This window comes from Haematobia irritans, chromosome 4 (genome assembly GCF_050003625.1).
Source record: "Haematobia irritans isolate KBUSLIRL chromosome 4, ASM5000362v1, whole genome shotgun sequence".
In the NCBI taxonomy this organism is placed as follows: Eukaryota; Metazoa; Arthropoda; class Insecta; order Diptera; family Muscidae; genus Haematobia; species Haematobia irritans.
Window position 1 is genome coordinate 98441473 of NC_134400.1, and position 72089 is coordinate 98513561.

At 34.9% G+C, this 72089-nt stretch overlaps 1 protein-coding gene across 3 annotated transcripts; it reads right to left on the bottom strand.

Annotated features, from left to right (window-relative positions):
* Positions 1-5278: 5278 nt before the first annotated feature.
* Positions 5279-45674, bottom strand: Gr66a (Gustatory receptor 66a). 3 transcript variants are annotated; one of them, XM_075305764.1, is made up of 5 exons: positions 45522-45671; positions 17606-18516; positions 5741-5926; positions 5584-5673; positions 5279-5521 (listed from the first exon to the last, which is right to left on the bottom strand). In XM_075305764.1, the coding sequence occupies exons 2-5, from the start codon at positions 18464-18466 to the stop codon at positions 5336-5338; spliced, it is 1323 nt and encodes a 440-aa protein (XP_075161879.1). In that variant the 5' UTR covers positions 18467-18516; positions 45522-45671; the 3' UTR covers positions 5279-5335. The 3 variants fall into 3 exon arrangements, 1 of the variants encoding a protein (XP_075161879.1); XR_012721664.1 differs by lacking the exons at positions 5279-5521; positions 5584-5673; positions 5741-5926; positions 17606-18516 and adding exons at positions 40845-41253; positions 41321-41498; positions 41964-42054 and having other exon boundaries at positions 45522-45674; XR_012721663.1 differs by lacking the exons at positions 5279-5521; positions 5584-5673; positions 5741-5926; positions 17606-18516 and adding exons at positions 40845-41253; positions 41321-41474; positions 41964-42054.
* Between the last annotated feature and the right edge of the window lie 26415 nt (positions 45675-72089).

The following is a 72089-nucleotide window of genomic DNA, read 5'->3' on the forward strand; positions in this document are numbered from 1 at the left end:
TCAAGATAATCGATAAAAATTATTCCATGCGCATCCCAAAAAACAGAGGCCATTACTTTGCCAACGGACTTTTGAGTCATTCCACGCTTCGGAGACGGTTCACCGGTCGTTGTCCACTCAGCCGACTGTCGATTGGACTCAGGTGTGTAGTGATAGAGCCATGTTTCATCCATTGTCACATATCGACGGAAAAACTCGGGTGTATTACGAGTTAACAGATGCAAACACCGCTCAGAATCATCAACACGTTGTTGTTTTTGGTCAATTGTGAGCTCGCGCGGCACCCATTTTGCACAGAGCTTCCGCATATCCAAATATTGATGAATGATATGACCAACACGTTCCTTTGATATCTTTAAGGACTCTGCTATCTCGATCAACTTCATTGTACGGTCATTCAAAATCATTTTGTGGATTTTTTTGATGTTTTCGTCGTTAACCACCTCTTTCGGGCGTCCACTGCGTTCGCCGTTCTCCGTGCTCATTTCACCACGGTTGAATTTTGCATACCAATCAATTATTGTTGATTTCCCTGGGGCAGAGTCCGGAAACTCATTATCAAGCCAAGTTTTTGCTTCCAACGTGTTTTTTCCCTTCAGAAAACAGTATTTTTATCAAAACAGGAAATTCCTTTTTTCCATTTTTTTCACAATAACAAAAGTTGCTTCGCTCTATCTCACAAACTAATTGACTTACAGACGTCAAATTTTGACACGAATCATGTGAAGGTTGGTATTATATAAAAATAATATGCATTTAATACTAGCGACCTATGTGTCAGACCGGGGACTTATCAGCCAACCTTTTATATGTTTTTGTGATTTCGGCAAAATTGGAAAAAATACACACAAAGAAAATTTCATTGAAATTGAGCCAACGAAAATTTTTCATTGATACAACGAAACGTTTTCATTAAGACAATGAAAATGTTCGTTAATAGAACGAAACGTTTCGTTGACTAACAAAAAATTCGTTATAATAACGAAAAATTTCGTTATATCAATGAATTTGTTTCATTGGCTCAATTTTAATGACACATTTCATTAATATAACGAAACTTTTTCTACCAGTGTACACACATTTACCTTGTAAAAACGCCACTGCTAAGACAAAACTTGTAAAAATGACTCCAATTTTCCTACATTCCTAATACGTATCTATCGACCGATAAATCATAGATACACTTTTGAAAAGTTACCTAAAAATTGCTTCAGATTTAAATGTTTCCCATATTTTTTACTAACATTCTGCTCCATCACAGGGTATTAGCCTATTTAAATTTTAAGTCTACAGAAGTCTAACAAATTTAGTCCAGATCGAGTCAGATTTAGATATATGTATATGGAAATATAATCTTTATATAGAACACCCAATACATTTGACGGATTTGATATGGTATCGAAAATGTGGATCTACAAAGTGGTGCTGCGTATAATATAGTCGGCCCCGCCCGACTTTAGAATTTCCTTACTTGTTAATTCAAGAAATTAATTGAGTTTTGCAATCAACATCATTTAAATTTTTAATTGAATCAATTAAAAAATTAATTGAAATTTTCAAATAAAATCAATTATTTTTTTTCTCAAATATTTTTTATGCCCAATTAAACCTGCGATTGATAATATAATTTTCGTGGATGAAGACATTTCAATAAAAAAAAATTATTAGAACAATTAATTTAGTGATTGAATCAGAAAAAAATTTTCGTCTTTGATGCACTTTCAAACATAACTGAATGATTTAATCACAATACTCAATACCACTCACGAAAGACTTTAACAACAGCCACATTGATTTTAGTTAAAATACGAGTAAGAATTAAATCTTGATTTTTTTGAGCGTAATTTTGCAGAATTTTTATTCACGCACATTCATGAACTGACATATTTGTTTTAGTCCCATTAAAGAGTATTCACGGATGTTGCTTTGGATTTTCTTCACGACTCGTGAATCACGAGTGTCACGACAATTTCCTGTCACGCGCATACATCTAATAGAAACGGAAAGACTCATTGATACGGGAGTAGTACACCACCTGCGGTATCATAATAGGTTGAATAGTCTATGTGAGCCTGTATTACCTTGTGCCAAATTTGAACAAATACGATAAATAAATAATAGTAACTGATATGGGTGATACTTTGCCGATTTAGCATATATGGAGGCTATATCTAAGTCTAATTCTAGTTGGATAATATTTTGCAGGCTTAAAGCGTATCAAAGAGTATTAACACGTACCTTGTACCAAGTTGATTAATAAGTGAATGTAATATAGTCATATTTGTGAAAATCGGACTAAAAAAGTAGATCGAAATGTAAATTGAAGTTAACGTAGTCAATTAAAACAAGTATATACGGCCGTAAGTTCGGTCAGGCCGAAGCTTATGTACCCTCCACCATGGATTGCGTAGAAACTTCTACTGAAGACTGTCATCCACAATCGAATTACATGGGTTGCTGTAACTTTTTTTCAAATCAGGGGTCGGTTTATATAGGGGCTATATATAATTATGGACTGATATGGACCAATTTTTGAATGGTTCTTAGAGACTATATACTAATACCATGTACCAAATTTCAGCCGGATCGGATGAAATTTGCTTCTCTTAGAGGATCCGCAAACCAAATCTGGTAATCGGTTTATATGGGGGCTATATATAATTATGGACCGATATGGACCAATTTTTGCATGGTTGTTAGAGACCATATACTAACACCACGTACCAAATTTCAACCGGATCGGATGAATTTTTCTCCTCTAAGAGGCTCCGGAGTTCAAATCTGGTAATCGGTTTATATGGAGGCTATATATAATTATGGACCGATGTGGACCAATTTTTGCATGGTTGTTAGAGACCATATACTAACACCATGTAACAAATTTCAGCCGGATCGGATGAAATTTGCTTCTCTTAGAGGCCTCGCAAGCCAAATCGGGGGATCAGTTTATATGGGGGCTATATATAATTATGGACCGATGTGGACCAATTTTTGCATGGTTGTTGAAGACAATATACTAACATCATGTACCAAATTTCAGCCGGATCGGATGAAATTTGCTTCTCTTAGAGGCCTCGCAAGCCAAATTTGGGGGTCCGTTTATATGGGGGCTATCCGTTTATATGGGGGCTATGAACCGATATGGCCCATTTGCAATACCAACCGACCTACATCAATAACAACTACTTGTGCCAAGTTTCAAGTCGATAGCTTGTTTCGTTTGGAAGTTAGTGTGATTTCAACAGACGGACGGACGGACGGACATGCTCAGATCGACTCAGAATTTCACCACGACCCAGAATATATATACTTTATGGGGTCTTAGAGCAATATTTCGATGTGTTACAAACGGAATGACAAAGTTAATATACCCCCCATCCTATGGTGGAGGGTATAAAAATAAAGGACATTGAACATTTTTGTATTTTTAATTCAAATATTAATAATCGTGAGGTTTATATACCCTTTACCAATACTGGTACTGGTGGTACAGAGAGACGAATGAACAGCAAGAGACCCATAGTTTAGTATACCGATCGTCTTGGAATTAAATTGCTATGTCCGTCTGTCTGTTAATGAATTTTTATGTGCATAGTACAGCTCGCTGCTTAAGTTATCGTGAAATTTGGCACACGATTTTACTTCAGCTCAAAGACAATCCTTATGTATTTAATTATGATCACCAATCTGGTCATAATTAACGTATTTATCAAGCGACCTTCTCAAAATTTCGGACATCCGAATGTCTTGTGAGTAAACCTTGCAAAATATCAGCCAAATTGGTTAAGATTTAGATATAGCTCCCATCTTTCACAGGATAAGGCCCCAGGGACAGAGTTTCATATGGATTTGTTTAAAATTTATTTAAGATTCCGATGTCGATTTATGTGAAATTTTGCAGAGACTATAAAATTTATATTCTATCTTTATGTGAAAAATTTGGTCGAATTGGACGATGCATATTTATTTTTAACACGATCTAAATATGTACCGAGATGGATGATAATGATATTGCATATTTTGAACAAACCATAAAACAAGAGACTTTACCATGTTCTATGCAAATGATTTTTATTGTCTTATATGAATAATTGTCTTATATGAATACCAATCAATCATTTGATTGGGCGTGTCCTTATTTCACTGCCTCTACACTCTTCAGAGCGATAATACACCAAAAAATTTTTTTTTGATTGAATCACGAAATTAATTGATCCGATTAAGTTTTTAATTGAAATGTCTTCAATCACGAAATTGATAGTATTACTAACAATTACATAAAAAAATGATGACAACATAATTTATTTGATTTTAATTGTTTCAATTAATTATTTAATTAAATTTTAATCAAATTTCTAATAACTTTTTAATTCAATCAGTTAAACAATTAATAATAGTTTTGCAAACGACATCGAATAAATTTTGTAATTAAATTGTTAATTGGAACAATTAATTGTTGAACAAAATCAGCGAAATTTTCACTAATTTTCTTAACTAACTTTGTGTTCTTAGATTGATTAAATAGATATATTGTATCAATTATTTTTAGTTAAGGACGTAAATATTTTCAATCACTTTCATAATTTAGTTTGTGTTTTTATTTTGATTAAAAAATCTATTGTATCAAATATTTTTTTTTTTTAAATCAACCCTTTTTTGAACTGACTTAGTCTTCCGAGTTTGATTAAAAAGTTAATTGAATCGATTAGTTTTTTAATTAAAAATTTAAAAATGTTCTATCATTAACCAATTGACTTAATGTTTTGAGTTTGATTTGGTTAGGTTAGGTTAGGTTATATGGCAGCCCGATGTATCAGGCTCACTTAGACTATTCAGTCCATTGTGATACCACAGTGGTGAACTTCTCTCTTATCACTGAGTGCTGCCCGATTCCATGTTAAGCTCAATGACAAGGGACCTCCTTTTTATAGCCGAGTCCGAACGGCGTTCCACATTCCAGTGAAACCACTTAGAGAAGCTTTGAAAATCCTCAGAAATGTCACCAGCATTACTGAGGTGGGATAATCCACCGCTGAAAAACTTTTTGGTGTTCGGTCTTAGCAGGAATCGAACCCACGACCTTGTGTATGCAAGGCGGGCATGCTAACCATTGCACCACGGTGGCTCCCTGAGTTTGATTAAAAAGTTAATTGTATCAATTAATTTTTTAATTGAAAAAGTTTTCAGCTTCAACTTTTCAATTGAAGATAATATACAATAGGGCCGATGATTAACGAAAAGCCATACGAAATTCATTTAATTAATTCAGTCAACATAATTGATTTAAATGTTTTTTTTTATTAATAATGATTTTGCAATACAATGCTAATTCAATTTAATTATCCACACTTGTCATCATCGTTGATGCCGCGATAGTAGATGTTGTATTTTCAGTATGATCAGATGGGGATATTTCCGAGGTTCCACTAGCACTATAACTACTCACCGCATCCTTAGCTTGTTGAGCGGCCAAGTTGAATTGTATCAAAATTATTAAATAACTTGTTATGCCACCAGCTACCTATAAAACGTAAATATAGTTTTACACTGAAATAATAAGTCTAAACTATAATTTCGACTTACTCCATACAGGGTTTCCATGTCTAAGGAGAAGAAACCACAGGCACTAAAATCCACCGAATGATTTAATAATTTTAATGACAGATGATTGATCTAAATGCAAAATAAAACCATTATTAGTTTTTATTATACTGTTGGTTGTACATTCAGAATGTTTTACAATTTCATAAAGGGCATTATCATCAGCAACTACTCCACATTTGTGTAAGCAAATCCCAGTTCGTTTTGATTCTAGCGAAGTCCTCCAACTTAAATAAATCAAATATACACATTTTCCGGCTGTATAGAGAAGAAATGTTGCCGTAATCAAAGCGTTTTTAGCCGATAAAAATAGCGATGGTATAGCCTTGTAAAAGAAGAAGAAATATTATGAAATAATATGTAAAAATATGTGGAAATATATTCAGTACACAGTATGGATTTTAAAAACTTTTAATTTTATGTGATTCAACTATTTAAGCAGTATTTCAAGTGGCACTTGATTGATTTTTTAAGTACTGTATTAAACCTACTGCACTCAAAAAAAGTTAACTTGGATACAAAGATTTTAAGGATTTTGGTATTGATTCCGAGCCAAAGATGTGGTTTCTTTAAAATAAAGACATATTTTAGCGACCTATGTGGCTTTGAATCTTGGACCAATAAAATTAAAATTAGGATACAGACCTTATTTATCGAATTTCCATTCTATTTTCGCGGTTTATTAATAAAGCTATTCACGTACAACAAATGCTAGTTTAAAAATCTAAATTATAACGGAAATTTCAAAGTAAAACATGTTTTCTTAATTCCAACAAAACGTTAAACCAAAGATAGCTAAATCCTCATAATGAGTCTTAGACTATAGTTCAAGCGTTTTTATCTTAAATCTAAGGATTCAATATTTCAGTTAATTTCAGAAGTTTTTTTTTTTTAAATCAAAAATGTGTTTCCTTACACAAGGAAAATTCGCCTTAGTTCAAAGACATACGACTTTAACGGAGGGATGCAAATTTCCAAAATTTGTGTCCTAAATTAATAAAAAAAAAATTGAAGCAAACTTTATTTTAATTAAAATTTTATTATTTTTAAGAAATTTGTCCTTAATATTTTGTAAATTCGCGGACCTGTTGACTTTTTCACTTCCATGGAAGTGCTTTTGAGAGAGGTATGTAAATTACAAGAATTTTAAAATTTTTATTGAAATTAAATGGAAAAAATATATTTCTATAAACATATACGCCGAAAAAAGATTTTTTTTTTATTTCTTCATTCAATGAACTTCCAAAGCAATGCAAATAATCCGAAAACGAAGTCTTATGACAAGCACATGTAAAATTCATTGGAAATAATCCAAGTTTGCACTAGATTCGGATCACAAGTTAGGGATCCAAACTACTTCTTCAGAAGCTCTTTTTTTGCAGGGGTCTTTAAATCATAGCAATATTTGGCGAGTATTCAATATGCACATTTAAAACGCAACAAGAAGAACATAGGGGAAGGACGACAAACAATAAGAGATGAGACCAAAGTACACGCAGAAAAGAAACATGATTGTCACGATCATATTCGAAGAGCAAAATAATATGATGGGAGCTATTTTTGCGGCGACCATGTAGCATTTTCACAGGCAACCATGTTGGCCCAGTGAACATAGTTCTAAGAAAAATAAAATTGTCCTCATCTAAAATGTTTTTATATTGATAAAAAAATTTTTGTTTGAATCAAAAGGCAATGGTCACGATTTAAAATGTTATGGTGCTCATCAAAAATGTTTTTCTTCCATGTTAAACAACATGGTCACAACCTAAAATGTTTTGATCTCTATGCAAAAACTTTTTTCGTCGTCGAAAAAAGAACGCCACTTGAGAAAAGAAAACACAAAATTAACTTTATTTATTTATAAACTGATTCATTTGTATTTATAATGTTATGTAAGCAAACATCACATTACTTTTACACATTCTATTTTGGTACGATTTCAACAATAAGTAATCATTCCATATTTACGTCGTGCCCATCAAATGTACAAGCGCAACATCATGTAACTGCAAATATATGATACCATATAGCAAAATGAAGAACAAAAAACAGGTTCAATTTAAATTTTTTTCAACCACACTTCCCTTTTTGTGTTCGTTTTTATAAAATTCTTTTCGCTAAAAAAAGGTAACAAATCAAATGGTCACGAAAAAAGTGTACATGGTCTTTATCGCCATGTAATGGGTCTAGACATGTCTATATATAACATATAAAAATACTTTTTTCCTTGCAAAAAAGTAAAAAAATTAATTGTCAGGTACATGATTTTCCGACCATTTAATGGCCTCAAATTCTATCATTTAAATAATAGAACATGTTTGCGGCATTTGATAACCATTTAAATGCTTATTGCCAGCATACATTTTTCTCTGCTCGAAAACTATTTTTACAAAGACAAAATACATGGTTTTCGCGACAATTACATGCTCTAGATAACCATTAAATGGATGCGGCAACCATGTCCAAACATGTTTTAGGTCAGAGTTGCCCCACAAGGTGAAAATATGGTTATAATATGTTTTCTTTTCAAAAATTTTATAAAAATGATTGCCCCTTTTATTAAGTATTTTACATCTAGATGACAATATTTTGTGACCATCTGCAAAAAAACACTTCAAATTTCCAATAAAAATTCACGTTTAAAGGGTCTGACAATATCGTTCCTAAAACCGAGCTTCGTCTGTACTAAGTTTCTGCCAAAAACTTGGATTCTATCACGTTAGGTCATCTTGTTCGATTTTGCCTCTTTTCACTCATGTACTAATTCCTTGGAGAAAGGTAAAGAGGTAGACGTACTATTAATGGATTTTAACAAGTAATTTGCCGCCGTTCATGTTTATTTCTATGGATGTATGGTAAATACACCCTCAAAAATATTGCTTCTCTAACATATGTTCCAAACATATTTAGCAGGAATCACATATATTATTGGATATTGCCGAAACATTATAATGTTTGTTTAATTTGAACATATTATATGTTTGAAAGCATTTTTAGCTCAAAATTTTAATATGCTTGGAATAATTTTCTCCCAAAGAAGATTTTGCTTAAAAAAAAATATTTCTATCTAATTGCATATTCCCTCACATCTTTCTCACTTCCACGATATTTTTTAGTTCTTAGGACCTTATTCTGTAATATAAACAATGCTCAAGAAATTATTCAATTTTATATATCAATTTTCATGTTTTCATGGTACTTCAGCTTGTGGCCAGATCGAGGAACTCTGCGACTAAGGTGAGGTGCGTCCAGAGTGATCTGGTGGTAAGTCGGGTTGGTTTAGCAGGGCAAGAAAAAATATGACGCGTATCAATCACTGATAAATAGGAATAGAGGCGGCTACACTTGCCTGATCTTAATTGGGCTAAAACTACCCTAGTCTGCTGTGGGAGATCTCTTTCCTCCGGTGCTATGGGCGGTGGACGGACTTCGCCTGGTACGCTGCTTGATCTAGAGGATCTCTTTTGTAACGCTGGATCTCGCGCTCTAGATGATGTATATCAACACTTACGTTCCTGGGTGGTGGTTGTGTATCCACGAGATGGTGGTTCGGATGATTACTTCGATAACAACCCAGGAGATACTGCTTTGACAACATGTAATTGTGTCTTCGCACAGGAATGATCTTTGTCTCCACATAAAGGTGATCGAGGGGTGTGCTGCGGAGACACCCAGTCGCAGTTCTAAGGGCAGCGTTCTGGCAGGTCTGTATGTTATTCCACTGCGTGTCACTGGTCTGCGGTGTCCACACTGGAGCTGCATAGTTTACCACTGACCGGTCAATTGCCTTATAAGTAGTTAACAAGGTTTCTTTGTCCGCACCCCAAGTATTGCCGGCAAGTGACTTGAGGACCTTGTTTCTACAGCGGATCTTATTACATATTGCAGTGGCATGTGCAGATGACTTGAAAAGGCTGTCGAATGTTACCCCGAGTATTTTGGGGTAGTTCACTGTCGGAATTATTTCGCCATCGACTCTAAAATTTAACTGCCTACGCACTTCCGCCGTCCATGTTGTAAACAGTGTGGCTGAGGATTTGGTGGCAGATATCTTCAGATTTCTAGCAGTGAAATAACTGGCAAGATCAGCAATGTAGACGTTTAAACGATCACATATGTCATCAACAATGGGCCCGGATGTCATGATTGTACAGTCGTCCGCATATGATACAATCTCGACGCCGTCAGGAGGGGGTGGAACCGAGGTCAGGTAGAAGTTAAATAGTGCCGGAGATATCACCCTACCTTGGGGAACTCCCTGTTTATCTCTAGGGGGTTTTGACTTTTTGTCCCTGAATTCCACGTACGACTGGCGTCCACAAATATAATTAAGAACCCAACGCTTCGTTCCTGCCGGTAGGGACGTATTCTCGATGTCCTCGAATAATGTGGCATGGTTGACCGTATCGAATGCTTTCGATAGATCAAGCGCCACGAGGACCGTCCTATGACACGGCTTGGACTGATTAAGTCCCCTATTTATATGTGTCGAAATGGCATGTAAGGCTGTCGTCGTACTGTGTACCTTACGGAATCCATGTTGATGCTGGGCAGCTGGAAAATTCTCCACAAGGCTGGGGAGGAGTAGTGCCTCAAGTTTCTTGTCTACAGGCGAGAGAAGGGATATCCTTCTGTACGATTCACCTTGGAATCACCCTTCCCATCTTCCAGACATCGGGTATAATGAGTGATTCCAAGGACAAATTGAGGAGTCTGGTCAGGTACTCAACTCCCAGTATTCCCAGGTGCTTCAGCATTAGCATTGAAATTCCGTCGGGGCCCAGCGTCTTGGATGGCTTCGCGCTGTTGATGATGGTAACTTCGGCTGCGGTAAATTGTGGTGTGTCATCGGCTCGGAGACCATGTATGCGACGAGTGGCTCTCCTTTTCGCTCTATCACTCTCGGGATGCTCCACAAACTGTCGGCTGAAGTATTTGGCGCATCTATTCGGATCAGTCACAGTTACGTCGCCAAAGGTGACTGAAATCCCATCATCCCTTGTAGCGGGGTTCGAGAGGGCTCTCACTGTTGACCACAATTTACCTGTTCCTGTGCCTAGGTTACATTGCTTCAGGTGCTCTAACCATGTGTTCCGCTTGTGCTCGTCGACTATCTTACTAATCTCTAGATTCAGTTCCGTGATTCTAGGGTTAGCACGATGGCGTTCATCACGCTCGTCTGCGAGTCCCGCCGCTTGAGCTGGGAAGTTAGGCCTCACTTGGGCAATTCGACCAGCTGGAAGGAAGCGAGCGGCTGCTGCGTTGATGATGTCACGGAACGCCTCTGGGCAACATGAACATGAGAGGGGGACGGGAGCTCACTGAAGCGGCGATCTGTATATTCTCTGAAGCCTTCCCAGTTGGCTTTCTTTTGGTTTATGAACGTCCGGCGTTCAGAGGTTATGAAATCGGAGGGTCGGTTAATGGTGAGAATTATGGGAGGTGGTTTGAACCCAATGAAATGATGGGTTGCCAGGAAACGTCATTTATCAGACCAGGCGATGCTAAGGATAAATCTGGCGAACTGCTGCAATCACCCATAATTCTCGTGGGGGCCTCTTCGTTCACCGTGCAAAATGTGGAGTCATCTATCTGCTCTGCCAAAGCTATGCCTCTCTGGTCATTACCCAGGAGAGATTGTCAAAGTTCGTGGTGGGCATTAAAGTCTCCTAGAACCAATCGGTTATGCCCGCAAAACAGCCACTCAATGTTTGGGCTATAACCTGGAGCACAGCTACCAACCGGCGGTATATACACATTTTATAGCTCTATATCGGCAGCCCCAGACTTGACTGCTACCCCCATACATTCCATGTTGGGGTCGCTGGTGTCTGGCACAAGTGGGATAGGCATATACTGCACGGAACGGTGTAATATGAAAGCCAGGCCACCACCTCCATTCCTAGTGCGATCCTTACGCAGCACATTGTACCCATCACAATGGCGCAAGCTACAGGTCTCATTTAGCTTTGTCTCTTGGATCGCCGCCACCCTGATCCTCTTCCGATTCATAAAATCTACTATTTCGCTAATCTTATCTCGGAGCCCGTTGCAATTAAATTGCAAAAATGATGCACATTCCGGAACTGGTACAACAATATTCGGTGTTAGATGCTGCGGCGGAGAATATTGTTGTGCGGGAGATGTCGGGGGGTCGCATAGTCTGATGGCCCACTGCTGCTATCACTGGCACAGCATCCTGCTACGTAGTCAGTATGACTATACTCCCGTAGCGATGTTAGGCCGGAACAATTCCGGAAGAGCAGCCATTCCAAGCACCGGTTACACCTCACCGAAACCGAACGATGGTGAATTTGGTTTCGGCAGACCGAACAGTACCATGGTCCGGGGTTCTGCTCTATCCCGGCTCCGACCAAAAGCAAACGGAGAATGTTTCCCGGGATGCACCTCCTCCAACACAAAAAGACGGACGAAACAACACGTACACTGATGTGACAGCCACTGGCCGATGAGTTGGACCATCGGGTCACCCCGGCACAGAGAACCCGCCGCAGTGGGATTGATCCACTGGTCTACGTAGCTGTTATAATCACCAATAGACAGTTATCATTATTTATATAGCATAGTTTGCAGCAAACAAAACATTATTCAACAGAATAATACATTTGTTGACCATGTGGAGCAGTGGTTAGCATGTCCGCCTTGCATGCAAAGGGTTCTGCGTTCAATCCCTGCTCCGACCGAACACCAATTTTTTTTATTTAACATATATATTACTATATTAAATTTTTACAATGAAACTTCGAAATCTGTGTTATTAAAGATTTACAGTCAGAAAAGAACAGTGTTTGATATAAACGAAATTGACTGAGATTTTGGATAAAATATTATTTTTTTTATTGGGAAAATAACAATTTTGTATCAAAAAAATGATTTTGGTATAAAAGTTTGAAATTTTCGAAGAAATTCAAAAACTGTAATAAAAGAAGAACGAAAGAAAGTTGAGTTTAAACATAAATAATTTTACAATATAAATGTAAATTTATTTAGGCCTGAACTAGTTTTTACTAGCATTTAATTTTATGAAGCTCCGTTAATGCAACGTTAGCTAACGAACTTTTAAACCGTACTATGAACATACCTATCATCTTGCCTATATATTCTATAGCCAGTTAGGAACTTAACCGCTAAAAAATTTTCAGTTAAAGTTAACTGGGGAAAGATATTTCCATTTTTCTTTCTGTTAACTGGCAGTTAAAGCCTTACGGAGGTACATGAAAATGACCGTTATAAATACAAATAAATATGAGTAATTATTAACGAATAATTTTGTACTCAATTTCATATTTGCACGAACAGAAAAAACATGTTTGGGCATGGTTGCTGCATCCATTTAATGCTTATATACACACAAAAAATTTTTTCTCTGATTCAATCACCAAATTAATTGATCCAATTAATTTTTAATTGAAATGTCTTCAATCACGAAAATGATAGTATCAATCACAGTTTTAATTGGGTATAGAAAAAATTCTTGATTAAAAAATTAATTGATTTTTTCAGCAAAATTCAATTAATTTTTTAATTGATTCAATTAAAAATTTAATTGCTGTTGATTGCAAAACGCAATTAAGTTATTAATTAAAAAAGGTAACTATTTTTAATTACTTAGTTAGATTGGCTTAGAGTTTTTATTTGATTGTTTGAAATACATTTTTAATTAAAAAAGTAAAAAAAAAATCAGCACTTTTTTTAACTGAATTAGTCTTCCGAATTTGATTAAAAAGTTAATTGTATCAATTAATTTTTTAATTAAACAATCATTGACTTAATTAACTTAACGTTTCTATCATGATTAAAAAGTTAATTTTATCAATTAATTTATTAATTGAAAAAATTTTCAACTTCAATTAACTTTTTAATTGGAAATATTTTGGTGATATTTTTTTCTGTGTAGAGCATGTAATTGTCGCGAAAACCATATATTTTGTCTTTGTAAAAATAATTTTCAAGTGGAGAAAAATATAAAGGGTGATTTGTTAAGAGCTTGATAACTTTTTTAAAAAAAAAAACGCATAAAATTTGCAAAATCTCATCGGTTCTTTATTTGAAACGTTAGATTGGTCCATGACATTTACTTTTTGAAGATAATTTCATTTAAATGTTGACCGCGGCTGCGTCTTAGGTGGTCCATTCGGAAAGTCCAATTTTGGGCAACTTTTTCGAGCATTTCGGCCGGAATAGCCCGAATTTCTTCGGAAATGTTGTCTTCCAAAGCTGGAATAGTTGCTGGCTTATTTCTGTAGACTTTAGACTTGACGTAGCCCCACAAAAAATAGTCTAAAGGCGTCAAATCGCATGATCTTGGTGGCCAACTTACCGGTCCATTTCTTGAGATGAATTGTTCTCCGATGTTTTCCCTCAAAATGGCCATAGAATCGCGAGCTGTGTGGCATGTAGCGCCATCTTGTTGAAACCACATGTCAACCAAGTTCAGTTCTTCCATTTTTGGCAACAAAAAGTTTGTTAGCATCGAACGATAGCGATCGCCATTCACCGTAACGTTGCGTCCAACAGCATCTTTGAAAAAATACGGTCCAATGATTCCACCAGCGTACAAACCACACCAAACAGTGCATTTTTCGGGATGCATGGGCAGTTCTTGAACGGCTTCTGGTTGCTCTTCACTCCAAATGCGGCAATTTTGCTTATTTACGTAGCCATACAACCAGAAATGAGCCTCATCGCTGAACAAAATTTGTCGATAAAAAAGCGGATTTTCTGCCACTGATTTTGGTAATAAAATTCAATGATTTGCAAGCGTTGCTCGTTAGTAAGTCTATTCATGATGAAATGTCAAAGCATACTGAGCATCTTTCTCTTTGACACCATGTCTGAAATCCCACGTGATCTGTCAAATACTAATGCATGAAAATCCTAACCTCAAAAGAATCACCCTTTATGTTGGCAATAAGCATTTAAATGGTTCTCAAATGCCGCAAACAGGTTCTATTATTTAAATGATAGAATTTGAGACCATTACATATTCGGGAAAATCATGTACCTGACCATTCAATTTTTTTACTTTTTTGCAGAGAAAAAAGTATTTTTATAGGTTACATATAGACATGTCTAGAACCATTACATGACCATAAAGACCATGTACGTTGTTTTCGTGACCATTTGATTTTTTAACTTTTTTGCAGCGAAAAGAATTTTACAAAAACATTGAGCAGGTACACACGATTTTCAATTTGCGCGTCAATCGTGTGTTGATTGATACGGAATTACTGTGTCTTGTGTTAATTTATTTACTCAGTGGTAAATAAATATTATGTGAACATAAAACAAGTATATACGGCCGTAAGTTCGGCCAGGCCGAAGCTTATGTACCCTCCACCATGGATTGCGTAGAAACTTCTACTGAAGACTGTCATCCACAATCGAATTACATGGGTTGCTGTAACTTTTTTTCAAATCAGGGGTCGGTTTATATAGGGGCTATATATAATTATGGACTGATATGGACCAATTTTTGAATGGTTCTTAGAGACTATATACTAATATCATGTACCAAATTTCAGCCGGATCGGATGAAATTTGCTTCTCTTAGAGGATCCGCAAACCAAATCTGGTAATCGGTTTATATGGGGGCTATATATAATTATGGACCGATATGGACCAATTTTTGCATGGTTGTTAGAGACCATATACTAACACCACGTACCAAATTTCAACCGGATCGGATGAATTTTTCTCCTCTAAGAGGCTCCGGAGTTCAAATCTGGTAATCGGTTTATATGGAGGCTATATATAATTATGAACCGATGTGGACCAATTTTTGCATGGTTGTTAGAGACCATATACTAACACCATGTACCAAATTTCAGCCGGATCGGATGAAATTTGCTTCTCTTAGAGGCCTCGCAAGCCAAATCGGGGGATCAGTTTATATGGGGGCTATATATAATTATGGACCGATGTGGACCAATTTTTGCATGGTTGTTGAAGACAATATACTAACATCATGTACCAAATTTCAGCCGGATCGGATGAAATTTGCTTCTCTTAGAGGCCTCGCAAGCCAAATTTGGGGGTCCGTTTATATGGGGGCTATGGACCGATATGGCCCATTTGCAATACCATCCGACCTACATCAATAACAACTACTTGTGCCAAGTTTCAAGTCGATAGCTTGTTTCGTTTGGAAGTTAGCGTGATTTCAACAGACGGACGGACGGACGGACATGCTCAGATCGACTCAGAATTTCACAACGACCCAGAATATGTATACTTTATGGGGTCTTAGAGCAATATTTCGATGTGTTACAAACGGAATGACAAAGTTAATATACCCCCCATCCTATGGTGGAGGGTATAAAAAGAAAGTGTAATTGAAAAAAATTTACCTGTTTTTTTGTTCTGCATTTTTATATATGGTATAATTTATTTTTATTTGCAGTTACATGATGTCTGTGTTGGTACATTTGATGCGCACGAAGTAAATTTGAAATGATTACTTATTGTTGAAATTGAACCAAAATAGAATGTGTAAAAATATGTGATGTTTGCTTGCGCGACATAGTAAATATAAATAAACAATGAATTAGTTTATAAATAGATAAAAACAAATAAATAAAGTTAATTTTGTGTTTTCTTTTCTCAAGTGGCCGTCGACGACGAAAAAGGTTTTTTCATAAAGATCAAAACATTTTAGGTTGTGACCATATTCTTTTAACTGGAAGAAAAACATTTTTAATGAATACCATAACATTTTAGATCGTGACCATTGTCTTTTAATGGAAACAAAATTCTTTTTATTAATATAATAACATTTTAGATGAGGACAATTTTATTTTTCTTAGAACCATGTTCACTGAGCCAACATGGTTGCAGGTGAAAATGTTACATGGTTGCCGCAAAAATAGCTCCTATCATATTATTTTGCTCTTCGAATATGATTGTGACAATCATGTTTCTTCTCTGCGTGTGCCTTTAGGGACGGTATTAATTTGGCATTATGGCTCTAAAATGGCCATGTTTTCACGTTTTCTTTTCGTTAATAATTCATTTTAATGAAAATAAACTTTTTCAATTGTTGCTTTGGATAATTCCCCAACATGTTATAATACAATTTGCCAAAAAAGTTATGTTATTCTGCTTTTAGAGATTCGAGTTTTGCCGCTAAAATAAAAAACAAAATTAGCGGCAAAACTCGAACTTAATGGCCGCTTTTATTTTTGAAAGTGTCCGTCAACTCATCTTGGACTATTTATTAATAAATAGGAACTAAACTTTGTTTTTATACATTTTACTGTTTAATTTTTTACTATTTTCCCCTGTTTTCATTTTTCTGTCTCAACTCTAAAAAGAGTATAGTGCCCTTTCGTCATTTTTTATGAAGATCTCTTTGTAATTTTTATATATTTTCATTTTTTTTTAATTTCCTTTGTCTGAAATCGTACTTTCCGATTTCTTTTGACGAACTAAGAAAAAACTGTGCCACACATACTTAAAAGCAAAAACATATGCTGTTTTTTTTAAAGTCTATTCTCTTGGTTCCGAATGTCTATTCTCTTTACTCCCTATATTCAAATTAAATAATGTTTAGACTTAAGCATATCAATTTTTTGCGAAGCGTTATTAACATGCCAAGCGCATAGCCAAAACAAATGAACCCTCCCGGTTTCCATCTCTATTTCTTTCTCAATACTCTCTCTGTCTCTCCCTGAATAAAATATCACAACATATATATGTTTACTCGAAATTTGTAAATTTATATATGTTTACATTCACACATATTATTTTTATGAAACATTCTAGTCCCAAACATAATATATTCTAACATATTAACATATGTGTACCAAACATTTAATACTAGTTTAGGAACATTAAATTTTTGCATTTAAATATATTGTGCCTGAAACACATTTTGTTTATATCGGAACATATAAACATATTTTTCTAACAGTGTACATGTAGGAATGCTCACTAAGTGCTCACAAAGACAACTGCGGAATTTCATGGTCTTACGCGTACTTACCTGGTCCTGTGTTGCACAATACAGAAAGTAAAGTTGAGCAGTAAATATTAAAAACCCATACGCCATCAACACAAGAATGGCATAGCTCCATAGCTCATTCAAAGTTTTGCCAATTTCACATAGTTCATCATGAATTTGACAGAAATTATTCAACTTTTCCTCCACTTGGGGGACATTCTTCAACTGACTATTGTATCGAGGATCTGTAGTTGATTTTGCAGTTGGCTTCTTGGCTGAGAAATGATTGAAATTATTTAGGGAGTTTGAAACCACCATAACTGGCTTAATTCGATTCTTGCCAATTTTCAAAAGGACAGGGTTATCAAGGAAATTATTGGGATTGACTTTCCCAATTCCATTAATACGATACGACGTGATATTTCGATTTAGTCCATCATTTTGCTCATAATTAAGCACAAGATCATTCACGAAGTTCTTCTTAGTTAGCCTAATATCGGTATCCCTATTTATTGCATGTTCCATTGTTTTATAGTGCTCGTGTTCGTGCACCATGTCATTGAGGGACTCATTAATAACCACAAATCTCTGTTGTAGGGCATATAAGGTTATGGCAAACCAAATTTTATCCAAGGAATTGTATAAAGTGGGTATACACGAGAAAAACCATAATAATGAAGTTAGTTTCGTGTGATCCAATAATATCACATAGGCCGATATCATGATGGTCAACTCAAAAGCAATGGTCAATATTATCATGATTCTTATTCGAGTCTCCAGCACTGCATTATCAACAACACATCCTTCTTGATAGAGACGCTCATCCACTTTATGAATGCGTTCATAAAGTTTTCCCAAATGTTTTTGATTTCGTATTGCGCTTAATTGATCGGTCGCCATCATTACCAAGCCAATGTAGGTAAGGAATATTCCAATTACAAATGTGAGAGTACCTGAAAAAATTAAAAAAAGAACAAAAAGTAAATAATTTTTATATCCTTGATACCCACAATAATTTAATTTAATTTGAATTTGATTATTGTACTGATCTGATCCCAAGAATCAATTCGGGAGATCGGTCTATATGGGGGCTATACCAAACCATGGACCAATACACGCCATATTCGGTAAATCCGGATCTGAAATATCTGTAGATACACGGAGGCTCCGAAAGTAATATCTGGGGGTCGGCTTATATAGCTGTATCTCAAAGTGGTCCGATATGGCCCATTTGCAATCCCATCTGCCTTACAATGAAAACAAGTAAGTAAAGTAGAAAGTCGGGCGGGGCCGACTATATCATACCCTAAACCACCATTACAGAATTAGTAATCATAAGCATTTGTGGGGTAACATATAGGTCTGGGAGATAAACCGCAGTTGCATATTTAAGAAAATTAAGGGGTACAGTTCTATGGGTGCTTTGTGTCAATCTGACTATAGCTCATAGTCAATGTTGCCACGGAAAATGTTCGGTTTACCCTACAAGGACAAAAAAAGTTCCTTACTTTCCCATACATTCCCAAACAATTTTCCCTACTATATTTTTCGTTAAATTTAAAAAATTTTACAAAACAAAAATGATTCTAAGTACTTTATTATCGTAAAACATGAATATGCATCGTATATAACATAGAATATAAATTTGTATTACCACCACGGTTGCCACAGTTGGTAGAATTCTACCCAAATTAGTAATCTTTTGTGTTAAATCTCTATAAAAATAAAATTTTGGAAAAAGTTTCTATAAACAAATTTTTGTGAGAAATTTTTCTATAGAAATAAAATTTTGACAATAAATTCTATAGAAATAAAATTTTTAGAAAAAATTCCACAGAGATAAAATATTGAGAAAAATTTTTATAGAAATAATATTTAAAAAAAATTTCAATACAATTTTGACAAAATGTTCTATAGAAATAAAATGTTGACAAAATTCTCTACTGGAATAAAGTTTACCACACATTGTTAAAGATCAAGCCTTGCCGGCTTCTAATTTCCTCCTCTAGACCCACCAAAATGTAAAAATTATTACAAATTGTGTTGAGTGAAAATGTTCTACATTGTGGCCCTACGTCCCTACGACGCTAAATATTAGAAAACCCCTACATATAGGGAATTTCCCCTACATCTAGTAACACTGGCTGTGTTGATATTGCGCCTACGGAGTTAGTATGCCACTAATATTGAGCCCATTATTAAAAAAGAGAAAATCGTTAAATTAGTGTGGGTAATAAATACAAATTTGTAAAAAATCGAGCAATATTCTTATGTAAGAGCTACAAGTACGTATAAGTACGATCGGCTAGTACATCAAAGTTTTTAATTTGAGTAACATTGGTTAATAAATAAGAGTACTATGACCAAATTTTGGGAAAATGGAGCGATGCATATATATGGAAGCTATATCTAAATCTGAACCAATTTGCATAATATTTTGCGGGTTTGATTAATACCACAAAAGGTTACCTTGTGCAAGATTTGAGTAAGATCGTTTAAGAAATGAGGCCTGTATGGTCAAACATAAGGTTATTAGGGCCGAATTTTTCAAAATCTGGTGATACATATATGGGAGCTATATCTACATCTGAACCGATTTCGATGAAATTTTGCACATATAGTTAGTACTGTAGAGGACTGGATCTAGCCAACTTTTAGTAAGATCGGTTAATAAATAAGGGTTCTATGGCCAAATCTGGGAAAATCGGGCTATACATATATATGGGAGCTATATCTAAATCTGAACCGATTTCGATGATTTTTTGCACATATAGTTAGTGCTACAGAAGACTACATTTAGCCAAATTTGGGTAAGATCGGTTGATAAATAAGGGTTTTATGGCCAAATTTAGAAAAATCGGGCGGTACATATATATGGGAGCTATAGCTAAATCTGAACCGATTTCGATGATTTTTGCACATATAGTTAGTGCTATAGAAGATTATATTTAGCCAACTTTGAGTAAGATCGGTTGATAAATAAAGGTTTTGTGGCCAAATTTGGGAAAATCGGGCGATACATATATATGAGAGCTATATCTAAATCTGAACCGATTTGGATGAAGTTTTGCAGACTTGAAGGGCGATGGAAAAGATTACCTTTTGCCAAATTTGGTGACGATTCGTTTGAAACAACGCGCAACGTGACCCCATTTGTCGAAATCGGGCGATACATATATATGGGAGCTATATCTAAATTTGATCCGATTTCTTTCAAATTCGTCCTTGTGCCCAAAAAACTCCCTGTACCAAATTTCATCAAAATCGGTTAATAATTGCGACTGGAATCCTGTGAACAACAAATACATGGACAGACGGACGGACGGACGGACGGACACCAAGCGCTAGATCGACTCAGGAGGTGATTCTGAGTCGATCGGTATATATTTTATGGGGTCTAAAATCAATATTTCTGGTAAGCACATTTTTTGGCCAATCAAACTTATTATACCCTGACCACTATGTGGTTTAGGGTATAAATAAAAGCATATCCGGTTCCAAAGACTTTGTCTTAACACTAATGAGTTTTGTATTGATTCCGAGACAAAGAAGCGGAGCATTGAAGTAAGGACAAATTTAAGATACAATTCTCTTTTAAATTTTAGATTTGCGTACTTGATTCTAGGAAACAAAGTTTAATTTATTCGTTTTTTCAGCTTTTTTATGCACTAGCAGAGTCCTTTACAATAAATTTCTATATTCAGACTCGACTACAAGTAGAAATTATGCTATGTTTCAAGTAAAAAAGTATTTAAAAAAGTGTTGAAAAACATCTGCTATTTTTAAACGCTTTTTTACTTTGTACTCAAGATCAAAAAGTCAACAAATTTAAAGATAATTTTATTAATAGAAGAATTTTTCAGAATTATTAAAGCCAAGTTGACCTAAGTCAAACAAAATTTTTTTCATATTAGGATACCCAATTTTAAGTCGAATCACTTAACTCTAAAGAAAAAAGGACTTCATTAAAAAGTTTATCGACTTCTGGACAAGAAAAAAACCTTATATCCGAGAAATGCGTCTTTTATGCTAAGCAAAATTCGGATTTGTATTTTAAGGACATGAAATCTTTGGTCTCACCACAATTTTTTTCAGTGTACATTAAAAGCAATTACTTGTACAAAGTTTGAAGTCAATAGCCTATTTCTTTCGGAAGTTAGCGTAATTTCAACAGACGGACTTTACAGACTTTATGGGATCTGAGACCAATATTTCGATGTGTTACAAAAGGGTAACATACAAGAATTACAAATACGTAACAGCAGACATCGACTGCTGTTTTTTGCATACGTTTTTCTATGAGCGTTAATTGTTAGTTCAAAAACTTCTCTCACACCTTAATTACACGATGATTCTACTTACTTTGCGTAGCCTTTAATGTGCTATCTTCTTCCGAAAAGGAAATTATCATAAAGTTGTAAAGCACAATTAGAATTATCATAACGGCAAAAACGTATATTGTTCCAATAGATGATTTCCGTAATTCATAGGAACGTTGATAAACTCGTAAGTCTTGGGGATAAATTCCTAATATTTTGCAGAGCAAAAACAAATGAGAAAACTGTAATAGAATGGTTTGCACGGATTGGTGTGACATGTTTCTTAATGATAGACTAGTTCACGAATGTCACACACCACTCTCAAAATCTTCATCGGAGGAGTTGAACGTACAAAATTCGTATTGAGTTGCACATACAGTGAACCATAAAAGTGTTAATCTCACGAAAATTGACATTTCGTATTAATGTACAAAGAGGCGTAAAGATTTTTCATAACATAGAAATGTTAAACAAGTATATACAGCAGTACGTTCGGCCGGGCCGAATCTTAAATACCCACCACCATGAACCAAATATTAGGGTTTGCTTTGAAATTTCAGGAGGGCTTGAGGACTTGAGGACACTTCCCGAAGATAAATTTAAAGATTTCACCTATGAGGACTATATCAGATTCTGGATTTATAAGAACCATTTTTGTTTGAGTTTTAGAGGAATCATTAACATCTCTTGTAAGTGTGCAAGACAATTATAAAATAACGTCTTGATTCGAAATCTTAAAACTGTAGAAGTAAAATCTGGAAATTTTACATTGAGTTTCAAGCAATTTTCAGATCAGTGCGCCTTCTACACCCTCAAGAAGTGAAGTCGGTCTATATGGAGGCATTACCAAATGGACCGATAAAAACTTAATCCGATACACCTTTTTGTGAGCAAAATACCAGAATATTTACAATTTCAGGCAAATCAGATAAAAACTACGGTTTCTAGAAACCCAAGGAGTTAAATCGGGATATCGTTCTTATGGGGGCTATACTAAAATATGGACCGATACTCGCCGTTTTCGGCACACCTCTTTATGACCCGAAAATACCTCTAGATTTCCAATTTCAGGTAAATTGAATAAAAACTGCGGTTTCTATAAGCCCAAGAAGTAAAATCGGGAGATCGGTCTATATGGGGGCTATACCAAAATATGGACCGATACTCACAATTTTTGGCACACGTATTTGTGATCCTACAATACCTCTAGATTTCCAATTTCAGATAAATTGAATAAAAACTGCGGTTTCTATAAGCCCAAGAAATAAAATCGGGAGATCGGTCTATATGGGGGCTATACCAAAACATGGACCGATACTCACCATTTTTGGCACACATCTTTATGGTCATAAGATACCTCCAGATTTCAAATTTCAGGCAAATTGAATAAAAGCTACGATTTCTATAAGCCCAAGACCCCAAATCGGGAGGTCGGTTTATATGGGGACTATATCAAAACCTGGACCGATATAGCCCATCTTCGAACTTGACCTACCTGCAGACGAAAGACGAGTTTGTGCAAAATTTCAGCACGATTGCTTCATTATTGAAGACTGTAGCGTGATTACAGACGGACAGATGGACATCGTTATATCGTCTTAGAAGTTCTCCCTGATCAAGAATATATATACTTTATATATTCGGAAATGTACAACTTTAAAAGTACTTCCAAAAATGTCTTCACAAAGAAGTTAATAATTTTAACTACGCAGGAAGTTGTTTTAATTGTTTTATAAATCGTTTTTTTAATAGGTTAAAAAAGAGTAAGAGTTTATAAAATGGTACAAATTTTTCTGCAAAAATGCAAAATACATTCTAGAAAATTTTAATATTTTAATAATTTTTGAAAATATTCGAGGTCAAATGTTTCAGACAAGCATTATAATGAATTAAAAATCATAAAAACTTATAAAAAACGGAAGCCTTCCTGCGCTTATGGCTCCCATATATAAAGGGTGACGGTCGAAAGGGACGGTCAAAATTTGGTCAAGGGAAAACGCGTGTAAATCGGTGAAATCGTTTATTTAAAAAATCAAATTAAATTTCTTTGTCGAGTTCAATTAGTATAAAATTCAGGAAAAATATTCAGTTAGGCTTTCGCTTTTCCAAATCCGAATTGCCGGGCCTCACGCTTGACACCTGCCTTCAGATTTTGTACAGCCACCTTGTCCACCTTCTTCGCCGCAGAAAGCCAGTTTGCCTTGAACTGCTGCTCGTCCTTAGCAGTTTTTTTGGTCTCAATTGGGCGGAGCTCTGGCGTGTTGGGAGGGTTCTTGTCCTTGGGAACCACCTGCACGTTGTTGGCGGCGTACCACTCCATGGCCTTTTTACCGTAATGGCAAGATGCCAAATCCGGCCAAAACAGTACGGAACAACCGTGTTTCTTCAGGAAAGGCAGCATACGTTTATTCAAACACTCTTTCACGTAAATTTCTTGGTTGACAGTCCCGGAAGCTATGAAAATGCTGCTTTTCAAGCCACAGGTACAGATGGCTTGCAAAACCAGATATTTCTTTGCGAACTTTGACAGTTTTATGTGCTTGAAAATATCTGCTACCTTTCCCCTTCCTTTTGCCGTATAAAACTCCTGTCCCGGAAGCTGCTTGTAGTCGGCTTTGACGTAGGTTTCGTCGTCCATTACCACACAGTCAAACTTCGTCAGCATCGTCGTGTACAGCCTCCGGGATCGCGCTTTGGCCGTCGTATTTTGTTTATCATCGCGATTTGGAGTCACTACCTTCTTGTAAGTCGATAGTCCGGCTCGTTTTTTGGTTCGATGCACGGTTGTAGACGATACACCCAGCTTATTTGTGGCATCTCGGAGAGAGAGGTTAGGGTTTCGCTTGAAACTACCGGCAACTCTCTTTGTCGTCTCAGCGGCTTCCGGTTTTCGATTTCCCCCCGATCCAGACTTCCTGGCTGTCGACAAACGTTCCCCAAACACTTTAATTACATTTGTAACGGTTGATTTGGCAACTTTTAGCGATTTTGCCAGCTTTGCGTGCGAGTAGCTCGGATTTTCGCGATGTGCGAGCAAAATTTTGATACGCTGCTCTTCTTGCTTGGACGGCATTTTGACAACTGAAGAGTGAATTCCAAAATCAAAATAGGAGCAACATTCTACACACACACACACCTTCAAAATGAGGGGTGTTCAGGTTTTTTAAATGCAAAATTGAAAGAAATACGTCAAGTTTATATTGACCAAATTTTGACCGTATCACCCTTTATATGGATCGATTGATTTTCCAAAAATTGACCATAATGTTCTTATTTATTAACCAATGGTGCTCAAATTTCAAATGTACATGTATTAGCCGATCGTATTTAGAATTACATGTAGCTCTTACATAAATATATTGCCCTATTTTCAGAAATTTGGGTTTATTACCCACACTAATTTAGCGATTTCCTCTTGTTGAATAATGGACTCAATATTAGTGGCATACTAACTCTATAGTTTCAGAATCAACTATAGCTCCTAATATCAGACATTTCTGTTCAGATTGTGATAAAACTCCCATAACCATGTAACCATATGTGTTCTTATTTACATATGGAAATGCGGGGTTTTCCCAAACTTGAACCATTGATACCCCACAAACAATGGTTACAAATTCAGTAGGGGTGATTTAGGGTGTGATATAGTCGGCCCCGCCCGACTTTCTACTTTACTCACTTGTTTTAAACAGCATTTGTATACAGAACTATTTATAAGTTCAAACTTCTTATACTGATATGGATCAATAAAGAAAGAAACTTTTAAATATCTCTAAGCGTGCAAGAAAATACGATGAATTAATGAATATAGATTTAAACTCTGAATTATAGATTTCTAAATTTTAGGCAAATCGGAAAAAATCGCTGTTTCTAGAAATCCAAGAAATTAAGAGATAGGACTAGGTGAGGACATTCAACTCACGCCATTTTGGGCCTAAAATATGTTACCTCTGGATTTCCATTTTCGCCCAAAAAGGTTTCGATTTCTAGAAGTCAAACGGAGATATCGGTCTATATACCCCCAGTATAGCAAAACATGGACCTATATACAACATATTTGGCACACCTATTTATGGACCCAATTTAGCCCAATCGGATACAAATTGTGATTTCTTCAACCCTTGACCTGCGTACAGATAAAACACGAATCTGTGCCAAATTGGACGATCTGGACGATACCATCAAGTCTGTAGCGTGATTACAACAGGCAATATTGGAGACATTTTAACTAAAACATAATGATTTCCATAAACAAAATACATTGAAATTGGCTTTAATGTTCACTTTTTATACCCTTCACCACTACTGTGGTACAGGGTATAATAAGTTTGTGCATTTGTATGTAACGCCAAGAAGGAGTAATCATAGACCAACCTTTTAGTATACGGATCGGCTTAGAATTAAATTCTGAGTCGATTTAGCGATGTCAGTCTGTCTTTCCGTCTGTCTGTCTGTTGATGTATTTTTGTGTGCAAAGTACAGCTCGCAGTTTTAGTCCGATTGTCCTAAAATTTGGTATAGGGTCCTGTTTCGGCTCAAAGACGATCCCTATTATTTTGGAAAAAATCGGTTCAGATTTAGATATAGCTGCCATATATATTTTTCACCGATGTGGTCATAATTGGCGTGTATATCAACCGATCTTCCTCAAATTCCGTACATCCGAATATTTTATGAGTCTCGAAAAACTTGCAAAATATCAGCCAAATCGGTTCAGATTTAGATATAGCTCCCATATATAGCTTTCGCCCGATTTACACTCAATTGCCCACAGAGGCCAATTTTTTGCTCCGATTTAGTTAGATTTAGATATACCTCCCATATATATGTTTTTCTGATTTCGACAAAAATGGTCAAAATACCAACATTTTCCTTGTTAAATCGCCACTGCTGGGTCGAAAAGTTGTAAAAATGACTCTAATTTTCCTAAACTTCTAATACATATATATCGAGCGATAAATCATAAATAAACTTTTGCGAAGTTTCCTTAAAATTGCTTCAGATTTAAATGTTTCCCATATTTATACCCTTCACCACTACTGTGGTACAGGGTATAATTTTTTACTAACATTGTGTTCCACCCTAGTGCATTAGCCGACATAAATCGGCTAATCAAGTCTATCAAATTCTGTCCAGATCGAGTGATATTTAAATGTATGTATTTGGGACAAACCGTTATATATAGCCCCCAACACGTTTGACGAATGTGATATGGTATCGAAAATTTAGATCTACTAAGTGGTGCAGGGTATAATATAGTCGGCCCCGCCCGACTTTAGTCTTTCCTTACTTGTTTAGTATAACACAATACAAGTATTTCGATTGTGGATAGCAGCCTTTAGTAGAACTTTGTAGGCAATCTATGGTGGATGGTACATAAGCCATCTGTACTCGTTCAATTTCAAAAATTCTCCATATTATATTAATTTTCCACATATATTCATACTTTGATGAGTTTGTGTATATTTCCTCCTGAAATGTGTATTATGTCATTGGATTTATTTCCGCAGCACTTAAATTAATTGAATGACTAGACCACACTCATTCATTACAATACTCCGTTATAGTAAGGTTAAGCGTGAAAGATTTTATCTAATAATTAATATCAGCATATGTATTACATTAACTTTGATGAAGACAATTTATAATTCATATATTTGATTATAACCCTTCAACTTTCTGGCCTTTAGAAACTAATATATAGAACGTACACTAACAAAACAAGTAATGAAAGTCTATAGTAGCACTGAAATGATGATTCACAGACAAAGGAGCGAAAAAATTGCACTAAAGATAAATTTTAGACACAATTCTCTTTTAAATTTCAGTTTTGAATATTTGATATTTATTCATGTGCTATAAGACTCCTTCCAGTAGAAATTATGCTATGTTTCAATTAAAAACGTCTTTAGAATAAAGTGTTGAAAAATATCTCCTACAGTAATCCCTCGATTTACGTCGTGATTGGTTCCGGAATTTGACAACGTTAATCGAAACGACGTAAACCGAATTAAAAATTGCTCATACTTACTCCCATTTATGTTGTATGTGTATGTACACCCTCAAAAAAATCGCTTCTGTAACATATACTTCCAATATATAATATGTTTGAAAGCATATTGGTCTAAACAATATAATATGTTTGGGTAGTCTAAGTTCCAAACATTTTGTATTTTTCCATCCAAAGTCAATAATGTTGTCTTCAAGAAAAACTATATGTTATTATGTGAACATATAATATGTTTGGAAGCATTTTGAGCTTAGAAGAATTTTCTCCCAAAAAAGATTGTGCCCAAATTTTTTTTCTGCCTAATTGTATATTCCCTCACATCTTTTTCACTTCCACGAGTTTTTTTTTTAGTTCTTAGCACCTTTTTTTCTGTAATACAAACATTGTAGAATATATTATATATATTTTTTTTAATTTTCCTTTTGCCGGACGGGGATTCGAACAGCGGACAACACAGTTTGTAAGCCAGCACACTATCCACTGGGCTACGTAGCTGTTATGGTCATCAAGAGATAATTATCGTTATAAGTTATATTTATAGCGCATAGCTTGCGGCGCCCACGAGCCGATGCAAACATAACATTGTTTAACAGACACGTACATTTGTTGGCGACGTGGACGTTGGTACGTCCGGTTGCATGCCAAGGGTCCTGTGTTCGATCCCTGTTTCGACCAAACACCATTTTTTTTGTACATATATTTTTTTACATATATTCCACATACGTTCGGAAGATCCCTAAAAGGTGTTCAACATTACATACTACTTATTATTTTCTTTGATTTTCTTCGACCTTTTTATACCCTCCACCATAGGATGGGGGTATATTAACTTTGCCATTCCGTTTGTAACACATCGAAATATTGCTCTAAGACCCCATAATTTATATATATTCTGGGTCGTGGTAAAATTCTGAGTCAATCTAAGCATGGCCTCCGTTCGTCTGTTGAAATCACGCTAACTTCCGAACGAAACTATCTATCGACTTGAAACTTGGCACAAGTAGTTGTTATTGATGTAGGTTGGACGTATAGCCCCCATATAAACGGACCCCCAAATTTGGCTTGCGAATGCTCTAAGAGAAGCAAATTTCATCCGATCGGGCTGAAATTTGGTACATGGCGTAAGTATATGGTCTCTAACAACCATGCAAAAATTGGTCCACATCGGTCCATAATTACATATAACCCCCATATAAACCGATCCCCCGATTTGGCTTGCGGAGCCTCTAAGAGAAGCAAATTTCATCCGATCCGGTTGAAATTTGGTACATTGTGTTAGTATATGGTCTCTAACAACCATGCAAAAATTGGTCTACATCGGTCCATAATTATATATAGCCCCCATATAAACCGATCAGCAGATTTGGCTTGCGGAGCCTCTAAGAGAAGCAAATTTCATCCGATCCGGTTGAAATTTGGTACATGGTGTTAGAATATGGTCTCTAACAACCACGCAAAAATTGGTGCACATCGGTCCATAATTATATAAAGCCCCCATATAAACCGGTCCCCCAATTTGGCTTGCGGATACTCTAAGAGAAGCAAATTTCATCCGATCCGGCTGAAATTTGGTACATTGTGTTAGTATATGGTCTCTAACAACAATGCAAAAATTGGTCGAAATCGGTCAATAATTATATACAGCCCCCATATAAACCGATCAGCAGATTTGACTTCCGGATCCTCTTGGAAGACCAAAATTCATGTGATTCGGTTGAAATTTGGTACGTGGTGTTAATATATGGCCTCAAACACCCATACAAAAATTGGTCGAAATCGGTCAATAATTATATATAGGCCCCATATAAACCGATCCCCCCAATTCTGGACTATTCTACGTACCGTGCAATAGTCCATGTCGATTCGTAATTATTTGTAGACTTACCACACATAACATAACTAATATAACATATACCACGTATGGACTAACTCACAATTTAGAAAACGATGTTAAGAAGTTTTAAGATACCACAACCCAAGTAATTCGATTGTGGATGACAGTCCTTCGTAGAAGTTTCTACGCAATCCATGGTGGAGGGTACATAAGATTCGGCCTGGCCGAACTTATGGCCGTATATACTTGTTTATGTTATAATAATAAATTAATGATTTTTCAAGCTCGAGGACTTTTTTTGAATATTTTATTTATTTTCCCAATATTTCGCGATTGCCATATTGAATCGCTTCTTCAGGGGATCTACAATAGATTTTAAGAAATTAAAATATATGTTGGCAATAAGCATTTAAATGGTTGGTTCTGCTGCAAACATGTTCTGTTATTTAAATAATAGAATTTAAGACCATTACATGGTCGGGAAAATCATGTACCTGACCTTTCAATTTTTTTACTTTTTTGCAGAGAAAAAAGTATTTTTATAGGTTAAGTATAGTCATGTCTAGAAACATTACATGGCCATAAAGCCATTTACATTTTTTTCGTGACCATTTAATTTTTTTACTTTTTTGCAGCGAAAAGAATTTTATAAAAACATTGAGCAGGTACACACGATTTTCATTTTGCGCGTCAGTCGTGTGTTGATTGTTTCTTGGAATGGACGGAGAATACGGATTTACTGTGTTTTGTGTTAATTTATTTATTCAGAAGTGGCACGTGGTTTTATGCAGGGATCCGGAGCGGAGCGGAGCAAGCCCTTTTTTTGCCGGAGCGGGAGCGGAGCGGGAGCGGCATTTCTAAAATCCGGAGCGGAGCGGGAGCGGAGCGGTTTCCAAATGAAAAACCGCTCCGCTCCGAATAAAATATTACTTGAATGAAATGTGTAACTTTGAAATTACACTGTGTAGGTAATTTCAAATTTAGCTAGCAAACGTTTAAAATGTACGATATGTATTTTTGTACGTACGTACATTGGGGAAAACACAACGTGTTTTTTAGTAATTGTTTTCAAAAACGGCAAATGTCAAAATATATATCTAGTATGTGTTGTAAAAGTAACAACAGTACTTTCGATCAATTTCATCCCGTATTACTACAAAGATGTTTGCAATGAACGTCAAATAAATGCAATTAAACGATCTTATTTATATTTAATTTTTTAGTTTTCTACACTGAAAAAAATATTTTCGTGAAGTCAAAGATTCCATGTCCTTAGAATAAGAATGCAAATTTTACTTAACATGGAAGACGCATTTCTCTAAAATAAAGTTTTTTTTTCTTGTCCAAAAGGCAATAAACTTTTGAATGAAGTTGTAATGTCCTTATAATTAAGTGATTTTACTTAAAAATGTGTATCATAACATGAAAGATAAAATTTTTGAGGTAAGGTCAACGTGACTTTAATAATTAAGAAAAATTCTTTAAAATTAATAAAATTGTCTTTAAATTTGTTTCCTTTTTGCATCTTGCCTACAAAGCAGAAAATCGTTAAAAAATAAGACATGTTTTTCAACACTTTATTTTAAAGACGCTTTTTACTTGAAACATAGCATAATTTCTACTGGAAGTTGAGTCTTAATAAAAAAAAAAAATAACTCGTTTTTAAAGGATTTTGATAACAACTGACGAAAAAATCTAAAAAAATTAAAAATTAACATTTGCTTCCTACAAGCAAGTACATAACCCCCAAATTTAAAAGATAATTACGTCTTTAAAGTATCCTTAATTGTATTCTCCGCTTCTTTGGCTCGGAATTAATACCCAAACTGTTAAAGTAAAGACAAAATCTTTGGAACCGGGCATGCTTTTTTCATTCACATTTGCTTTACTATTGTACTATATCTTATCATTCTCTTATTTCTGATATTAGTTCTCGAAAATTTAATTAAAATTATGGATAGTTTCAATTTTGGTTGAAAAATGTGCGCGTATACATTTATTATACAATAAAGGGGAAAAAGCGAAATTAGGTAACACTAGATCTGAGTAAGAATATTCGTAGGTATACCACGGACTGATGTCGATGGAGGTTGTTGCAAACATAAACATACACACACATTACAAATATAACAAAACCTCTTCTCTACGTCTGTTGCAAAACAAAAAAAAAAAACTTTCGGAGAGTAGTTACTTCTTTCTCTGTGTATAGACTTTCAATTCCAATCAGCGTTGCCGTTTTGGTCCGATCGGACCAAAATTGGTCCAAAAGATTTCTAATTTTTAAATTTGGTCCGATGGTCAGACCAAACAGAATTTGGTCCATTTTCATAAATTTGGTTTCTATCACATATTAAATAGTAGATGGTGCACTGCAAAGAATATTGTCGGGAGGCCAAATATTTCACATGCTTAAAATACGAATACGAATTTTGCTTAGAATAGAAGACGTATTTCTCTGAAAAAAGTTTTTCCTTGTCTAAAAGTCTCTAAACTTTTCAATGAAGTCTGTTTGCATTCCTAACATGAATGCAAATTTCGTTTTAATGAAGTCAAAATGGATTTAATATTTCTGAAAAAATCTTCAAAATTAATAAAATATTTCAACACATTGTTTTAAAGTCATTATACCCTAAACCACATAGTGGTTAGTGTATAATAAGTTTGATCTGCCAAAAAATGTGCCTACAAGAAATATTGATTTTAGACCCCATAAAATATATACAGATCGACTCAGAATCACCTCCTGAGTCGATCTAGCGCTTGGCGTCCGTCCGTCCATCCGTCCGTCTGTCCATGTATTTGTTGTTCACAGGATTTCGGTCGCAATTATTAACCGATTTTGATGAAATTTGGTACAGGGAGTTTTTTTTGGGCACAAGGACGAACGTTATTGAATTTGGAAGAAATCGGATCAAATTTAGATATAGCTCCCATATATATGTATTGCCCGATTTCGACAAATGGGGTCACGTTGCACTTTTTTTACTAACCGATCGTCGTCAAATTTAGCACAAAATAATCTTCTGTATCACCCGGTTAAGTCTGAAAATTTCATCGAAATCGGTTCAGATTTAGATATAGGTCCCATATATATGTATCGCCCGATTTTGTCAAATTAGGTCATAAAACCCTTATTTATCAACCGATCTTACTCAAAGTTGGCGAAATGTAATCTTCTATAGCACTAACTATATGTGCAAAAAATCATCGAAATCGGTTCAGATTTAGCTATAGCTCCCATATATGTGCCGCCCGATTTTTCTAAATAAAATAAAACTCAATTGAACAAATAATACAATGTTTGTACTATAATTTTCTCGAAGAGGAGCGGAGCGGAGCGATTTTTTTTTCTCGGAGCGGAGCGAGGAGCGGAGCGGTTTTTTTTTCTCCGGAGCGGGAGCGGAGCGAAAAAAATGGACCGCTCCGGATCCCTGGTTTTATGTGAACACAAAAAAAGGAAAGTGTAATTGGAAAAATGTACCTGTTTTTGTTCTGCATTTTGCTATATGGATCATTTATTTTTATTTGCAGTTACATGATGTCTGCGTTTGTACATTTGATGGGCACGATGTAAATATGGAATAATTACTTATTGTTGAAATTGAAAAAATGAGTGTGTAAAAATATATGATGTTTGCTTGGACGGCATTATAAATACAAATAAACAATGAATTAGTTTATAAATAAATAAAAACAAACAAATAAATTTAATTTTGTGTTTTCTTTTCTCAAGTGGCCTCCTTTTTTCGACGATGAAAAAAGTTTTTTTCATAAAGATCAAAACATTTTAGGTTGTGACCATGTTCTTTTAACTAGGAGAAAAACATCTTTAAAGAATACCATAACATTTTAAATCGCGAACATTGTCTTTTCATTCAAACAAAATTCTTTTTATCAATATAATAACTTTTTAGATCAGGACAATTATATTTTTCTTAGAACCATGTTCACTGAGCCAACATGGTTGCAGGTTAAAATGTTACATGGTTGCCGCAAAAATAGCTCCTATCATATTATTTTGCTCTTCGAATATGATTGTGATAATCATGTTTCTTCTCTGCGTGTATGGAATGCTCCTGTCTTTTTCTATTTCTACGGTGAATTTTATAGTTTCATTGAAACTATTTAATGCCGTCAAAATATCTTCTATTGCATCTTCCTGAACCACAGCGAAGAGATCGTCCACATATTTCGTTACTATTTTAGGTTTTGTTGTCAAATTTTCCATACAGTTGTCAAGTAAATATTCCATAGCTATATCAGCTACAATCGGTGATGCCGGTGATCCCATGGGTAACCCTCTCTTTTGTTATACCCACCACCATAGGATGGGGGGTATATTAACTTTGTCATTCCGTTTGTAACACATCGAAATATTGCTCTAAGACCCCATAAAGTATATATGTTCTGGGTCGTGGTGAAATTCTGAGTCGATCTGAGCATGTCCGTCCGTCCGTCTGTTGAAATCACGCTAACTTCCGAACAAAACAAGCTATCGACTTGAAACTTGGCACAAGTAGTTGTTATTGATGTAGGTCGGATGGTATTGCAAATGGGCCATATCGGTCCACTTTTACGTATAGCCCCCATATAAACGGACCCCAAAATTTGGCTTGCGAGGCCTCTAAGAGAAGCAAATTTCATCCGATCCGGCTGAAATTTGGTACATGGTGTTAGTATATGGTCTCTAAAAACCATGCAAAAATTGGTCCACCTCGGTTCATAATTATATATAGCCCCCATATAAACCGATCCCCCGATTTGGCTTGCGAGGCCCCTAAGAGAAGCAAATTTCATCCGATCAGGCTGAAATTTGGTACATGGTGTCAGTATATGGTGTCTAACAACCATGCAAAAACTGGTCCACATCGGTCCATAATTATATATAGCCCCCATATAAACCGATCCCCCGATTTGGCTTGCGAGGCCTCTAAGAGAAGCAAACTTCATCCGATCTGGCTGAAATTTGGTACATGGTGTTAGCATATGGTCTCTAACAACCATGCAAAAATTGGTCGACATCGGTTCATAATTATATATAGCCCCCATATAAACCGATCCCCCGATTTGGCTTGCGAGGCCTCTAAGAGAAGCAAATTTCATCCGATCCGGCTGAAATTTGGTACATGGTGTTAGTATATGGTCTCTAACAACAATGCAAAAATTGGTCCACATCGGTCCATAGTTATATATAGCCCCCATATAAACCGATCCCCCGATTTGGCTTGCGAGGCCTCTAAGAGAAGCAAATTTCATCCGATCCGGCTGAAATTTTGTACGTGATGTTAGTACATGGTCTCTAACAACCATGCAAAAATTGGTCCACATCGGTTCATAATTATATATAGCCCCCATATAAACCGATCACCAGATTTGGCCTCCGGAACCTCTTGGAAGACCAAAATTCATCTGATTCAGTTGAAATTTGGTACGTGGTGTTAATATATGGCCTCAAACTCCCATGCAAAAATTGGTCGATATCGGTCCATAATAATATATAGGCCCCATATAAACCGATCCCCAGATTTTACCTCCAGAGAAGAGCAAAATTCTTCCCATTCGGTTGGAATTTGGTACGTGATGTTAGTATATGGTATCCAACAACCATGCAGGAATTGGTTCCTATCAGTCCATAATTATATATAGTTCCCATATAAACCGATCCCCAGATTTCACCTCCGGTGCCTTTTGGAGAAGCAAAATTCATCCGATCTGCTTGAAATTTGGTACGTGGTGGTAGTATATGATATTTAACAACCATGCCAAAAGTGGTCCATATCAGTCCATAATCGTACATAGCCCCATATAAACCGATCCCGAGATTTGGTTTTGGAACCTCTTGGAGGAGCAAATTTCATCCGAGTGAGTTGAAATTTGGTACATTGTGCTAGTATATGGTCGTTAACAACCATGCCTAACTAGGTCCATATCGGTCTATAGTTATATATGGCCCTCAGATAAATCGATCCCCAATCACACAAAAATTGGTCCATATCAAGTTCATAATTGTATATAGCCCCTATATAAGCGATCCCCATATTTCAATTCTGGCTCTCTACGTACAAAAAGTCCATATCGATTCGTAATTATTTGTAGACTTAACTATACATAACTTTTTATACCCTCCATCATAGGATGGGGGTATATTAACTTTGTCATTCCGTTTGTAACACATCGAAATATTGCTCTAAGACCCCATAAAGTATATATATTCTGGGTCGTGGTGAAATTCTGAGTCGATCTAAGCATGTCCGTCCGTCCGTCCGTCTGTTGAAATCACGCTAACTTCCGTACGAAACAAGCTATCGACTTGAAACTTGGCACAAGTAGTTGTTATCGATGTAGGTCGGACGGTATTGAAAATGGGCCATATCGGTCCACTTTTACGTATAGCCCCCATATAAAGGGACCCTCAGATTTGGCTTGTGGAGCCTCTAACAGAAGCATATTTCATCCGATCCGGCTGAAATTTGGTACATGGTGTTGGTATATGGTCTCTAACAACCGTGCAAAAATTGGTTCACATCGGTCCATAATTATATATAGCCCCCATATAAACCGATCCCCGGATTTGGCTTGCCGAGCCTCAAAGAGAAGAAAATTTCATCCGATCCGGCTGAAATTTGGTACATGATGTTTGTATATGGTCTCTAACAACCATGCAAAAATTGGTCCATATCGGTCCTTAATTCTATATAGCCCCCATATAAACCGATCCCCAGATTTGGCTTGTGGAGCCTCTAAGAGAAGCATATTTCATCCGATCCGGCTGAAATTTGGTACATGGTGTTGGTATATGGTCTCTAACAACCATGTAAAAATTGGTCCACATCGGTCCATAATTATATATAGACCCCATATAAACCGATCTCCAGATTTGGCTTGCGAAGCCTCAAAGAGAAGCAAATTGCATCCGATCCGGCTGAAATTTGGTACATGGTATTGGTATATGGTCTCTAATAACCGTGCAAAAATTGGTCCACATAATTATATATAGCGCCCATATAAACCGATCCCCAGATTTGGGTTGCGAAGCCTCAAAGAGAGGCAAATTGCATCCGATCCGGCTGAAATTTGGTACATGGTATTGGTATATGGTCTCTAATAACCGTGCAAAAATTGGTCCACATAATTATATATAGCCCCCATATAAACCGATCCCCAGATTTGGCTTGTGAAGTCTCCAAGAGAAGCAAATTTCATCCAATCCGGTTGTAATTTGGAACATGGTGTTAGTATATGATCTTTAACAACCGTGGCAGAATTGGTCCATATCGGTCCATAATTATATATAGCCCCATATAAAACGTTCTCCAAATTTGACCTCCGGAGCCTCTTGGAGGAGCAAAATTCATCCGATCCGGTTCAAATTAGGAACGTGGTGTTAGTATATGGTCGCTAACAACCATACCAAAATTGGTCCAATCACACAAAAATTGGTCCATATCGGTTCATAATAATGGTTGCCACTAGAGCCAAATATAATCTACCAAAATTTTATTTCTTGAGAAAATTTTGTTAAAATTTTATTCGGTTCATAATAAAATTTTCATCATTGTCAAAATTTTATTTCTGTAGAAAATTTTGTCAAAATTTTATTTCTATAGAAAATTTTGTCAAAATTTTATTTCTATAGAAAATTTTGTTCAAATTTTATTCGGTTCATAATCATGGTTGCCACTCGAGCCAAAAATAATCTACCAAAATTTTATTTCTATAGAAAATTTTTTCAAAAGTTTATTTCTATAGAAAATTTTGTTAAAATTTTATTTCTGTAGAAATTTTTGTCAAAATTTTCTTTCTATAGAAAATTTTGTCAAAATTTTTATTTCTATAGAAAATTTTTTTTTAAATTTTATTTCTGTAGAAAAATTTTTTTTAAAATTTTATTTCTGTAGAAAATTTTGTAAAAATTGTATGTCTACTTTGTCAAAATTTTATTTCTATAGAAAATTTTGTTCAAATTTTATTCGGTTCATAATCATGGTTGCCACTCGAGCCAAAAATAATCTACCAAAATTTTATTTCTATAGAAAATTTTTTCAAAAGTTTATTTCTATAGAAAATTTTGTTAAAATTTTATTTCTGTAGAAATTTTTGTCAAAATTTTCTTTCTATAGAAAATTTTGTCAAAATTTTTATTTCTATAGAAAATTTTTTTTAAATTTTATTTCTGTAGAAAAATTTTTTTTAAATTTTATTTCTGTAGAAAATTTTGTAAAAATTGTATGTCTACTTTGTCAAACTGAATTATATACGTATTGGATCGATATTTTTTGATTTAATATATACCACGTATGGACTTACATACAATTCAGAAGATGGTGTTAGGAGGTTTTAAGATACCTTGCCATCGGCAAGCGTTACCGCAACTTAAGTAATTCGATTGTGGATGGCAGTGTTTAGAAGAAGTTTCTACGCAATCCATGATGGAGGGTACATAAGCTTCGGCCTGGCCGAACTTACGGCCGTATATACTTGTTTTGTCTAATATATACCATGTATGGACTAAATCACAATTTAGAAAACGATGTTAAGAAGTTTTAAGATACCACAACCCAAGTAATTCGATTGTGGATGATAGTCTTTCGTAGAACTTTCTACGCAATCCATGGTGGTGGGTACATAAGATTCGGCCTGGCCGAACTTGCGGCCGTATATACTTGTTTGTATATTTTTATCTGTTTTCCACAATGCAAAATTTTACAATTTTCATAAATATATTTTTTGTGATACTTGTATGTTCTTCTAATTCTTGTCATCTACTTTCTATAATTTTCAAAGCCAAGTCGACTGGTATGCTAGGGAATAAGGATATCAATTTTTCCCCTCTTGGGTAGTCAAATCTTATCTTATTTTTGAACTGAAGAGAGTCCTTTACATTGTACCTTGAATTCTGTGTTAATATCTTTAAGAAGTTTCCTATCTATTTGCAGAGATTCATAGATGGCGCGTCTACGCATGAGCAAATTGGGCGTAATGGATAGCCCTCTTTGTGTATTTTAGGCAATCCATAAATTCTGGGTGCTGTAGCTTCGTCTGTTTTTAGTCTTCTTTTCGCTGGAGTTGGAATCATGTTTTGTTTATCTAATTCTTCCACTAAATCATTGTTTTTCTTCTGTAAAGACGTCGTTGGATGCTTATTGATTCTTTGGTACATCATCATGTCGCCTGCAATATTTATCATTCTTTGCTGGTATTCTCTTTTATCCATAGCAACTGTTGTATTACCTTTATCTGCATTTAAGATTATTATATTTTTATTCTTCTTTAGAAATTGTTGCGTTTGTTCCACTGTTCTAGTAACGAACTTTTCTCGACTATTATGGTTCATTATATTCAAATGCGTCTCTAAAGTTGTTGCGAACATGGTTCTCGCATTTTCCTGCTCTTCCTTGTCTTTTTTAGTCGATTGTATAATATGCTCTCCATTACCCAGCAAAAAAAGACCTTCCAAAGAAGCGATTTTGATCCCCAACTTGTGATCAGGAATTAGTGCAAACTTGGATCATCTCCAATGAATTTTACATGGGCTTGTCATAGGAGGGAAGTTCTCCCTTTAAAATGACAGAGCAGTGTTTTTTATACCCTGCGCCACACTGAGGAACAGGGTATTATAAGTTAGTGCATATGTTTGTAACATTCAGAAGGAAACGAGATAGACACATGGTGTTTTTGGCAATAATGCTCAGGGTGGGTTCCTGAGTCGATATAACCATGTCCGTCTGTCCGTCCGTCCGTCTGTGAACACATTTTTTTGATCAAAGTCTGGGTCGCAATTTAAGTCCAATCACCTTCAAATTTGGCACATGTTCCTAATTTGGGTGAGAATAGAACCCTATTGATTTTGGAAGAAATCGGTTCAGATTTAGATATAGCTCCCATATATATCTTTCGCCCGATATGCACTAACATGGACCCAGCAGCCACTGTTTTATACCGATTTGCTTGAAATTTTGTACGAACATAACCCTTAGTCGTATAGTCAAGTGTGCAAAATTTGATTGAGATTTAGATATAGCTTCCATATATATCTTTCGTCCGATATGGCCTTGTATGGCCCCAGAAGCCAGATTTTTGGCCGAATTTGGTTGAAATTTTGCACTAGGAGTACAATTAGTAGTATAGTCAAGTGTACAAAATTTGATTGAAATCGATTCAAATTTATATATAGCTCCCATATATATCTTTCGCCCGATATGCACTTATATGGACCCAGAAGGCAGAGTTTTATCCCGATTAGCTTGAAATTTTGCACAAGGAGTACAATTGGTAGTATAGTCAAGTGTGCCAAATTTGATTGAAATCGGTTCAGATTTAGATATAGCTTCCATATATATTTTTCGCCCGATATGGACTTATATGGCCCCAGAGCCAGAGTTTTGGCCCAATTTGGTTGAAATTTTGCACTAGGAGTACAATTAGTAATATAGTCATGTGTGCCAAATTTGATTGAAATCGGTTCAGATTTAGATATAGCTCCCATATATATGTTTTTCTGATTTCGACAAAAATGGTCAAAATACCAACATTTTCCTTATTAAATCGCCACTGCTTAGTCGAAAAGTTGTAAAAATGACTCTAATTTTCTTAACCCTTGTGTACACTGGAAGCGATACCAGCGTGATGAGGTCCCGTGGGACCTACAATAAAAAAAAGGATGGTAGAGAGGTTATCCCTACGATATTTTTCGATCATTTACTGTAGGTGGACTCTTCTATAATGCACAAATTGCATATATAAACATTTGGTTGTAAATATAGAGTTTTATTTAATTTTTAATAGGATACAGATAATGTTAAAATTTTTGATTAGTATACTAGTGGCCCTGATGTTTGACGCAGGCGTGGTACCTATAAGTATCCTTATACGTACCAAGCAACAATATATTGTTTTTTTAATTGAATGTTCTTAACAAACTGGATTTTTGAAGGAAAAACAATACGATTTTTTTTAGTGGCGTTCGTTTTGCTCGCAGTATTATGTGCACAGTGGTTGTTTCAAACTTGGTCCAAATTGATGCACATCTTGCCAAATTCCAGGAGCCGATAGGTCTGGAAAATGTATAGAAATATAAAAACTTATTTCGACCACGATTTCCATGAAGAAAACTAAAAATTATTAAAAAAAGATTTTATTTTGCATTCATACGAATTTTTAATTCAATATTTCTTAAAGTAATATTTATAGTACTCTAAATTGCGCACTTGTATAAAAATATAGTTTTGATTGTAGTTTATCCTTATAAATGATGCTTATATTCATAAAATAAAGCGAAATTTACTATATCAATATAGTAAATGAGATCTTTTTAAACGTAGAATTTGGGTACAATAGTCCTTTTTTGATGCCTCAGTCATAGATTAAAAGTTTTGTATGTCGAGAGGATATTGTGTAGCCATTAACGGGTCTGCATTTTCCTTTAATTTAGACTTTTCCTTAAAATAACGATTTTTAGCTAATTTTATGGCATATTTCAAATCATCCTTGAATGAATGTTTGCTGTGGCCTTCATCGTAAGCCGCTACTGTTTATGAAAATAAAAAATATATATATATATATATTAATTAAATGCACTATAGAATAATACTTACAGAATAGGATATTTACAAATCTGTGTAAATTAAGGAATCGCAATTTATTATGTATTCCATCTATGTTGTAATGTGTTAAAACCTCTGGCAATACGACGTCAGTCAAACTTTTTCGTAAGCCTTTTTGTCCCACTATAGCTCTTACTAATGTGACCTGTTAATAAAAATGACGTATGAACTGAGAGTAAATCACATAAATAAATAAAACTGAATACGACGGATAATTCATAGTTTTAATGAAAAAGTTACATACATATTTAACCCTAGACAGCCATCCTTCGTCAAAATGACGACGAGTAATTTCATTTTCGGTTTAAAATGCATTTTAGTCGATTGGGAGATGATAACTTTAAGTTATACTAATACAAACATTTTATGATTTTTTGTTTTGTTCTAATTGAATTCAAATTAAATAAGATAATGAACTCAATTTTGACGAAGGATGACGTTAGTGTACAAAAAATAAGGATAGTTTGGGGTAGTTTTTTTATTGATATTTTTTATGGCAATATTATTTTCTCCCAACGAGTTCACCACTAATGAACCTTGGTTTTTTATGTCAACTTGATAGGCTTCCATTTGTGTTGTAACAAGGAAAGATTTTGATAAGATTTATATTAATTAAATATTGAACAATACTTACCCGATATTTTATCCATCTTTATATTAAGTTCTTGAAGCAGATGAATTAATTTAGTTTGGTCGCATTGTGGATGTCGCTTGCTCATGATTTTCTAGTTGTTCATTAAAAAGGAGAACAAATTTAAAATTTAATGTATTAAAGGGTGATACGGTCAAAATTTGGTCAATATAAACTTGACGTATTTCTTTCAATTTTGCATTTAAAAAACCTGAACACCCCTCATTTTGAAGGTGTGTGTGTAGAATGTGGCTCCTATTTTGATTTTGGAATTCAATCTTCAGTTGTCAAAACGCCGGCCAAGCAAGAAGAGCAACGTATCAAAATTTTGGTCGCGCATCGCGAAAATCAGAGCTACTCGCACGCAAAGCTGGCAAAATCGCTAAAAGTTGCCAAACCAACCGTTACAAATGTAATTAAAGTGTTTGAGGAACGTTTGTCGACAGCCAGGAAGTCTGGATCGGGGGGAAATCGAAAACCGGAAGCCGCTGAGACGACAAAGAGAGTTGCCGGTAGTTTCAAGCGAAACCCTAACCTCTCTCTCCGAGATGCCGCAAATAAGCTGGGTGTATCGTCTACAACCGTGCATCGAGCCAAAAAACGAGCCGGACTATCGACTTACAAGAAGGTAGTGACTCCAAATCGCGATGATAAACAAAATACGACGGCCAAAGCGCGATCCCGGAGGCTGTACACGACGATGCTGACGAAGTTTGACTGCGTGGTAATGGACGACGAAACCTACGTCAAAGCCGACTACAAGCAGCTTCCGGGACAGGAGTTTTATACGGCAAAAGGAAGGGGAAAGGTAGCAGATATTTTCAAGCACATAAAACTGTCGAAGTTGGCAAAGAAATATCTGGTTTGGCAAGCCATCTGTACCTGTGGCTTGAAAAGCAGCATTTTCATAGCTTCCGGGACTGTCAACCAAGAAATTTACGTGAAAGAGTGTTTGAAAAAACGTCTGCTGCCTTTCCTGAAGAAACACGGTTGTTCCGTACTGTTTTGGCCGGATTTGGCATCTTGCCATTACGGTAAAAAGCCATGGAATGGTACGACGCCAACAACGTGCAGGTGGTTCCCAAGGACAAGAACCCTCCCAACACGCCAGAGCTCCGCCCAATTGAGAAATACTGGGCTATTGTCAAGCGGAACCTAAAGAAGACCAAAAAAACTGCTAAGGGCGAGCAGCAGTTCAAGGCAAACTGGCTTTCTGCGGCGAAGAAAGTGGACAAGGTGGCTGTACAAAATCTGATGGCAGGTGTCAAGCGTGAGACCCGGCAATTCGGATTTGGAAAAGCGAAAGCCTAACTGAATATTTTTCCTGAATTTTATACTAATTGAACTTGAAAAAGAAATTTAATTTGATTTTTTTAAATAAACGATTTCACCGATTTACACGCGTTTTTCCTTGACCAAATTTTGACCGTATCACCGTTTAATGGTACAAGTACTATTCCCTCTTTATATGGTAAAGACATAACTTTTATCGCATCTCTAAATCTATAAATTTTCGCATCGGCCTGTGTATTCCATTTTTGTGAATATGCTTTACCTAAATCTAATGAGCAAATTGGTTCCTCGAAGAATGGAATTAAATCAATCAGTTTTTCGCCCACAAATGTCCCATCTTCAAATATTTTTGTTACAACTATATAGGTTTTATTGTCGAAGCAGCAAATATTATCTGGATGTTTAATACGATATGTGAAGTTATTTATTATAACATTCACACTTTCTCCGTGTCTTTTTTTAAATGTCTCATCCATTTCGGAATGTATATCTAAAGGAGTGTCAAAAAATTGTACGCCGAAATATTCATCAAATTGACATAAAAATCTGTTAAATGGAGTATATTGTGTATGTTATAAGTTAAACTTTTAGTACCATAAAATTTGTCAAATTCTTGGACAAAATCATATAACAATTTTTCAGCATTTTTTCGGAAATGGCTTTGTGGAATATTTTGCTGTTCAACAATATCCTGTATCCTAGGAAGAAGCTGCAATAATGTTTATAAAATGAGGATTCGACAAAATCTTTTAATAAAACAATACCAGTGTATAGTGCAATCTTTCTATATTCCACTGACTTCCACCTTGCCATTTCCTCAAACGATCGTGGTTTCCTGACAAATTCGCAAACAATATATGGGACAAATGAAGATAATACACTAGATAATCTCCTTTTTTTTTTGGATGTGATGACTTGGTTAGTTTTATATTTAATTAATAAACTTAGCATTTTTTTCATCACTCCCATGTCCAAAAGATGCATACAACCTAGGGGAAATTGTGACACCATTCCAATTCCAATGGATTCCAGGTCTAACCCCATTTCTAAAACAAATTGTTTGTGAAATTTGACATCCCTTCTGTTTCTAAAGCTTTCGTCTGTTCGTTTAGTGCCTATATTTTTTGGAAAAACTGTGTTGTGGTCTATTCTTATAGCACTTTGGCTGCATTTGTGACACCCATTTAAAGAATTATGTGATATGTACCTCACATAAATGCTTTAGCTGGAGTGTCACATATAAAAGCCCTAATTTTTACCTTCACGATTCTCCCTTTAAATTCTATTCCCTCATCCAGTGACTTAATTTCTTCTATCAAATCATGTAAATATGAATTAACATTGAATGGTTTGCCTGGGCCAATATAAGTCCAAATCAGAAATACCCCTAAGCTAGCTACATCCACAACTTTGCCCAAAATTGGCCACAATCCTGTGGAAGAACTCTTGAACAGTGGAAGACCATCCACGCCAATATTGAGACATATTTCGTCAACAAGAAGTTTGGAAAGAAGTTTCTCTGCCTTCATTAGCTGATTTTTCAAACCATTATGGACATATTCTCCAGGCGCTACGGTTCTCACTTGGCATCTGTTTTTTCGTTTCAAAAGACCACCAACACTTTTGGGAACTTCGATATTTTCCGATTTTAAAATGGAAAGAAGGCTTGTGCAACATTTTATACTGGGTCCAACATCCATGAACCAGTTGCGTAGTTTTTGACGTATTGCTGGTGGATTCTCCATAGGCATAAAAATTTCTACTTCCATCTCCTCTTCCTGGAAATCTTGTTGAGGATTTGAAGTTATTTCCTCCTCAACTGCGCTGGTTTGCTGTGCATGATCACCAGATGCCAGTATTTCCGCAAGCCTTTCTCTTTCACTTTTAACTTTTCGCTGATATGTGCGTTTGCTGGACTTGTTTGTTTTCTGGGAACACTATTACGCAATATGAGCGAAAATAAACTATAAAAACTAATAACTCTACCTTTTTATAATCTAACCATAATACCAACTTCGTAATCTAATGAATTATTGAAACCTCTACTATTTATGTCCTTTACCATTTAAATGCCGGTACTAAGTTCGTGTTCTACAGAAGAAAATCAAAAGTAAAGGGACAAAATATGCAAAATTTAATTTGGGCAGAATGATCCCAAAAATAAATTCTGAAAATTATCATCGTTTGAAATTATTTGAAGCAGTGATATTTTCACCTGGGAAACACGAATTTAGTACTTGCCTTAAAAAAATTAATAATCTTACTTACCTGAAGTTTATTCTTAAACAATTAAAAAATTCACAATTTTGACACTACTCCAAGCGAATGCGTTTTTTTAATGGCCGCCAAAAAATTAGAGATGTTGATAAACGATTTATACCAATTACCAAAAGATTATAGCGACTCGTCACAACCAATGGAAAAGTAAACACACAATGAAAAAAAAACTGACTTTTTTTGCTTCATAAACATAAACAAATTTATATTTCTATATAATTAATTAATTTAATTGTTAATTCTTCGTTTCCTTGGAGAAATGTTGAAACGTAAATAGTTATATGAGTATGTGCACATATAATAAAATACAAAATCTCCCTTTTTCTACAGCGAGATAATTTTTATTTTAGATCATTATGGTTTTCTATTTTTGTTTACGTAGGCCAAAACGAATATAAGTCAATTGTTTGCTCCAATCTTCAATTAAACAAAAAGAAAACAACAGCTCAATGTTCAAAATTGTGTTAAAATGATATTCAGTGTAAACTAAAAAATTTCACAATCTATACTCCTTAATGCTTAGTACTAAGTTCGTTTCTGCGAAAAACAAATGTCTTCATATATCTCCGTTAATAGGGTCGCAAACCCTGGGATGTTAACTTATTTATGCGAAATAATATGCCTGCCTATTTTTTCGTGCGAAAATTCCAGGGTTGTATAAATATGTGTCTGAAAATGCTCAAAACAAAGATTTCACATTTATTCCACGCTAACGTTTTTTATATGGAGTATAACAGTTTTTCGTGCGAAAACGTGATCTTAGTACTAGGCTTAAGATTGGAAACAAAACAACAGTCTTCAAATCCGTAAATGATCGAAATGTGCATATACGAACACTTGAGAGTTGTAAATATCGAGATTTTAAGCCCAGTGAGAACGTAGTATTAGTTCGCTAGTCGCCAAACGATATCAATGTGTTTCAGTACTTGTCTCACAGGTAAGGTACCGAATACCCACAAATAATCTCAGCATAGACAAAAAGATAATCAAAACATCTGATTGACAGCATAAGACATGAACAAAATAAAATAAGTATTTGTTTAAACATCAAATATTTAAGCATTGCTGTGGAGACAAAGACACAAGATTTTGTTGAAGTTTTGGGCAGAATCGGATAAAACAGATTCCCATCAATTCCATTGAGTTGTTAAATTGAACGAAGGTACATTTTTCACTTCACACATCGAAATATAAATGGTTTACAACAAAATATGAAAGTTTTACTATTTTGCTTAATTGGAAGAAAAACGGGTTGCTTCTTGTAAGTTCATGTATAGCAGAGGCTAGAGTTTTAACTTGATTCGCTTAAAACTTTGCACAGAGTACATTTTCTAATAGCGATAATGCTATTAGAATCGGTTCAGATTCAGTTATTGTTTCCATATATCTTTCTCCCGGATTACGCTTTTATGACCGCAGGAGCCATAATTTTACTCCGATGTACGTGAAATTTTGCCGAGATTATTAAATTATTATTCTAATTATGGACGCCGAATATGGTCAACATCAATTCAGATTTAGATATAGTCCCCATATATATTTACGCCTGATTTGGGGAAATATAATAGAAAAGTTCATATTTTAGACACATATTCAACGGGATTTTACTGAACAGGATGTACATTTAACATTAATTTAATTGCAGAAATTGAACAGCGAATATATACCGATCAATTTAACCCTTTCGATTTCTTCAGCGTGTATAAGCGACCGTGTCCATGTATTTCTTCGCAGAATTCCGGTCCCAATTATTAATCGATTTACAAAGAGCTGATTTTGGCTCAAGGACAAACGCTATTGAGTTTGTCGGATAAAATTTAGATATATCCTCCATGTATGTATGTCGCCCGATTTCGTCCAATGTGGTCATATTGTCTTTTTTACTAACCCATAGTCTTCATATTTAACACAAAGTATTTTGTTAAGTACCCTTTAAGTGTGCAAAATTTCCTCGAAATCGGTTCAAATTTAGTTACAGCTTCGCTTACTTTTCTTAAATACGGATCAATTTGCATGCGATTTGCCTAATATGGCTTAATTTAGTTTGTTTTATTTTCTAAAGCCGAATACTTTTTGTAGATAGTACGACTATTCCTGGTTAGATTGGGTGATACAAGAATATAAGATCACAAGGATTTGAATTGGATATCCATGATAAAATATATCCCCAGTATCATCTACACGGATCTTCCTGAGGGAGCAAAAATACTCTGTCCTAATATGCCTATTACTACAATACATCATTAAGCTTGCTAAGTATTTATGTTTGCAAATAAATAAATAAATATTAATATTATCAATATGTGCTCACTTTTGATTCATTACATATTGGTTCGCTTCAATAGGATACAATTTCTTGGCAAATACACTTTAGTGAAATAAGAGATAGCCGCCGACTTTTATATTAAACTCAGTTCCATTGTACTGTAGTATTCCAGCGTGTACAGATTAACAGCCTGTTCATGAAACACAAAATCGACTCGAGACGATTCGTTCGTCTAGATAGAATCTAAAATAACTTTGCTAGAAAATCCTGAAATTTGTCATGAACTCATTATTTATGATTTACTATCGAACACCGATATAATTAGGATTCCACATACTCTGGTTTTCGAGATATCAATATGTGATTTTTGACGAATCGTTCGTCTCGAGGCGAAGATTCCACGAACAGGCAGTAAGTTTCACATACTTTCATGAACCTAACGTTTGCTAAACTACTTTTGTGCCGTACAACTGATATGTATTGAATCCGGTCTCTGTATTCACACATCACAGTTAGAAAGTGCTAAAGCAAAACCCCTTAACAATTTATGATTCCATACACCTTATATCCCGATTTCATTTGTGCTCCCATTTATTTTAAAATGCATATAGTTATGGACATAAAGATCCATACTTTTTTATATAGCACATATTATATAAATAAAATGTTTTATTATAAAATTAAATTATAGTGGTATAGAAAGTAAAAAACTATTTTTTAAAATAAAAGTTTGAACTGTGGCAAATTCCATCGTTTATAACTGGAAATAAACCATAAATATAGATTATGAGACCTATTTTTGAGTAAACGCAAAATCGATTCCATAAAAGTGATACAAAAGCACAAGTTGGATGTTCTTCAAAAGCACTTCTTTGGAAGTAAACGCAAAATCGATTCTATAAAAGTGATTCAAAAGCACAAGTTGGATGTTCTTCAAAAGCACTTCTTTGAAAGAACAAAAGAAGTACAAACGGAACATCCGGAAGTACTTTTGAAGTACTTCCATTTTTTTTGCTGGGTAGTTATATATTTGAAAAGTGGGAATTCGGTTTTTGATGTTGGGAGACCATGTTTTTGTCCTAACGACAGTAGCCATTATACATTTTCAGGGAATTGAATGTTCGTAGTATTGATAAACCATTTTTCATTTACTTTTATATCCAATTCCATTCTTTGTTGTTCTTGTAATTTTTTAAATTTTTTCTTATGTGTTTCAGTAGATTTTTCTTATAAATTTCCAAATTTAGTTTTTTTCTTCTTCCATAAGTTTTTAATCTAGGTACGATTTTATTCTGTCTTTATACCCTTCACCACTACTGTGGTAAAGGGTGATACGGTCAAAATTTGGTCAATATAAACTTGACGTATTTCTTTCAATTTTTCATTTAAAAAACCTGAAGAACCCTCATTTTGAAGGTGTGTGTGTGTAGAATGTTGCTCCTATTTTGATTTTGGAATTCACTCTTCAGTTGTCAAAATACCGTCCAAGCAAGAAGAGCAGCGTATCAAAATTTTGCTCGCGCATCGCGAAAATCCGAGCTACTCGCACGCAAAGCTGGCAAAATCGGTAAAAGTTGCCAAATCAACCGTTACAAATGTAATTAAAGTGTTTGGGGAACGTTTGTCGACAGCCAGGAAGTCTGGATCGGGGCGAAATCGAAAACCGGAAGCCGCTGAGACGACAAAGAGAGTTGCCGGTAGTTTCAAGCGAAACCCTTACCTCTCTCTCCGAGATGCCGCAAATAAGCTGGGTGTATCGTCTGCAACCGTGCATCGAGCCAAAAAACGAGCCGGACTATCGACTTACAAGAAGGTAGTGACTCCAAATCGCGATGATAAACAAAACACGACGGCCAAAGCGCGATCCCGGAGGCTGTACACGACGATGCTGACGAAGTTTGACTGCGTGGTAATGGACGACGAAACCTACGTCAAAGCCGACTACAAGCAGCTTCCGGGACAGGAGTTTTATACGGCAAAAGGAAGGGGAAAGGTAGCAGATATTTTCAAGCACATAAAACTGTCGAAGTTGGCAAAGAAATATCTGGTTTGGCAAGCCATCTGTACCTGTGGCTTGAAAAGCAGCATTTTCATAGCTTCCGGGACTGTCAACCAAGAAATTTACGTGAAATAGTGTTTGAATAAACGTCTGCTGCCTTTCCTGAAGAAACACGGTTGTTCCGTACTGTTTTGGCCGAATTTGACATCTTGCCATTACGGTAAAAAGGCCATGGAGTGGTACGCCGCCAAAAACGTGCAGGTGGTTCCCAAGGACAAGAACCCTCCCAACACGCCAGAGCTCCGCCCAATTGAGAAATAATGGGCTATTGTCAAGCGGAACCTAAAGGAGACCAAAAAACTGCTAAGGACGAGCAGCAGTTCAAGGCAAACTGGCTTTCTGCGGCGAAGAAGGTGGACAAGGTGGCTGTACAAAATCTGATGGCAGGTGTCAAGCGTGAGGCCCGGCAATTCGGATTTGGAAAAGCGAAAGCCTAATTGAATATTTTTCCTGAATTTTATACTAATTGAACTTGAAAAAGACATTTAATTTGATTTTTTAAATAAAGGATTTCACCGATTTACACGCGTTTTCCCTTGACCAAATTTTGACCGTATCACCCTTTACAGGGTATAATAAGTTTGTGCATTTGAATGTAACGCCAAGAAATAATAGTCATAGACCCATCTTTTAGTATACCGATCGGTTTAGAATTAAATTCTGAGTCGATTTAGCGATGTCCGTCTGTCTGTCCGTCCGTCTGTATATGAAATGTTGTGCACAAAGTACAGCTCGCAATTTCTTTCTTTGGGTCAAAGACAATCGCTATTGATTTTGGAAAAAATCGGTTCAGATTTAGATATAGCTGCCATATATATTTATCACCGATTTGATCATAATTCACGTATTTATGAACCGATCTTGTTCGAATTTCGTACATCTGAATGTTTTGTCGGTCACGTAAAATCTGCAAAACATCAGCTAATCGGTTTGGATTTAGATATAGCTCCCATATATGTCTTTCGTCCGATTTGCACTTATATGGCTTCAAAAGCCAGAATTTTGCCCTGATTTGATTCAAAATTTTCACAAAGTGTACGTTTTATAATATGGTTAACTGTGCCAAATTTTGTTGAAACCGGTTCAGATTTAGATATAGCTCCCTTTCGTCCGATTTGCACTTATATGGCCTCAAAATCCAGAATTTTACCCTGATTTGCTTCAAATTTTGCAAAAGGAGTGTGTTTAATAGTATGGTTAACTGTGCCAAATTTGTTTGAACTCGGTTCAGATTTAGATATAACTCCCATATATATACTTCGTCCGATTTGCACAAAAGCACAAAAAGAGTTGAAGCCTGATTTGCTTCAAATTTTGTATATGTACATATATACGCCAGAGTTGAGTAGAATGTTTCATATTTTAGACCCATTTTCAATGGGAGTTTCCTTCAGTTGACTCGATAGTTTCCACAGAGAATATATTTAATATGATTTAAGATTTTTCCGATTTCGTAGTCATATTTCACACTGTAATACCACACTTTCAACAAAAGGTCGAGTTTTAAATAAACTAGGTCAAATAATATATCATATTCCTTGGGTCTATTTCCTAACATTTTATAAACATTTTTCATGACGCGTTTTATGAACCCTGGTATGATTCCATTATTGCGACATTTTATTAAGAAAGTCATTGTCGATTTTGTCCTTACTGCTTTTACATTTGTTGAAATAACTTTGTATGATAATACTGTATTACAACACAATTAATTTTAACGTAGTAGGTTTGCTATATTTGCTTTATATTCAAACCTTCTAATATTCTGTTTGTTCACTCTAATTTTAAACGTCATTAAATAAAGACAATTTTCCATTGCTTAAATTATTTGTCTCAATAGGTTATGGGCCTACACTCATAACGAAATTGCCAAAAAATACAGAATCGCGATTTTGATTTTCTCTCTGTTGTTTTAGTTGATGCACTACCTGGAAATTTTTCGGCAATCAAAGCGGCGGTTGATACAGCGAATGAATTTCCGAAAAATGATGTTTTCAAGTCAAGACTTCTTGAAATTGGCAACATAGTCGAAGTAGATCAAGATGCTGCAATGAAAGTAAAGCATTATCGCAACAAAAAGAACTATGTATCCACGACCTACAAAAGAAACGGGGAAGAAGGTATGTACAAGTCTGAAATTAAGTGTTACCGATGTAAGAAAATAATATTCTAGGAGCTGAAGAGAATGTTTTTTCTGCAAAATCTTTTCAAGATTGGGTAATAGACAGCGGAGCATCCTCGCACATGTGCAATCAGCAATCCCTATTTGTAAATATTGATTCAAGATATGCAGGGACAATTAAATTAGCGGATGATAAAGAAATATGTATAAAGGGCAAAGGAAAAGTCGGAGTTTATGTTATAGTCAATGGTCATCGATCCCTTGTATATTTGAAGAACACGCTTTATGTTCCAGACGTAAAACATAATCTTATATCAACAAGCAAGGCGACGGATTTGGGCTGTGATGTGACCATGAAAGGTTCGAAGGCCCTGATTTCTAGAAATGGAAAGATATTGATAGAGGGTTGCAAACGAAATAATATCTATATCGTTCATATGTGTGACGAGGTAACCAGTTCAGTACAGAAGTCCGAAAAGGAAATTTTCAAATTATGGCACGGACGCTACGGACACTTAAATGCTAAGGATTTGATTAAATTGGTATCTAATAATATGGTGGAAGGGATGCCAAATTTAAAGAATCGGGATATAGATTGCATTGCGTGCATACGTGATAAGCAAACCCAATTTCCGTTTCCAAAAAAAGTAACAAATCAACCAAAGAAATTTTGGAATTAATCCATACAGATTTGTGTGGACCCATGAATTTTGTATCAATGGATGGAAGTCATTATTTCGCAACATTCATCGATGATTATTCTCGCAAAACGTATGTTTATTTTATGAAACGGAAAGACGAATATTTGGACAAATTTAAGGAGTTCAAGGTAATGGTTGAGAATGAGACTGGAAAAAGAATTAAAATATTACGTAGCGACAATGCTAAAGAATTAGTAAACGCTGAATTCTCTAAGTTTTTGAAGGAAAATGGTGTAAGAAGGCAACTTTCGGCGGAATATACACCACAACAAAACGGAGTTGCTGAACGCATGAACAGAACATTGGTTGAAATGGGTCGTTGTTACATGCTAGAAGCAAATTTTCAGCAAAGTCTTTGGGCAGAAATGATAAATACCGCCGCTTTTATCTGAAATAGATGTCCAACCAATTTGAATAATTCGATAACTCCTGAGGAAATGTGGTCGGGAAAAAAGCCTTGTGTTAAGTTTTTTCGCCAGATTGGATGTAAGGCATATGCGTTGAATAAGAAAGATAAATCTAAATGGGATGCTAGATCTTCTGAATATATATTAGTCGGATACTCAAATGAATCGAAAGCTTACAGATTATGGAAACCAGGAACTAGGACCATAACAAAGAGTAGAGACGTAAAGTTCATTGAGAGCGCATCATATAAACAAAATGAGACCCCTTCTGGTCAAATGTTTTACGAATTCGAATTATTAAAACCCGTTCGATCTGGAAATGGATCACCAGGTCAAATTAGCTCGGACATTTCATTTCATTTATTTATTTTGGGTTCCTAATACACAAGATATATATCTTATAATGAGTATTAGAATCAATAATGTTATAATTGAAGAAGAAAACGATTCGTCACAAATGCAGGATGATGATGATATTGTTGATTCTATAACTGGTACAGGAGCCGAAAATACTGCAGGCCCGCAGAACAATTTATCAGAAATTCCAGTTCAAAAGGAATCAATTAAGGAAAAACTGCGATCCTGGGCTTTTAAGAAATGTAACGAATCTTCAAATAAGGTATCAGAAAATTTGTTGGATCCAAAGTCATTACGTGAGGCATTGACATCAGATCAAGCAGATTCCTGGTATAGAGCCATGGAAGAGGAATATGCGTCACTAATGAAGAATTATACCTGGACATTAACTGATTTACCAGAAGGAAGAACTCCTGTGGGATGTAGATGCGTGTTCAAATCAAAAATAAAACCGGACGGAACAATTGAAAAAAGAAAGGCCAGATTAGTTGCAAAAGGGTATACTCAAGTACCAGGCTTGGATTACATGGATACTTATGCTCCTGTCGTGAAACAAACATCCTTACGGTTGCTATATGCTCTATCTTTTGAATTCAATTTATACCTTCGTCAGCTTGATGTTTCTAAAGCTTTTTTAAATGGAAAATTGAACGAGGAGATATATATGCAACAACCAGAAATGTTTGTGCAGGAGGGATCGAAGAATAAGGTATGTAAACTTCAAAAATCTATTTACGGACTTAAGCAATCCGGAAGGCAGTGGTTCAAATGTATAGATACTGTAATCAAGAAATTTGGCCTTCATCAATCGAAATACGATCAATGTATTTACTACTTCAATGATAATAAGACAATGATGATAGTCGCGCTGTACGTTAGGTTAGGTTAAAGTGGCAGCCCGATTAAGATTCAGGCTCACTTAGACTATTCAGTCCATTGTGATAAAAACCTGCTGCGCTGTACGTTGATGACATTGTCATCGCCTGCAATAGTATGGAATATACTAAAAAATTTGTACAGGAATTGCAATCGAATTTTGAAATCCGTGACTTAGGTGTTCCTAAACATTGTATTGGCATAGAAGTGGACGTTAAGCCTGAGGAAATATCTATTTCACAGTCGGGATATATAAAACAACTTGTAAAAAGATATGGTTTGGAAAATTGTAAACCGGTACGAATACCTATGCCTGCTAACATTAAACTTGAAAGCGAACCTGCCTATGAAAGAGATGCAGAAAAAGTAGACGAGAAAGCTTACCAGGAATTAATTGGGTATTTGCTATATATTTCACTTCATAGTAGGCCAGATATTACTTGTGCTGTTAGCATGTTATCTCAATTTTCCAATAACCCAAGAGAACAACATTTAAATGCTGCTATCCATGTACTTAAATATTTAGGTACGACTAGCGATGCAATCATAAAGTACAAAAAATCCTCAAAATCGATTACAGGATTTTGTGATGCAAATTGGGCTGAAGATGTAAACGATCGAAAATCTCAATCTGGATTTTGCTTTATATTAGCAAACGGAGTTGTATCATGGGAATCTAAAAAGCAAAAAGTTGTGGCGACTTCAAGTGCTGAAGCAGAGTATATTGCCCTAACGGAATCAGCAAAAGAAGCATTATACTTGAGCTACATCCTTGAAGAACTGGGATTTAGAATCACGGAGCCAATAATAATACATATGGATTCTCAAAGCACTCAACAGATGGCTAAATTTGGAGCCCACCATTCACGAACGAAACCCATTCACTATAAATATCACTTCATCAAAGACACAATTGAACGAGGACTTGTCGAATTAAAATATTTACCAAGTGAAACGATGGTAGCCGATTTCTTCACGAAGCCCGTACAAAAGCCGAAACATTATTATTGTTGTAATAACATTGGAATTAATTTTAATTTAGATTAATTATATAATTTTGAATGCTATAAAATTAATTATGCACTGAAAAAAAAGCATACCCGGTTCCAAAGATTTTGTCTTTACTTTAAAAATTTTGGTATTGATTCCGAGCCAAAGAAGCGGAGAATACAGGTAAGGATGCTTTTAAGACACAATTCTCTTTTAAATGTGAGTTTTGTGTACTTGCTTCTAGGAAGCAAATTTTAATTTTTCACTTTTTCAGCTTTTTTTCTTCATATGCTATCAAAGTCCTTTAAAAACGAGTTAACGACAACTTTATTTCCCAATTAAGACTCGACTTCCAGTAGAAATTATGCTATGTTTCAAGTAAAAAACGTCTTTAAAATAAAGTTTTGAAAAACGTCCTATATTTGAACGATTTTTTGCTTTGTAGTCAAGATGCAAAAAGACAACAAATTTAAAGACAATTTCATTAAATTTAAAGAACTTTTCTGAATTATTAAAGTCAAGTTGACCTTAGCCAAAACATTTTTTCTTTCATGTTACGATACCCATTTTTAAGTCAAATCGCTTAATTATAAGGACAACACGACTTCATTGAAAAGTTTATCGACTTTTGGACAAGGAAAAAAACTTTATATTAGAGAAATGCGTCTTCTATGGTAAGCAAAATTTGCATTTGTATTTTAAAGACATGAAATCTTTGACCTCACGATAATATTTTTTTCAGTGTGTTGAGGAGGCATGTTGAAATAACTTTGTATGATAATACTGTATTACAACACAATTAATTTTAACGTAGTAGGTTTGCTACATTTGCTTTATATTCAAACATTCTAATATTCTGTTTGTTCACTCTAATTTTAATCGTCATTAAATAAAGACAAACTTCCATTGCTTAAATTATTTGTCTCACTAACATTTAAATTTTTGTGTTTATTAATACTGTGTTTTATGTTGTTGGGGTCCTTTAGTTTACTGTAGATCATTTTTATACCCTAAACCACATAGTGGTCAGGGTATAATAAGTTTGATCGGCCAAAAAATGTGCCTACCAGAAATATTGATTTTAGACCCCATAAAATATATACCGATCGACTCAGAATCACCTCCTGACTCGATCTACCGCTTGGTGTCCGTCTGTCCATGTATTTGTTGTTCACAGGATTCCGGTCGCAATTATTAACCGATTTGGATGAAATTTGGTACACCGAAAGAATTCTCTTCGTTAATTTTACGAAGAATTCTTCATTAAAATAACGAAATTTTCATTCATTTTCGTAAATTTTACGAAGAACATTTTACGAATATACGAAACTTCTACGAAACATTCTACATTAACTTTTCTTCGTAAAAAGTTCGTACTTTTAAAGAAACTTTCTTCACATTTCATGAATTTTAAGAAGAAGTTTTTACGAATATTTTACGAAACATTCTGCATTAAAATTTCTTCATGAAAAGTACGAAACATTTTCTTTGAAATAACGAAGAAATTTCATTGAAGTTGTAAAATTTCCGTTCGCGGCATTAAATTGTCTTTTATAATGTGCTTGAGTGTATTCCTTTATTCTATTTTTTTTTATGCAAGTCTATGCTACTTCTCATTTGGGTGATAGCGCGCTATGAATAAAAGTGAAGCAATAAAACTAAAAATTATTCAAAAACTTAAGATATAAAGTAGTGCTGGCATTTTTCACACTTGCAACTACAACCAAATGCAATTTCGACTATAATTTTTTACTAAAAGTTCGAACATTTTTCAGAAAAAAGTACGAAAGTTTTTCATAAAAAGTACGAACATTTTTCATAAAAACTACGAAAATTTTTCATAAAAAGTACGAAACATTTTTATAAAAAGAACGAAATTGTTTCATAAAAAGTACGAAGATTTTTCATAAAAAGTACGAAGATTCTTCATAAAAAGTACGATTTTTTTTCTTACAAACTACGAAAATTTTGGAAGAACTTTTCTTCGTAAAAAGTACGAAATATTTCGTACTTTTAATAAAGCAATGACAAATTTCGTACTCTTAACGACATTTTTCGTTCTTTTTACGAAGAAAATTCTTTCGGTGTACAGGGTGTTTTTTGGGCACAAGGACGAACGCTATTTAATTTGGAAGAAATCGGATCAAATTTAGATATATCTCCCATATATGTTTTTTCGCCCGATTTCGACAAATGGAGTCACGTTGCTCTTTTTTTACAAACCGATCGTCATAAATTTTGCACATAGTAAACTTTTTCATCACCCTTTAAGTCTGCCAAATTTCATCGAAATCGGTTCAGATTTAGATATAGCTCCCATATATATGTATCGCCCGATTTTCCCAAATTTGGCCATAAATAACTTATTTATTAAGCGATCTTACTCAAACTTGGCTTACTCTAGTCTTTTATGGTACTCACAATATGTGCCAAAAATAATCGAAATCGGTTCAGATTTAGATATAGCTCCCATATATATGTATCGCCCGATTTTGAAAAATTTGCCCCTAATAACCTTATTTTTGACCATAGTGGCCTCATTTATTAACTGATCATACTCAAATTTTACACAAAGTGACCTTCTGTGGTATCAATCATTTGTATCAAATATTATACAAATTGGTTCAGATTTAGATATAGGTCCCATATATATGCATCGCTCGATTTTGTCATATTTGGCCATAATACTCTTAATTATTAACCTATGTTAGTCGAATTTCAAATTTTGATGTACTAGCCGATCGTATTTAGACTTACATGTAGCTCTTACATAAATATATTGCCCTATTTGCAGAAATTTGAATTTATTACCCACAACTAATTGACCGATTTCCTCTTTTTTAATAATTGACTCAATATTAGTGGCATACTAACTCTTTTGGTGCAAAATAAACTATAGCTCCTAATATTAGACATTTCTGCTCAGATTGTGACAAGACACCCATAAACATGTACCCCCTTTATGTTCTCCAAAACATATACCAATGATACCCCACAAATGCTTATGTTTACTAATTCAGTAGGAGTGGTTTAGGGTATGATATAGTCGGGCCAGCCCTACTTTCTACTTTACTTACTTGTTAATTTATGTTTTTGTTGTATCGGTGAGCTCTCCGTATTTAATTATTATTATACCCTTCACCACTACTGTGGTACAGGGTATAATAAGTTTGTGCATTTGTATGTAACGCCAAGAAATATTGGTCATAGACCCATCTTTTAGTATACCGATCGGCTTAGAATTAAATTCTGAGTCGATTTAGCGATGTCCGTCTGTCTGTCTGTCCGTCCGTCCGTCTGTCTGTATATGTAATTTTGTGCACAAAGCTCGCAATTTAAGTCCGATCGTCCTCAAATTTGGCATAGAGCCGTTTCTTGGGACAGAGACAATCGCTATTGGTTTTGGAAAAAAATCGGTTCAGATTTAGATATAGCTGCCATATATATTTATCCCCGATTTGGTCATAGCTAGCGTGTTTCACAACCGTTTTTCTTGAAATACCGTACATCCAAATATTTTATGAATCTCGAAAATCTTGCAAAATATCAACCAAATCGGTTCAGATTTAGATATAGCTCCCATATATATCTTTCGTCCGATTTAGACTCATATGACCACAGAGGCCAAAGTTTACTACCGATCTTCGTGAAATTTTGCACAGAGGGCAGAATTGACATTCTACCAATGCTTGGTAAATTTGATTGAAATCGGTTCAAATTTAGATATAGCTCCCATATATATCTTTCGTCCGATTTGAACTTATATGGCCACAAAAGCCAGAGTTTTGCCGTGATTTTTTTCAAATTTTGTACAAGGGGTACGTTTAATAGTATCGTTAAGTGTGTCAAATTTTGTTAACATCGGTTCAGATTTAGATATAGCTCACATATATATCTTTCGCCCGATTTGGACTTATATGGTCTCAAAAGCCAGAGTTTTGCCCTGACTTACTTCAAATTTTGCACAAGCTGTACGTTTAACGATACTATTGTATGTGCCAAATATGGTCAAAATCGATTCAGATTTATATATAGCTCCCATATATATCTTTCGTCCGATTTGAACTTATATGGCCTCAAAATCCAGGGTTTTGCCGCGATTTGCTTCAAATTTCGCACAAGGAGTACGTTTAGTAGTATCGGTAATTGTGCCAAATTTGGTTGAAGTCGGTTCAGATGTAGATATGGCTCCCATATATATCTTCCGTCCGATTTGCACTCATATGACCAGGGGGGCCAAAGTTATACTCCCATTTACGTGAAATTCCGCATAGGTAGCAGAATTATTATTCTAACTACATACAGAAAAGAGATTGGTTGGAAATCGATTATAATAATGAACATTCTTGCTGTAGAACTAAATATCAATTGTATCTACAAATATTCTGTAGTTACGACATACATTCTATTTTTAAGACCGTTTGGGAGTTATTTAAATAAAAAGTTATTTATGATAATGGATAAATGATTGGGTTAACCAATTGCTTCTCCTATGAAAAATTTTATTGGGAATCGGTTGACAGAACCTACATAGAAACATTTGTGCAACTTTCATTCTGTACTCGTCCTAACCATACGGTTATATAAAACAAATGTTAGTTGAAATATTTATTGATTGTCATTTTAATTATTTCAAATTTATCAATGAAAACCAAAAACGTCATTATGTAAAATACAAACCAAAAAGAAATAATATTTTATTTATGTGTGCGGTGAGTGAAATGCTTATATATCTTACTTTTGAACGAGTCAAGGTTTGGCCATCTAAGGAAAATTTTCATCAGCGAACTATTCGTATTTTAATTTATACTTATTCATTTCCTTTATAGGTTTGATATTTTACTTACAAGGGAGATGTTCTTTGCATGTCAAAACGTTGAAGATACGCCAATTTTACACGCAACGAGATGGCTTTGTGAATTAATCATTCGTAAAAGTTACAAAGACATTAAAAAATTCCAACATAATAATTGCAATTTGGATTCGGATGTTTCTACCAGAAGTGCCGGGCACTGTTAGTATCGGTCCAGGTTACTCGAACTTAAAGTAACATCAAGAGATTTTAAATTGTGGGAAAACTCAATACAAATTCATACTAATTTTGAGACAACCAAAAAATTATTTAAGATGGTAAATAGTGGTCCATGTTTGGGATATAGCCCATGTACTGGAACGAGGGCTTACTTCATGACTGCTTTGAAGTGTAAATCCTCATCATGGGTTACATGTGGCAATATTTTTAATTTGGCTGCAATAGTTATTAGATGTGTGCACGTCAGTGAAATTTTACCAGTGCTCACGCGCGATTTTATGATATGATTTACACACACTCCCTACATCCATACTCATGAACTTCTTTCAAATACTGGCATTCACTAATACATGTATTTATCTAGTTTTACGGTTATGCTATACGTTAATCTACCTTTAAATAAATATAAATCAATAACCAATATGTGTTTTTATAAGTCTTTTAACTTGATGGTGGAAATAAATTATTTCCGAAATCGATTGTACCTACTAATAGAAATGGTCCACGCGACCGAATGATGAAGGTAGCTATAACCGATGTTGTCGGCTATAGATATGAGATATTGGTTGTGTCGACCGAATCTGTCAGTTGACACAACTGCCAACTGGTAGTAGATACAACTGCCAAAAGGAGGTTGGCAATAAATTCGATTATCACAACCAATCTGTATTCTCTGTGTATACATGTCAAATTTAGTCAAAATCGGTTCAGATTATATATAGCTCCCATATATACGTACACCAGAGTTGGGGAAATATGGTAGACTGGTACACATTTTACACCCATTTTCAATGGAAGTTTCCTACAATTAACTGGATAGCGTTAGCCGATTTAAATTTTAATTCTAGAGATTTGGTAGAAGTAAAAAATTGTCTCCTTTATATAGCTTCCAGCAAATGTGAAGTAGTTGAGATGGTAACACAAATTTTGGCCTACATAGGGGTGAAGGGTATAATATAGTCGGCCCCGCCCGACTTTAGACTTTACTTACTTGTTTCTTATGGCTACGATCACAGATGAGTGAACTTAAACTAATGATTGCTAATGTATACATACATTAGCAATAAGAAAAAAGCTCTGTGATATTTTAATTTACTTTTTATTTGTTTATTTTTGAAATTATTTTAAATTTGTGTTTAATGTTATGGTGTTCATGTGCCGTCACTTTTTACCTTTTAACAATGATATCGAAAATATGGAAAAAGACTAAATATTTCAATAAAATTCATCCCAGAAGAAGTTGGAAATTACCAACGAAACGTCGGATACAAATATGAAGTAAAGTATTTTTATTTGCATATTTAGAGACCTTAGAAGCCCGATTTAGAATTAATCTAAAAGAGTCGAAAAATAATAAACACTCAAGGTCGTACAAAAACCAACAAATATTATTTTTTATTGCAAAAATAAAATTTTTGTAAAAAAAAAAGTTTTTGTATCAAGTTTGAAATTTACGAAGAAATTCAAAAACTCTTACAAAAGAAGAACGTGAAGTCGAGTATATACATATTAGAGTGACCGCAACTTATATGGGGCAAAAAAATGTCGGAATCTTGTTCGCCTTATCCCCACAAAACGAATCCCCTTTCCAGATATTGGGATAGCCAAAATTTGAGCCCGATTAAACGACGTTAACACGTACCGCTCGTCGCTCAAAATTAAAAAAAAAACGAATTTTTTGGCCAAAAAGTTGACGTATTGAGCCATAACTCGAGAACGGTAAATAATAAAAACACGCTCGATATCACAAACGATAGCTTATTTTGCCCTTAAAAATTTATGAATAAAATTGTTGTAACCCTGAGACAAACCGAGTTACGCCAGCCTTTAGCTTCGAAAACGCGACCTGGTGCCACTAGGAGCATACTTCAAACACGCATGCAAAAATTGGTCGAAATCGGTCCATAATTATATATATAGCCCCCATATAAACCGATCCACAGATTTGACCTCCGGAGCCCCTTGGAAGAGCAAAATTCATCCGATTCGATTGAAATTTGGTACGTGATGTTAGTACATGATAATTAACAACCATGCCAAAAGTGGTCCATATCAATCCATAATCATATATAGCCCCCCATATAAACCGATCCCAAGATTTGGTTTTGGAGCCACTTGGAGGAGCTAATTTCATCCGACTCAGTTGAAATTTGGTACATTGTGCTAGTATATGGCCGTTAACAACCATGCCTAACTAGGTCTATATCGGTATATAGTTATATATAGCCCTCAGAAAAATAGATCCCCAATCACACAAAAATTGGTCTATATCAAGTTCAAATGATGGCAAATGTTCGATGGGAGAATTGTAAGGGTTGTAACGACACCAAGCAAAAATGGCCCCATTTAAACTTAAACCGCACACTAGATATGCTAGTGTTCTCGAGAGGCAAGATTTCACTCCTGATATCTGCTATAACGGGTCGCTGCCTTATAGGTGATTTTGCAAAAACTATTGGTGCGAAGTATAATGACTATTGTATGAGCTGTCATGATGCGGAGGAAAAGGAATCAATAAAACACCTCTTGTGTGAGTGTCCTGCATTTTGTGTAAGGCGTAAGAAAATTTTAGGGGCATATAGCTTCAGATTACTGGCGGACCTGGAAAACGTTAACTTAAGCAGTCTGCTAATGTTTTTGGAACAATCTGGTTGGTTCAACAGAAGAAAATAATCGAGAAGGTTCAACGGTTAAAACTAAAAGTGCCCATATGTAATACGTACTTCTAGTTAATGTGGTATCACAATGGACTGAATAGTCTAAGTGAGCCTGAATCTTAATCGGGCTGCCACTTTAACCTAACCTAAGTTCATAATTGTATATAGCCCACATATAAGCGACCATTTTTCAATTCTGGCTCTCTACGTACCGTGCAAAAGTCCATATCGATTCGTAATTATTTGTAGACTTACCTATACATACCTTTTTTGTCTACGTATGGACTAACTCACAATTTAGAAAACGATGTTAAAAAGTTTTAAGATACCACAACCCAATAAATTCGATTGTGGATGACAGTCTTTCGTAGAAGTTTCTACGCAATCCATGGTGGAGGGTACATAAAATTCGGCCTGGCCGAACTTACGACCGTATATACTTGTTTATAATTTGGGTGGATTTTTCAATTTTTTGAGGGTGGTCACGAATTATCCTCCTTTGCGCTCTAGGACGCATGTTTAAGGAGATATGGAAAAATCCACCCAAATCCTACAAAAATTTAAATTTTTATATGCAAAACTTCTTTTGGCCATATCTCCTTAAATATGCGTCCTAGAGCAAAAAGGACAATTATACGTGACCACCCTCAAAAAATTGAAAAACCCACATAAATCCTAAAAAAAATTAAATTTTTATATGAAAAACTTCTTTTAGCCATATCTCCTAAATATGCGTCCCAGAGTGAAAACGACGATAATTAGTGACGATAATTCGTGACCACACTCAAAAAATTAAAAAATCCACCAAAATCCTAAAAAAAATTTAATTTTTATATGAAAAACTTCTTTTGCCCATATTTCCTTAACTATACGTCCTAGAGAAAAAAGGGCAATAATTTGTGACCACCCTCAAAAAAGTGGAAAATCCACCCAAATACTAAAAAAGTTGAAATTTTTATATGAAAAACTTTTTTTTTTGGCCATATCTCCTTAAATATGTGTCCTAGAGCGAAAAGGACGATAATTCGTGACCACCCTCAAAAAAGTGAAAAATCCACCCAAATCCTAAAAAATTGAAATTTTTATATGAAAAATTTCTTGTGGCCATATCTCCTAAACTAAGCGTCCTAGAGCGAAAAGGACGATAATTCGTGACCACCCTCAAAAAATTGAAAAATTCACCCAAATCCTAAAAAAATTGAAATTTTTATATGAAAAACTTCTTTTGGCCATATTTCCTTAACTATGCGTCCTAGAGCAAAAAGGACAATAATTTGTGACCACCCTCAAAAAAGTGGAAAATCCACCCAAATACTAAAAAAATTGAAATTTTTATATGAAAAACTTATTTTGCCCATATCTCCTAAACTAAGCGTCCTAGAGCGAAAAGGACTTTAATTCGTTACCACCCCCAAAAATTGAAAAATCCACCCAAAACCTAAAAAAAAAATAAATTTTTATATGAAAAACTTCTTCTGCCCATATCTCCTATACTAAGCGTCCTAGAGCGAAAAGGAATTTAATTCGTGACCACCCCCAAAAAAATAGAAAAATCCACCCAAAACCTAAAAAAAAAATGAAATTTTTATATGAAAAACTTCTTTTGCCCATATCTCCTAAACTAAGCGTCCTAGAGCGAAAAGGACTTTAATTCGTGACCACCCCAAAAGGACTTTAATTCGTGACCATCCCCATAAAATGAAAAAATCCACCCAAAACCTAAAAAAAATTGAAATTTTTATATGAAAAACTTCTTTTGCCCATATCTCTTAAACTAAGCGTCCTAGAGCGAAAAGGACTTTAATTCGTGACCACCCCCACAAAATTGAAAAGTCCACCCAAAAACTAAAAAATAGAAATTTTTATATGAAAAGCTTCTTTTGCCCATATCTCCTAAACTAAGCGTCGTAGAGCGAAAAGGACTTTAATTCGTGACCACCCCCAAAAAATTGAAAAATCCACCCAAAATCTAAAAAAAATGAAATTTTTTATGAAAAACTTCTTTTGCCCATATCTCCTAAACTAAGCGTCCTAGAGCGAAAAGGACTTTAATTCGTGACCGCCACAAAAGGACTTTAATTCGTGACTACCCCCAAAAAATTGAAAAATCCACCCAAAACCTAAAAAAATGAAATTTTTATATGAAAAACTTCGTTTGCCCATATCTCCTAAACTAAGCGTCCTAGAGCGAAAAGGACTTTAATTCGTGACCACCCCCAAAAAATTGAAAAATCCACCCAAAACTTACAAAAAAAAATTAATTTTTGTATGAAAAACTTCTTTTGCCCATATATCCAAAAGACTTTAATTCGTGACCACCCCCAAAAAATTGAAAAATCCACCCAAAACTTAAAAAAATTTAAATTTTTATATGAAAAACTTCTTTTGCCCATATCTCCTAAACTAAGCGTCCTAGAGCGAAAAGGACTTTAATTCGTGACCACCACAAAAAATTGAAAAATCCACCCAAAACCTAAGAAAATTTAAATTTTTATATGAAAAACTTTTGTTGCCCATATCTCCTAAACTAAGCGTCCTAGAGCGAAAAGGACTGTAATTCGTGGCCACCACCAAAAAATTTAAAAATCCACCCAAAACCTAAAAAAATTTAAATTTTTATATGAAAAACTTTTTTTGTCCATATCTCCTTAAATATGCGTCCTAGAGCGAAAAGGACTTTAATTCGTGACCACCCTCAAAAAATTGAAAAATCCACCCAAAACCTAAAAAAATTAAAATTTTTATATGTAAAACTTATTTTGCCCATATCTCCTAAACTAAGCGTCCTAGAGAGAAAAGGACTTTAATTCGTGACCACCCCCAAAAAATTGAAAAATCCACCCAAAACTTAACAAAATTAAAATTTTTATATGAAAAACTTCTTTTCCCCATATCTCCTAAACAAAGCGTCCAAGAACGAAAAAGACTTTAATTCGTGACCACCCCCAAAAACTTGATAAATCCTCCCAAAACCTAAAAAAATTGCCCATATCTCCTAAACTAAGCGTCCTTGAGCGAAAAGGACTTTAATTCGCCAAAAAATTGAAAAATCCACCCAAAACTTAAAATTTTTTTTTCCATATTTCCTAAACTAAGCGTCCTAGAGCGAAAGGGACTTTAATTCGTGACCACCCCCAAAAAATTAAAAAATCCACCCAAAACCTAAAAAAATTGAAATTTTTATATGAAAAACTTCTTTTGCCCATATCTCCTAAACTAAGCGTTCTAGAGCGAAAAGGACTTTAATTCGTGACCACCACCAAACAATTGAAAAAGCCACCCAAAACCTAAAAAAATTAAATTTTTATATGAAAAACTTCTTTTGCCCATATCTCCTAAACTAAGCGTCCTAGAGCGAAAAGGACTTTAATTCGTAACCACCCCCAACAAGTTGAAAAATCCACCCAAAACTTTAAAAAAATGAAATTTTTGTATGAAAAACTTCTTTTGCCCATATCTCCTAAACTAAGCGTCCTAGAGCGAAAAGGACTTTAATTCGTGACCACCCCCAAAAAATTGAAAAAATCCACCCAAAACCTAAAAAAATTGAAAATTTTATATGAAAAACCTAAACTAAGCGTCCTAGAGCAAAAAGGACTTTAATTCGTGACCACCCTCAAAAAATTGAAAAATCCACCCAAAACCTAAAAAAATTGAAATTTTTATATGAAAAACTTCTTTTGCTCATATCTCTTAAACTAACCGTCCTAGAGCGAAAAGGACTTTACTTCGTGACCACCCCCAAAAAATGCAAAATCCACCCAAAACCTAAAAAAAATTGAAATTTTTATATGAAAAACTTCGTTTGCCGATATCTCCTAAACTAAGCGTCCTAGAACGAAAAGGACCACCCCAAAAAAATTGAAAATCCACCCAAAACTTAAAAAATTTTAAATTTTTATATGAAAAACTTCTTTTGCCCACATCTCCTAAACTAGGTTAGGTTAGGTTAGGTTAGGTGGCAGCCCGATGTATCAGGCTCACTTAGACTATTCAGTCCATTGTGATACCACATTGGTGAACTTCTCTCTTATCACTGAGTGCTGCCCGATTCCATGTTAAGCTCAATGACAACATGGAATCTCCTAAACTAAGCGTCCTAGAGCGAAAAGGACTTTAATTCGTGACCACCCCCAAAAAAATGAAAAATCCACCCAAAACCTAAAAAAATGAAATTTTTTATATGAAAAACTTCTTTTGCCCATATCTCCTAAACTAAGCGTCCTGGAGCGAAAAGGACTTTAATTCATGACCACCCACAAAAAATTGAAAAATCCATCCAAAACCTAAAAAATTGCCCATATCTCCTAAACTAAACGTCCTAGAGCGAAAAGGACTTTAATTCGTGACCACCCCAAAAGGACTTTAATTCGTGACCACCCCCAAACAATTGAAAAATCCACCCAAAACCTAAAAAAAATGAAATTTTTATATGAAAAACTTCTTTTGCCCATATCTCCTAAACTAAGCGTCCTAGAGCGAAAATGACTTTAATTCGTAACCACCCCCAAAACATTGAAAAAATTGAATTTTTTATATGAAAAACTTCTTTTGCCCATATCTCCTAAACTAAGCGTCCTAGAGCGAAAAGGACTTTAATTCGTGACCATCCCCAAAAATTGAAAAATCCACTCAAATCCTACAAAAATTTAAATTTTTATATGAAAAACTTCTTTTGGCCACATCTCCTAAACTAAGCGTCCTAGACCAAAAAGGACAATAATACGTGCCCACCCTCAAAAAATTGAAAAACCTACATGAATCCTAAAAAAATTAAATTTTTATACGAAAAACGTCTTTTGGCCATATCTCCTAAATATGCGTCCCAGAGCGAAAAGGACAATCATTTGTGACCACCCTCAAAAAATTGAAAAATCCTTAAAAAATTTAAATTTTTATAAGAAAACTTTTATCCATATCTCGTTACATATGCGTCCTAGAGCAAAAAGGACAATAAATCGTGACCACCCTCCAAAAAATTTAAAAATCCACCCAAATCCTAAAAAAATTGAAATTTTTATATGAAAAACTTATTGTGACCATATCTCCTAAACTAAGCGTCCTAGAGCGAAAAGGACTTCAATTCGTGACCACCTCAAAAAATTCACCCAAATCCTAAAAAAATTGAAATTTATATATGAAAAACTTCTTTTGGCCGTGCGTCCTAGAGCGAAAAGGCCAATAATTCGTGACCACACTCAAAAACTTGAAAATCCACCCAAATCATAAAAAAATTGAAATTTTTATATGAAAAATTTCTTTTGGCCATATTTCCTTAACTATGCGTCATAGAGCAAAAAGGACAATAATTCGTGGCCACTCTTAAAAAAGTGGAAATTCCACCCAAATACAAAAAAAAATTGAAATTTTTATATGAAAAACTTCTTTTGCCCATATCTCCTTAAATATGCGTCCTAGAGCGAAAAAGACGATAGTTCGTGACCACCCTCAAAAAATTGAAAAAGCCACCCAAAACCTAAAAAAATTGAAATATTTATATGAAAAACTTCTTTTGCCTATATCTCCTAAACTAAGCGTCCTAGAGCGAAAAGGACTTTAATTCGTGACCACTCCCAAAAAATGAAAAATCCACCCAAAACCTAAAAAAATTGAAATTTTTATATGAAAAACTTCTTTTGCCCATATCTCTTAAACTAAGCGTCCTAGAGCGAAAAGGACTTTAATTCGTGACCACACCCAAAAAATTGAAAAATCCACCTAAAACCTAAAAAAATTAAAATTTTTATATGAAAAGCTTCTTTTGTCCATATCTCCTAAACTAAGCGTCGTAGAGCAAAAAGGACTTTAAATCGTGACCACCCCCAAAAAATTGAAAAATCCACCCAAAATCTAAACAAATGAAATTTTTATATGAAAAATTTCTTTTACCCATATCTCCTAAACTAAGCGTCCTAGAGCGAAAAGGACTTTAATTCGTGACCACCCCAAAAGGACTTTATTTCGTGACTACCCCCAAAAAATTGAAAAATCCAACCAAAACCTAACCATATCTCCTAAACTAAGCGTCCTAGAGCGAAACGGACTTTAATTCGTGACCACCCCAAAAGGACTTTAATTCGTGACTACCCCCAAAAAATTGAAAAATCCACCCAAAACTTAAAAAAAAATAAATTTTTGTATGAAAAACTTTTTTTGCCCATATTTCCAAAAGACTTTAATTCGTGACCACCCCCAAAAAATTGAAAAATCCACCCACAACTTAAAAAAATTTAAATTTTTATATGAAAAACTTCTTTTGCCCATATCTCCTAAACTAAGCGTCCTAGAGCGAAAAGGACTTTACTTCGTGACCACCCCCAAAAAATGCAAAATCCACCCAAAACCTAAAAAAAATTGAAATTTTTATATGAAAAACTTCGTTTGCCGATATCTCCTAAACTAAGCGTCCTAGAGCGAAAAGGACTTTAATTCGTGACCACTCCCAAAAAATGAAAAATCCACCCAAAACCTAAAAAAATTGAAATTTTTATATGAAAAACTTCTTTTGCCCATATCTCTTAAACTAAGCGTCCTAGAGCGAAAAGGACTTTAATTCGTGACCACCCCCAAAAAATTGAAAAAATCCACCCAAAACCTAAAAAAATTGAAAATTTTATATGAAAAACCTAAACTAAGCGTCCTAGAGCAAAAAGGACTTTAATTCGTGACCACCCTCAAAAAATTGAAAAATCCACCCAAAACCTAAAAAAATTGAAATTTTTATATGAAAAACTTCTTTTGCTCATATCTCTTAAACTAACCGTCCTAGAGCGAAAAGGACTTTACTTCGTGACCACCCCCAAAAAATGCAAAATCCACCCAAAACCTAAAAAAAATTGAAATTTTTATATGAAAAACTTCGTTTGCCGATATCTCCTAAACTAAGCGTCCTAGAACGAAAAGGACCACCCCAAAAAAATTGAAAATCCACCCAAAACTTAAAAAATTTTAAATTTTTATATGAAAAACTTCTTTTGCCCACATCTCCTAAACTAGGTTAGGTTAGGTTAGGTTAGGTGGCAGCCCGATGTATCAGGCTCACTTAGACTATTCAGTCCATTGTGATACCACATTGGTGAACTTCTCTCTTATCACTGAGTGCTGCCCGATTCCATGTTAAGCTCAATGACAACATGGAATCTCCTAAACTAAGCGTCCTAGAGCGAAAAGGACTTTAATTCGTGACCACCCCCAAAAAAATGAAAAATCCACCCAAAACCTAAAAAAATGAAATTTTTTATATGAAAAACTTCTTTTGCCCATATCTCCTAAACTAAGCGTCCTGGAGCGAAAAGGACTTTAATTCATGACCACCCACAAAAAATTGAAAAATCCATCCAAAACCTAAAAAATTGCCCATATCTCCTAAACTAAACGTCCTAGAGCGAAAAGGACTTTAATTCGTGACCACCCCAAAAGGACTTTAATTCGTGACCACCCCCAAACAATTGAAAAATCCACCCAAAACCTAAAAAAAATGAAATTTTTATATGAAAAACTTCTTTTGCCCATATCTCCTAAACTAAGCGTCCTAGAGCGAAAATGACTTTAATTCGTAACCACCCCCAAAACATTGAAAAAATTGAATTTTTTATATGAAAAACTTCTTTTGCCCATATCTCCTAAACTAAGCGTCCTAGAGCGAAAAGGACTTTAATTCGTGACCATCCCCAAAAATTGAAAAATCCACTCAAATCCTACAAAAATTTAAATTTTTATATGAAAAACTTCTTTTGGCCACATCTCCTAAACTAAGCGTCCTAGACCAAAAAGGACAATAATACGTGCCCACCCTCAAAAAATTGAAAAACCTACATGAATCCTAAAAAAATTAAATTTTTATACGAAAAACGTCTTTTGGCCATATCTCCTAAATATGCGTCCCAGAGCGAAAAGGACAATCATTTGTGACCACCCTCAAAAAATTGAAAAATCCTTAAAAAATTTAAATTTTTATAAGAAAACTTTTATCCATATCTCGTTACATATGCGTCCTAGAGCAAAAAGGACAATAAATCGTGACCACCCTCCAAAAAATTTAAAAATCCACCCAAATCCTAAAAAAATTGAAATTTTTATATGAAAAACTTATTGTGACCATATCTCCTAAACTAAGCGTCCTAGAGCGAAAAGGACTTCAATTCGTGACCACCTCAAAAAATTCACCCAAATCCTAAAAAAATTGAAATTTATATATGAAAAACTTCTTTTGGCCGTGCGTCCTAGAGCGAAAAGGCCAATAATTCGTGACCACACTCAAAAACTTGAAAATCCACCCAAATCATAAAAAAATTGAAATTTTTATATGAAAAATTTCTTTTGGCCATATTTCCTTAACTATGCGTCATAGAGCAAAAAGGACAATAATTCGTGGCCACTCTTAAAAAAGTGGAAATTCCACCCAAATACAAAAAAAAATTGAAATTTTTATATGAAAAACTTCTTTTGCCCATATCTCCTTAAATATGCGTCCTAGAGCGAAAAAGACGATAGTTCGTGACCACCCTCAAAAAATTGAAAAAGCCACCCAAAACCTAAAAAAATTGAAATATTTATATGAAAAACTTCTTTTGCCTATATCTCCTAAACTAAGCGTCCTAGAGCGAAAAGGACTTTAATTCGTGACCACTCCCAAAAAATGAAAAATCCACCCAAAACCTAAAAAAATTGAAATTTTTATATGAAAAACTTCTTTTGCCCATATCTCTTAAACTAAGCGTCCTAGAGCGAAAAGGACTTTAATTCGTGACCACACCCAAAAAATTGAAAAATCCACCTAAAACCTAAAAAAATTAAAATTTTTATATGAAAAGCTTCTTTTGTCCATATCTCCTAAACTAAGCGTCGTAGAGCAAAAAGGACTTTAAATCGTGACCACCCCCAAAAAATTGAAAAATCCACCCAAAATCTAAACAAATGAAATTTTTATATGAAAAATTTCTTTTACCCATATCTCCTAAACTAAGCGTCCTAGAGCGAAAAGGACTTTAATTCGTGACCACCCCAAAAGGACTTTATTTCGTGACTACCCCCAAAAAATTGAAAAATCCAACCAAAACCTAACCATATCTCCTAAACTAAGCGTCCTAGAG

What these genes read in the sequence shown, in the direction of transcription:
- Gr66a (XM_075305764.1), bottom strand. Translation starts at nt 18,466, where the DNA reads ATGATGGCGACCGATCAATTAAGCGCAATACGAAATCAAAAACATTTG. An exon ending in ATTGTGCAACACAGGACCAG is followed by an intron (nt 5,927 to 17,605) that starts GTAAGTACGCGT and finishes TTCTTTTACAAG; the next exon opens with GCTATACCATCGCTATTTTT. An exon ending in ATAATGCCCTTTATGAAATT is followed by an intron (nt 5,674 to 5,740) that starts GTAAAACATTCT and finishes TTTTGCATTTAG; the next exon opens with ATCAATCATCTGTCATTAAA.